The sequence below is a fragment of the Micromys minutus genome, assembly GCF_963924665.1.
Source record: "Micromys minutus genome assembly, chromosome: 23".
Classification (NCBI taxonomy): Eukaryota; Metazoa; Chordata; class Mammalia; order Rodentia; family Muridae; genus Micromys; species Micromys minutus.
The window spans coordinates 50,596,269-50,667,539 of NC_137958.1; the positions used below are offsets into that span (position 1 = coordinate 50,596,269).

Here is a 71,271-nt window from a genome sequence, read left to right on the forward strand (position 1 = left end):
AGGTCTCTCCTTCTCTAAGCTGAGCTCTAAACTTGAATGCAAGTCATCAAGCTTAGCAGCAAGCACATGAACCATTGTACCAGCCTCCTTTCTAGCACCCAAGATTGAGATATTTGCTTTATTAAAGGCAAGGTTCACTGAGCTCAGTCTGTATTATAGCCACTTAGCCTTGGTTTCTACCTACCTATAAGCACCCGACTAGAGAGAGGCCAGGATGTCATGGCAACAGGAGACCTGGGAGTTTGGAAGCATCTTCTCCAGTCCAGACTCAAGATCCACCAAAGGAATGGAGATAACAACACCTTCCTCTGCAGCTGAGCTGAGAGACTGAGAAGACAATAAATACAGAAGTCTGCTTGTGGAATAGAAACTTACCAACAAAGTATGGGGTACTCTTCCCCAACATGCATTCATTTCACAAGCACACTTCCTGCCATGACCTACACTAGGGGGTGAAAAGCTTAGAGGAAGTATGTAGTCTGCTCCCTCAGACTAGTCAGTCTAGTGAGTGAGGCAAGTTCTACCATATCCAGGGCACATGGAGCCCCAAGAGGACTCCTTCCTTACCCTGTGGAATTGGAGAAGGTTACTTCCAGGAGGTGACACTTTGAAAGATGTACAGCTTTAGGTGGAGAGGAAAGAACAGAGGAACTCTGGGTAGAGGCCTGTATTGTAAACAGGGAAGTTGCTTCTGTCTCTGAGCAAAGAGGGCAAGTGATAGATAAGGGCACATGTCATGTCATAGAGTATGGGAAGGGAGTGGTGAAGCATGTCCTGTCAACTTATCACCCAAGCTTCAGTGTTCCTCTCTTCCTAACACAGCCTAGAATCACAGAACCACTAGCTTGGCCTTGGACCTGGCATTCTAGGCACAGGCTAGTAGAAACTTCTCTCTCTGCCATAAATCATGTATGTATGAGACCCTCAGACACAGGTAGATCTAGGAATATCTCAATTACTTTTCTAGTGTTGTAAAGCAACAACACCATGACCAAAGCAACTTATAAAAATAATCATTTAGTTGGGGACTTGCTTACCACATCAGAGCCCATGACCATCATGATGGAGAGCATGGCAGCAGGCAGGTAGGAATGGTACTGGAGCAGTAGCTGAGAGCTCATATCTGACCCACAAACAAGGAGGCCTGGCATAAGTTTTAGAGATCTCAAAGCCCACTCCTAGTGACACATCTCCTCTAACAAGGCCATGCCTCATAATCCTTCTCCAAACAGTTCCACTAATCAGGAACCAAGTAAGTATTCACAAATTTGATCCTATGGGGGACCCTTCTCATACAAGCTAACACAGTGAATGTGCAGAATAGGCTCGCACCCTCAATTTCCTAGTGGGAATCAGTGAGATAGCTCAGCTTGTAAAGACACTGGACAGAAAGCGTATCCCCATGCTTTTAATCCCTAAGACCTACAAAGTAGAGAACCAACTCCTCTATGTTGTCCTCTGACCTCCCACAGGTGTGTGGGTTCAAACGTGAGCATGTGCATTCACATATGTAGAGAGAAAGCAAGTAGGTGGTGAGTGCAAACCACGTGCTTATAAACACGAATCAAAACGTCAACACACGGCTTGGAATTTGTTGGCACAAAGCTGCCTTAGCCCCTCCCTGCATAGAAGTGCAGATTCTCGCCCCCAGCCCCAGCCTACCCAGAATTACCCAGGGTTTTCTGGGCCAGTCAGCTCACCCTGAATGGATCTCAGCACCACTCTTTGCTTCTTGCCGCTCAGCTCTGCCATGATTGTTTGAGATGTGAATGCTCAGGAATGCAAACCAAACATCAGCTGACCTGTGCTTCCATACCCTGCCCCACCCCCACCCCACTCTCCAATTCCTCTTTTCATTTTTCTTTTGAGAACACTTAACAGCAAAGGTTAATCTTTGAAGTCCCTAAAGATTTGAACTTTTTGCAGAATTGGCTGCAGCTTCTAGTGGGTTAGAGTCTAATTGGAGTAGAGCAGAAGCTAGGCGCTGTGCTGGGGAGGGGCAGAAAGAAGAGGCCACAGAAGGAGGACACAGAAGAAAGCCACTAGTCAGGCCAGCATCCTCTAGCAGACAGGGAACAAAGAGGTGACATTCAGACTATTCATATAGGGAGCGGGGGCAATGTGACCCAAGACAGATGCAAGAGAACAGGAAAGCTCAGCCTGTAGTCTGAAGGACTGACTCTGGTTGGATGGTCCTTCCATCAATTCTAACATCCCAGGCAAATTATGAAACTATCCAAGCTCCACAAGCCACCTCCAAGTCTCCCTTGCCACCTCCCAAGGACTCTAGATCAGATTCAGCTTAACTCTGATCCTTGGATTGTATGTTACAGTCAAGCCAGCCAACCACTGCCCCTGGGGCCAAACATTCCTATCCTTCTCTGGCAGAAACTACATGAAGGCCAAAGCTGAATTTGGTGAGAACAAATGCACATGAAAAATAAGAGTCTTTAATAATAGAAAAAGTAAATGTGGTGGTGCATGCTTGAAATCCCAGTATATAGCTAAGGCAGGGGGAAGAAAACCTAGAGAGCTAACCTAGGCTACAAAGTGAGGCAAATAACCAATCAAAAAAATGCTTTCTTTTTGTTTTTGACAATTCTTTGAAATATGTACACATTTGTTTAAAAATTCATAAAGGATCTGGGGAGATAGTTCCATAGGTAATATGATTGCTGTGTAAATGTGAGGGTCTCAGCACCCACATAAAAGATAAGCATGGCATGCACACCTATAGTCCCAGTGCTGGATGGAAGGTGAGCATAATAGCTCACTTAGTCAGTCTAACTGAAACTAGGAACTCTAGGTTCAGTGAGTGATCCTATTACAACAAGAAAGTCAGGGATTGATGACAGAAGACACCTAGAGTCAACCTCTGCTTCTACACACATGTGCACAAGAGTGCAAATAACACACACACACACACACACACACGGAGAGAGAGACAGACACACACACACACACACAGAGAGAGAGACAGAGACAGAGACAGAGACAGGGCTCAGTAAGCCCCCTTTGTAGTTCCTACCCAGTCTCTTTCTCAGAGACCTAGGGATTATTCCTTCTAATTGCAAAGCAAGAAGGCATCTTGGCTCCTAGTTTTAGGGTGAAAGAGGAATCTGGTTATGAACCAAAGATACATGAAACTTATTAGCTAGAGTTAGAGGTGTGGACCAGTGATGGAGAACTTTCTTACCATGTGTGACATTATGAGTATGAACCCCTTAGCATGGCAAGAAAAAAAAAGCAATTAGGTAACACAGATAGCTAATCTGCGCCCACCTCCCAAGACCAGAGACCTCTGGGATACACTGTAACAAATGCTGACAGCTGCAGCCTGCAGACTCCTTATAGATGGTCCTAAGAACATGTGCAGAGTGGGCTGGATCTGCTGGGCTATGCTAGAGGTCGGACTCCCAGCTGGCTGAGTCTTGGTGGGTTAATAGCACCGTGCCTCCCACTGTTGAATTTGTCTTAGTCAACAATAAACTGTTTTCTTTCTCCATTCCTTATGTGGGATGTCTTTTGAGCTGTAAAGATTTTTGTTTTTAATCTCAATATATCAATGAGTCCCATGCTACCCTACTCCAAGGATGAACAGGAACTCCTAGGTACTTCAGAAAGAGAAAGGCAGGGGAAGATGAAGAGAGCTGAGGGGTGGGGCATGCAAGCCAGGCCAAGATCAGTTCAGGTAAGGAGTTGGAGATGGCCAGAAAGAGTCTGCCCTGTCCCAGCTCCTGACCCATTCCCCCCCACCTCGTAGGCCTTCCTCACAGCTCTGGTCCTGCACTTTGCCAGATCTCCATTATGCCTTGGTTGTTAAATCTCTCCAGCAATTCTTGTCTCTCTGCACACAGAGCCAGAGTACCAGCAGCCCATTGCAGAGGTTTCTGTATTTGATTTTCTGTATCCTAACTTGTCTTAATCCCATGATGAAGCTCACTCATGTAGAGCCATTTGTGACAGTTTTTAAAGAATCTTTTTTATGGGTAAAGACTAAAGTGTCCTTTTTTTTTTTTTTTTTTTTTTTTTTTTGGTTTTTCTTACAAAGAAATACAATATCAGGTAAATGTTTCAGTGAATTTGCTAAAAACACTGAGTTGGCTTAAGAGCAGGAGTTCTTTTGAGTGTTAATGGCTAGCTCCTTCTTCCTTGCTCCCTACAGCTTAATGGGATATCACAGAGGATGAACCACACTGCCCTGAACTCTGTCCTGATCAGTTGGAGTGCACTGCCCATTTAGTTTGAGCCCCTGGACTTTAATTCTCAACACTGCCTGTATTTGAACTCCCTGGGATGCTTTAAAGGGATACAGGCTAATGAGCAACCTCCCTCATAAGGTGTCTGCATTAAATGATGTCCCAAATAGGAGACAGCATTTTTCCTTAATGATCCCAGTGATTTTAAGGAACTTCTAAATGGGTCACCCAGTCAGCTGCTGCCTGTGAGTTCAGAGGAGCTTAAGATGACGGCTGTGAAGTCAAGACCTGGTCACTGTAATGCCTGGAGGATTTTTAAACCTCTGATGCTTAGAACCAAGCCCAGATATCTGATCTTTGGGTTCGGCTAAGACTAGGGTCCCAGGAACTTCTACAACATAATCAGGGTAAGACTGGCTACGGCAAGAGGAAAGCCCAGGCAGTTGGAGACTCAACCCAGGACTCTGATGGACACCTTTGAGCCCCTACTTTCTCACTTTGAATGTAAGAATATCATCAACCACCTCCAAGAGTTGCCTGTACCTGGCTTCCTCCACTAGTAGTGTGGGTTAGCATCTTAATCATTCTTCCTTGTTAAAAAAGGTAATTTACCATCAGTAATTAACTCTACTATCAATAAAAATTCATTTCTTATTCATGAAGGAGTGCTGCTTCTGGAACCATGGAAGATTCCAGGCTTGCCTGTCTGCCTGGCTTCTGTGGCAGGTGTCACTCCAGTGGAGTCTCTCCTTATCTCATAAACTCCTGTCTCCAGAGGCCAGCTCCTTTGAATCAAATTAGAGTTAATTAAATCCTCTCTAAAATTCACTAGGGAAACTCATAGCATATATTGAAAGTCCTGTCAGGTGTGATAGCACACACCTATAATCCCAACACTTGGGAGGTGGAGGCAGGAGGACCATGAGCTCAAGGTCATCCTCTACCACATAGTGAGTTCAGTGTATGAGATCAATCTGAACAACAGGAGATCCTGAAACAAAACAACAGTCCTGGGTGCAAGAGCCTATTACAAACAAATGAGTCTTTTCTGTTATGCACAATTACATTTGTATCATAGTATAAACAGGAAGCCGTTTAACTGAAGATCTGAGACTAAGAGTTTATACCATGGATTCTAGACCCACAATGTGCCTTTAGCCATGCCCCTTTCCTTTTCCAGCCTCCACATGCTCAATGCTACTTTAGATTGCTATTTTTGAAAGGAGTGGTTGGAAACGCTGCTATTGCCTCTTTGAGGAGTGTGCAATTTCACAGCTCATGTTTGCCACCAGTCTCGGCAGCAGGGGGATGCAGATTCATGGCACTACAGGGTGTGCCTGAATCATTTAAAGACCCACATTTCCCAAGAGTGTTCTCTATCACACTTTCTGCACCTGCTCTTGATGCAGCACCTCTGATAGGTATGGAGCAAGGTAACAGAATGGATGCAGATTCTGCTTGCCTGCTCGGAAGCACTGGTTGAGATGTTCAGATAACTCGTGTGTGTAACTGACTCCAACATGCACTGCAGAAGCTACTCCACTAGGGCTCAGGGAGAGCTAGCTAGAGAAGCTGGTATGATAACTGTATTAGGAAGAGCGGGAACGGGTAACAGGGACAGGAAACGTCCTCCGATGCCAAGCAGCTCAGGGTGTGAGGAGGCAAGAGTTGGTTCCTGGAGACCTTGGGTTAATTTCAAAGATATTTCTACAAGTGACATCTTTTGTCAGGAGGTGTACATCTTTTAAGTGTTTGATAAACATTGTTCACAGTTCTCCAGAAAGGATGCTTATGCACCCTTGGCCAGGCAGTACAACACCACTGTTTTAATTTGAAGATAGGACCTGGAGCTGGAGTGCAGCTTGTTCTATCACCTCAACATTTACTCTGTCCCACTTCTCCCCTTGTGAGGTGGATGTGTAGACATGAAAGCACACAGTACTGCCTTTTGGAGCTCAGCCAGTTGAAAGAGGCAGCCCTCAGTCTAATAGTTAGGGCAACCTATGGCTCCCTGAAAGCAGGTGTCTGAAATGCAAAAATTCTGTCCTTTCCAGTTTCCCTCTGTGAGTCTTTCACCTCTATGGGATTGTTCACATCATTTTACTTGGTCTTTGGGATCAGGGACTCCCTCCCACTCTTTTAAGCAGCAGCTAAACATACAGCTGCTCATGGACTGACTACATACTGACATTTTCTTTGTTCCAGCTTCTCTTCCTAGCAATTGTCTTAGAATTGCTGTGAAGAAACCCCATGGCCAGAAGCAACTTGAGAAGGAAGGGGTTTACTTGGCTTATATATCCTGAATCCATTGAGGGAAGCGAATGCAGGAACTCACTGAGCAGAAACCTGGATGCAGGAGCTGATGCAGAGACCACAAAAGAATGCTGCTTACTGGCTTGTACAGGTTGCTTTCTTACAGAATCCAGGACCATCAGCCTAGGGATGGTCCCATCCACAATAGGCTGGGCCCTCCCCAGTAATCACTAATTTAAAAAATGTGCTCTACTGCCTTGACAACAACTCAATCTCAGGGAGGCATTTTCTCAATTGAGGTTCTCTTCTCAGATGACTTTAGCTGTGTCAAGTTGACATAAAATTAGCCAGCACAGCAATGTAGGGATTTCCAAGATACTTGGTGACTTGTCTCCCAGCTTTTTACAAGTGGCTTAGCTGGGCCTTTGCAAGACCTTGGGCAGTAAAACCATTACTGGAAGCCACATCCAGGGAGCTCTCCTACAAAGCCTCAAAACTGTGCATGCCTGTTGGATGGCTTTTAGAAATGGTCCTAAAGAAATAAGCAAAAAATATCTGCAGAAATTTATCTGCAAGATTATGTATGAGAGCCTTGTTTATGGGAAGTAAGAAGATCATTGAAAATGTTCTCAAGTTTCAACCAAGGGGATTGGTTAAATAATTTATGGCACATTGGTACAATGCGGGTGTCATAAATTACACTATGGAGAGATACTTAAAGACATAGTAAGAAGCCCTAGGCAACTGCAAATATCATGTACTATGTGATTCTATTCTGAGAAGTTATGCATCAAGAATATAAAATATTTTTAAAAGAATATAAAAGATTTGTGATTTCAGGAGAGTGCAATTAACAGAAATGTGAATTCTCTGGGTGTTCAATGCACACATATCAGAATAACAGGCACCTTACTTTTAATATCAGTATCTCCCAGGTATAGACAGAACAATGACATACACAAAGCACTGTCGTAGGTACTGGGGAGCCACACCCAGGAGCAGGGTTTTGCAGAAGAAAGCAGCTCCTTGCTGCTGGATCAGCTGCTCAGTCATAGCTCCCCCCCCCTTCTGCCACCCCAGGTCATGCAACAACCCCACTGCTTATGTAACCAAACTGCAGAAGAAATGCACTTGGCAGCCTCAGCCCTGGGCAGACAGATCTTCTGACTCCCCAGCTCCATAACAGACCATAATGGGACAAACCAGAACTGATGGTTGCGTAAAAGTAGAAAGGATGGACTTTTTTGGCCGCTGAGTTCCACTCTGCTGAGCAGACATCCCTTCCCTGCTGGTTACACAGCACACAAGTGCTTCGCTTCCAACTCTCCTGCTCTGATGAATAATTAACTCTTGCAGAGTGCTTTGCTTGTAATAACACAAATGATGCTCATAGCACCATAGGTGTTCCTGCAATGTCCTATTAAAGATGAGCAAAGAAGACAGAGAAAGCAAGGCAGCTTACCCCAAGCCATGCACCAATAGACGGAAGAGACAAGAGTCAACCCAGGCAATGTGGCTCCAGGTCTGCCCTCAGCACCATGGCTAACAAGCTCTTTCTGGTACTGTTTCCATGGCGACCCCCCCCCCCAGGAGTGCTGAATTCCTTCAGGATATGAACTACATCCTTCATGTTTATGGCACCAAATAGAACCCAGTGTAGTAGTGGGCACACTGCATATTTCCAGGGACTTGCACCCTGGGGACTTGAAGCCCTCTTTCCTCTCCCTACTACTTCAACAGCCAACCCTAGCTGCTGGCAGCTTCTCTGTAGGTGACTATAAGACTGGACAATACTCCAGATGTGCTTTCTTAACTTCCAGGAGAGCTCAAGGCTTCTTTCACCATCTCTAGAACACCTTCCGCAAAGATTGTTCAGCCCTGGGTTCTTGGATACATCTCTGTGTATGTTCATGGCCTGGTGCATTCCAATAGCAAAGGTTGACCAGTTGACAGTATATAGCTCAGACAGAAGGCTGCTGCAGCTCCCTTCTTGGTTTTTACACGTTCTTTGAAGCTTCAAGGCTGGATTCCTAACAGAGAATACCCTTCTACCAAGTCAGTGCTTATTGGAAGACACAAAAGCCAGGCTGCCTCAGCATGATGGGACTTTGGGTGATTGTGCTGGTGGTTTGCTTCCCTACTTTTTCTAACACTCTGAAACAGACATAAAGGTTGTGCGTGCGTGTGTGTGTGTGTGTGTGTGTGTGTGTGTGTGTGTGTGTAAATTAAATAATGAAAGTGGGAAAAAGTAACTGTTCTTACTTTGTCCCTGGGCAGGTGTACAGGGGGATGGGTTTTTTTTTTCTTCAAACCTTGTGTAAGCTGGCAGCATCCTGTGGCTTCCTTAGACTCCTGTTTGATGTTCAAATCAGCAAATTTCCATCCCCATTCCCTTATTTCATACCTCCTACTGTAGACTAGTTTGTGCAAAACCTTGTGGATCACAGAACATTCCATAGTCTTAATCCTGTGGGTTCTCACAAGTCTGACTTCTGAAGTTTCTTACACCTTGATGGTGCCTGGATCCACAACTCCCTCCTTGGTACTGCATTTGGACTTCAGCCCCATTGACTGTTTAACTTTTACAGCCTGAAGTCCTGAGCATCAGAAGCATCTTTGCCCCACCCCTCCCTGCCCCACCCCTCCCCTTCTTATTCACCTCCTCACTCCTGTGGCAATAGCACTGAGTTCTGGGAAAACTGAAAGTACTATGACTGGTTTTTCCTGGTGGGGTGTTGAGCTATTAGGTTAGGTGTTCTTACCTTCAAAATGTCTTTTGGGTATGTCTGAATGATTTGCATTTTTTCCTAATGTAGCCTTGTTTTTATTTACTGTATCTATTTGTAAAATGGGACTTTTAAAATGCCTTAACAGTCTGAGTAATTCATAAAGAACAGAAAGATCATTCAGTGCACCATTCTAAAATGTTTTGATATACCATATTCACAAATTAATAAATTTATAATTTTCCTCTTACACATCCTGCCTGGTGTCTCTCTTGGTATCTCAAAATGGGAGTTCAGTTTCAACATAAGGTTTGGTGAGGCTGGTCAACCATAGTAGTCTCTTTTCTCCATTTCCAATGTCCCTTGTGTACCTAAGCACTGCTGAGGCACAGCCGAATTTCTCTTGCCTTTGCAGCTTTGGAACCCAGTGCACAGCATGCCCTCAATGACATGGAAACAAACGCAGGCCAGCCCAGTTACTATCTTGATTGAAGCTGGCAGTTAGTTGCCACTCACAGAAATAAGGCCCTTGAATCCAAGAGTGAAGAAACAAAACAAAACAAATAATTCTTCATAATTTGCCATCTTGATTTTATGGTTTCATCCTTAACAATCTTCCCCATATTTCTCTACCAGTTGACTATTCCAGAATGGTGGTTTGAGCACAGGAATCCACTTTTTTTGCTTTCAGATGTTCCCACTAGCTGAATACCTGGCCTCCAATGTTATCTGCCAGAGTACAATAGGCATTCTTTCCTGTGATGGCATGATTGCAGGAAGAACCCCAATCTCTTCATGCATGGCTCCTTGCATGGCTACAACTGAGAAGTCTCCTTTCCCAGCAACCTTGGCCTTCAATAAATAAGAAGCATGAGACATGGTGACAGGTGACCCTGGGAAAGTGCTTGCCTATGAGGCTTCACTCTCACTTGCTGTTCTGTTGCTATGGAGACAAATGTAGGCTAGCCCAGTTACTATCTTGATCCAAGCTGACAGTTAGTTGCCACTCACAGGAGTAAGGTCATACCACTGGTCCACTGAACCTTGATCTGGAAACTTGGCTCTTGCCTCAAGCCTTGGGGCCCATTTGTGGTGTCACTCATGACTCTAAGATTGTGTGCTTCCAGCAGGAAGAGACAGTAAGAGGGTTACCTTTAAAATACTCCAATTCTAACTGTAGACAACCCAACAGGTGTAACAATACTCACTAATTACAGGCTGAGCTCATGGAACATTAGTGAGATACTGTAACTGTTTTTAAAAAGTCACTAAAACATTTAATTGATTGCTCATTGTTAAAAAAAAAAAGTCCACAGTGGCAGAGGAAGAGGGAGAGGGGAAGGTCAGAAGAAAAAGACGAAAGGAAAGTGGAGAAAGCAAGCTCAATGCTTCATGAGCAACTTGGGTTACTTCCTGGGGAACATCTCTCAGAGCCCGAGGTGGCAGAACAGCCCAGCCTAAAATGCTCACAGTGGCCTACTGGGAAAAGGTGCAACAATTAACCATTTGTCCAAAGCATTCCTTTACATCCTTACCCTCTTGTTGTTCATTAAACAGGAATACACTCTTTCTGACAAGGACAGGTAGGACCATGGCATGGCCCAGATATGCCTGTGTTCTAAACATGAAGCCCTACATTTCTCATTTTTCCAATTCCCAGTGACTAGATCTAGCACTTGTTCAATGTCTGGGGCACTGAGGAACAGCTAAGCCGACTGGCTTGCTAAGAGATGAAACTCAACCCTGACCACCTTGGCTAGCCAAGTGACAAGAGGAGAGTAGAGTTAGCATGCTTTGCAGCCCTGTGTTTTCACAAGCTAAACCTTGTTGAGTCCTCTCTTGTGAGAAGAGCAGACCCTCCCTAAGTAAAGGCAAGGCTGAGTGGGACGAGGCTTGATTGACATCAATTATCCCCTTCCACTAAGAAGGTCTGTTCAAAGCTCAAATCCCAGTTCAAATCACCCACGTAGAACATGATGAAGTGGAAATTGGTTTGGGAGAGAACTAAAGAAATTAATTTATCATTTGTTAATGAACAAAGACATCAGGCAGAAGTAGAGAGAGCTGAGAGGTAGGACCTGGAGCCACAAGTGACCTCTTAGTTTCTGGTTCCATGGAGGCTAGCAATCTGACATTCCTGCCCAGACTTTAAATATTGCCTACTCAAGTGAGGATCAGATGCTTGTAAGGTATCATCCGTCTTGCAACCTCAGGGCTATAAGTGCAAGGACACAAGAAAACAACATCAAAAGAAGAGAATTCACAGTGAAGCTACTGCCTGAAACTGCACCTGTCTTCCTTGGGGCTCCTGTGTAGGAGAGATAACTCAATATCCTTAGTGCTTAAACCATAGTTACTTGCATTCAATTGCATATGCAAATTGGCAAGTCTCTAAGGAGTGTAACTTGGCAATATATTTCTGTTTTGAATGCACATATCCTTTGAATGATAATTCTACTTATCAGAATTTCTCCCACAGACATACTCACATGGGGATCAAAGAAGTGTATTTAAATATATAAGTTACATTACCTATGTAACAATGTGGTTAGGTAGATTATGGTATATCTGTAAAATGGACTACAACTGGCTGTAAAAAGAAAGACTCGGGTCCATGTACAGCAGAAAGAAATTATATTCTAGATATATTAAGGGAAGGAAGTAATGGTTGAAAATAGATGTTAGAAACATGAAGATATTTTAATGCCATTTTTTTGGTAAATGTGTGGTGGAGATTTACAGTTTTCCAAAATATAAAAAAATTTAAAAACAAGAGTTAAGAGTAGTAGCATGAATTGGTATGGATATTTTGCTGTTGCTGTTGGTTTTGTTTGTTTGTTTGTTTGTTTGTTTATTCACTTTACATCCTGATCTTTGCTCTCCATTCCCCCATTTCCCCCTCTGAGAGGGTGGAGCCCTCCCTGGGATCTCCCTACCCTGGCACATCAATTCTCTGCAAGGTTAGGCACATCCTCTCTCACAGAGGTCAGACAAGGAAGCCCAAGTAGGAGAACATATTCTACAGACAGGCAACAGCTTTAGGGATACCCGCCTCCGTTCCAGTTGTTGGGGAACCCACATGAAGACCAAGCCGCACATCTGCTACATGTGTGGGGAGGCCTAGGTCCAACTTGTCATGTATGCTCTTTGGTTGGTCAGTCTCTGAGAGCCCCATTAGTTGACTCTGTTGGTCTTCTTGTGGAGTTCATATCCCTTTGGGTCCCTTAATTCTCCCCCAGCTCTTCCATAAGAGTCTCTAAGATCCATCCAATATTTGGCTGTAGGTGTCTGCATCTGTTTTGGTCAGCTGCTGGGTGGAGCCTCTCAGAGGTCAGTTAAGCTAGGCTTCTGACTGCAAGCATAGCAGAGTATCATTAATAGTGTCAGGGATTGTCCATGGGATGGGTCTCAAGATGGGACAGTTATTGGCTAGCCATTCCCTCAGTCTCTGCTCCATCTTTCAGTACATATGTTTTTAAAGGGAAATACACATGGAAAGACAGAACACTCACCTAGAAAGGACACAGTGGAAACATATTACAGTAAGTAAGGAGGGGTGGGCTTAGAGAAAAACCACGTCTTTGTGTCTCTTTGTTTCTTTTGAGTTTTTATTTAAAGCTGGGCATGGTCTCAATTGTAGTTCACATGACTTAGGAAGCTAAGGCAGAAAGGCTGAGACTTCAAGACAAGACTGGACAATTCAGGAAGAGCCTGTCTCAAAACACTAAGAGGGGCCAGGCTGCAGTGGAACTTACCTTTAATTCCAGCACTAAGAAGTCAGAGAAAGGTCAGTCTCTGGTTTTGAGGACAGCGTGGTCTATAGAGTGAGGTCCAGGACAGCCAGAGCCACACAGAGAAACCCTATCTCAAACAAATAAAATAAAACAAAACAAACAAACAAAAACCAAAAACCAAAGCCAAAACAAAACAAGAAACCGACCAACCAAACAAACAAACACAACACAACAAAACAGAAAACCTAAAAGGGACTGGAATGTAGCAAAGTGGCATAGATTTCATCTACTGTACACACAGCTCTGGATTGAAATCTCAGCACCACATAAAAAAGAGAAAGATAGACAGACAGACAGACAAACAGAATATTGACAAAATTAACTTTCATCTAGATTTTAATATTAGATGTCATTTCTTTCTTTCCTCCTTATTTTATTAAATATATTTATTTATTATATATGAGTACACTGTAGCTGTCTTCAGACACACCAGAAGAGGGTATCAGATCTCATTACAAATGGTTGTGAGCTACTATGTGGTTGCTGGGATTTGAATTCAAGACCTCTGGAAGAGCAGTCAGTACTCTTAAGCCCTTTATTGTATTTTTTAAAAGATAGGATCTTATGTTGCAGGCCGACCTCTCTGTTCCTCTTGCCTTCACCTCTCAAGGCCAGGATCACAGGTATATGCTAGTATGTTCAGCTAACGTATTTTTTGTCAGTGTTGCTCAGTTCAGGCAGGATCCCTAGGTAGCAGTTCCCCTAGCATCCTCTAAGAAGATGGCTGAGCCTTCTCCTAGAGAGAAGTTACAAAGATGTTGGGGACAAGGTAAACTTGATCATATATGAGTGCTAAAGCCTATAGACAAAAAGTAAAATTAACTCATTTCCATAGGATAAAAAGATTTCTTTTTAAGAAGTAAGTCCTGGGCTGGAGCTTTGGCTCAAGGATAGAACACTCAGCATGCTCAAGGCCCTGGCTCTAATCCTTTATCCAGTCCTGGGGGAGGTGGAGTTGTCCATGTGGACATTTTCTTTTTTCTTAGCATACATTAATTGTACAGAGTAGCATGTTCCTTGTGGCATGTTCATATGTGAACATACTTTGATCATAGTCACATATGTCTCACTGACATCTCTTTTCTCTTTCTCAAATGATTTTTATGAATGATATTTTTAAAATCATAAAGGCATGGAAATGAGGTAAAAGGTCAAAATCCTTCCTAATTACATTTCCAGCAATACATTGTACCTCAGTGTAAGGTGTGTACCTGCTCATTCGATATGCCATTTTGTAAATTTTTTGAGTCAAGGCCAGTAGTACTATACTGGCCGAGCTGTCCTGAAACTATGTAGACCATGCTGGCCTTGGGCTCACAGAGATCCACTTCCCACTGCTTTTTATCAGCAAGGGCTGGGGTGAAAGCATGCAGCACCATGTTTTGCCCAATTTGTAATCTGATCCATTGTCATTTAAAATATATCATATTGCTGCATTATTATTTCACAATGTGACTTTAAAAGTCTGTATATTGCACTAACACTGCTTGTCAGTAATGTTACTAATTCCCTGGGCTGAACATTCAGCATTATTTCCTTTTTTTGGTGGCAATTTCTAAGCCACCGCTAATGTTAATGCTAACCCTTTTTGGTTTCCACACATTCATATCTTAATTTTTTCTTTCCTGCCTTACTACTTTATCTCCTTCAATAAATAGCTGTAGAGAATAGGAGTCTAGTTCAATAGTAGAGCACATACTTAGCACCAAGAAACAAATACTTATTAGGAATAAAACAACCATATTCTGACAAACTGATTATATAAGATAACTCTGAGACATTTGGGGGAAATATGATGTGTACTTTCATGATCTTAAAGAATTGTTTGGTAGTGGTATTATGGTTAAATAAAAATATCCTAGTTTTTAGAAAATACTCAAATATTTAGGGGTATGACAATATTATAGTGTCTGCAATTTGCTTTAGAATAATTTTGAAAAACTGAACTATGGAAAATAGTAATTACTACCTAAGGGTGATAAGTATAATTTATTACATTATTTTTCTTAGAAATTTTCATTTAAAAATATGTGTTAATCCCAGAAGACATGGGTTATTGTCTTGTAAACTTCTTCCTTGATGTCTAGTTTTCACAGTGCTACCAGGTAGTATACAGGTGGCCAGGAGAGAAACAGCATCCATGGTTTTTTCCATTGGTGAGTCCCGCATGCTGCAATATTACCTTGCCAGGAAGGATGTAACCACAAATTCAAAAGTGGCACGCAGTTATGGGTGTAACCAATTGATTTTAGATTGGACTTGAAGCCTACTTCATAGAACAGAATTGATGCCTAATACTATAAATCTGATCAAAAGCCCAGCTTAGAGAGGTTATAGACCTTATCGGGGAAGCTTCTACGGTGGTTTTGCTAAATGTGCATGTTGTCAAGCTGCCTTCTAAACATGTATCATGTTTATACTCATGGTCTAATGCTGCTCTCAACCATAGCCAGAGAAGCCTCTCTCTGAAGCAGTCAGCAATTAATGCAGAGGCTCATAACAGGTTAAAGTGCATGAAAATGAGTGAGAACAGGTTACCTGTGTCAAGGTCTCCTCCCCAGACTTAGGGAACATTCCAGAAGACAGTAACAAATGCCTGAGTTAGAGGATAAAGAAGAGCAGGGTGAAATGCCATCTTCTGGGTATGATATGTCCTTTACTGCAGCCTTGGTTACTTCTACAAACCTATACAAGATCAAGCCAACATGATTAGTCAAAGTTCCAACATGAAGTACTAGGGCATGAAAGGAGGCAGTGGGTGATGCATTGGGAGTGTCTTGGGGATGGAGAGGAGCTGGGGTGCATATGATCAATATACATTGTTTACATGTATGAGATTGAGAATGGATAAATAAAAGAAAATCTTGTTTTGTGCTAGGTAAGCATTGAGCTCTTAACAGTGCTGAGCAGAAACCTATAGCCTCACAGAATGGGTTGTCTTTGAGGAGCATGCTTCCACTAGAAAGTCTCAAATACAATATGATGGTTGCCCCCAGATCTGAAAGAATGTTCATGCTGCTATGCACTAGCCTGGCAGCTGTGTGGTGCATGGTAACCTGGAAGTCATCTCAGCAAACCTTTCCTGAGCACTTACATGTTGTTCGCACTGTGAAGATACCAGGATGTCAAGAGTAAATGACAGAGGCCCCTGTTCTCTGTCCATAGTTAAGGAAGCCTCCCAGATGGAGAGCAGAGCCTTTGCAAAACAGGGGTTTTCTGTAGGCAAGAGGATGGACCAGCTTCCAAGCATACCCATAGAGAGGCTGGAGGGACTGAGTACCAGGAGAAGCCAGCACAGGTGTGCATATGTATATTTCATAGTTTTCAGGTTGGCAAACAATTTCTGTTTTGTAGGCCAGAGGGAAATAAAGGTTACCCTGTGGGTACTTACACAAGAGAAAACAAGACAATTTTTGGTTGACCAAAATCAGAACTTTATTTAAGGTTGCTAAAGTTTAAATTTCTTAAACTTCTCACATCAGAACTGCTGCTCTTATTTGTTTCCCATCCATTTAATTTTTTAGAAAAAAATTATTCTATTTCATGGGTGGTACCAAACCAGAGAAGTCAGGATTTGGGGGTAGTCATGGTCCTTCTACTCAATGAAATGTAACTCTGCTTGGTTCTGAGGGTGATGGGTTTTTTTTCAAAGCTGTTTTCAGTTGGGGTGACCTCAATAAGTCTGATCCAGTTGTTCACACCTGGATCCCTGGCTATCTCTAATCCTTAAAACCTTAGCTGAGGTTTTAAGACAAGAAGTTAAATTCTTCCATATCTGCTTTCTCCCACTAAGAACTCAAGGATATTCTCAGCCTAATGGAAAAAGTAAAACAAAACAACAACAAAAATATTGTTTGATCGGGCCCTTTCCATCTGCCCCCGAGACTGGTTCAGAGCATCCCTAAACACAACTTGCAACTTTCGAAGCAAGTGCATTCTGTGTTGTCATAGGACGAAATGAGACGACTGTCTTTTGAGTACCAAAGGAAGACAAACTGCTTTGAGCATGAGACCAGTTTCTCCTCCGAGCAGCTAGGTTAGTTATGCAAAGACCATTGGAAGAAGCAGCCGGGGAGGCAGAGTCCTGGCTCATTGGCCTCTCTGTCCCCTCTCAGCCTGCCTGGTTGCTCCCCATGGTGCTAGAAGCACCATCCCAAGGGACAGGTCCTTAAACTACTGCTGCTCAGTGGCTGCTGGTACGACCACGAGGATTACCAGCTCATACCAAGCGCCCCCAAACTTGCACTTGAGGGAGTGCCTGAATTCCTCCTCCCTTGAGGCACCCAGAGCAGGACCTGGCTCCTGCATGGAGCACTAGGCTGCCTTTGCTGGCCTGCTGGGTGGGGCGGGAGTTGGCGCTCACAGGGACTGGGACTGGCCGGACAGTTGCGCAAGTGGCACTGGGGCAGCTATAAGAGGGGCAGGCAGGCATGGAGCCCCGGAGGAATCCCTGCTCCAGCAGCTGCAAGGTAAGGCTCTGGGCATGCTACTTTCTCCTCCGCCAGTCTTTCTGATAGCACCTTGCCCAGCTCTGGAAATTAGAGAAACTGAGGCAAGAAGGAGGTAATATGGACAGCTTGGTGCTGAACTAAGTAGTTTTGCAGTGAGGGACTCTACGGGCAGAGGAAAGGTGGCTGTGAGCTGAGAGGCATTAGATTCCTGGCTGGGCTGGCCTGTGCCCACAGGGCACCAACCTGTTCTTGCAAAGCCAGCCAGGACTCCAAGATGATTAGGGAACAGAGATGAGCAGATCCCACACCAGTCAGATGGAAAAAACAAGGCTGGGCGTGCAGTGGAGCAGCCACAGCTTTCTGCCTTTCTAAAGGCCAGATACAGCCTTGCTTTGCTGTAAGAATTCATTTTCCAGTGAGGGCCTACCCAGTACTAAAACTACTATTAAGTAGAGGTGGGTAGAAAAACTGTCTGGAAGAACCAAATCCCCTCACACTTCTACCTTCAAAGGCTAGGACTCTCTCTACATCTGTCCCAAAGCCATGCAAATTATCCTCTTCATGGGAACAGAACAGCAGATTGTGGGAAAGGCCTGTAACCTGAATATTTTTTAACTGTAGGCATTTCTACCCAGGATGGTTAAATACACATTGCCAGCTCGAGGCCCCAGCTTGCCCCTCCCTCAGCTTTCTTTCTATCGGGCATTTGTTACACTGCATTGTGAATATGGTGACCATACACTCCTCTCTGTCTTACTGGGGGAAGTGGTGCATTAAATATGGTCAACTACCACACTGCCTTGTGTGAACTGCTGCTTGGGATAGGACAAGGCAATTGAGTCTTTTCTACTGGGATCGTGGTATTCAGGAGAGGCAGGCAGAGGGCAGGGACTTGGCACCATCCTGGGAGCATAGGCTCTCTAGGCACCCTTTGCAAGGTAGAAATGGACTTTCAGTTGTGAGAGTCATGTTTTTTTTTTTTTGTTTGTTTGTTTGTTTTTGTAGAGTTCTTGATGGACAGTGGTCAGCTTTTCCTGGTCTGTATGGTGCATAGAACCAAACTTGAAAGAAGGCATGTCTAACAGTTAGGTCACTTTTTTGAAGAGTATAAGGACCACACTGATCATGATTTCACTGAGGCATGAAAGACACACCCCTCTTCCCCCAAGAATTCTTTTTTTGGTTCTTTCCTTTCTCAAGCACTCAAGGACATTGGGCTGAGTGGAACATGCCCATGTTGGCTAAAGAAGCATCCTTCTCATATTTGGTAGATCTTATACCCAAGTGACAAGCTCTTCTTAGTATCTGGGGGAAATATTTTCCTCCCCCTGTGTTCCAGGAAAAAGCCCAAAGAGCCAAAGACAGAGCCAGGGACATAGCAATAAATTCTTGTCCATCAGCCCCAGGCAGATGCCTTGCATGTCTGAGTGATCCATGTGGAATACAGAGCTGACTGCCTGAGATGATTCCCTTTACAAAGCATCAGTCACTGTTGCACCCCAGCCTGCATCTTCCTACAGGCACATGGGAGAAAGGGAGATAAAGCAGAGTCTCCAGGAACAAGGAATTCTTGTGCACTGTGCATCACTGAGCATTCTGGATCATGGACACAGCCTTGAAATTCTTCTCTGTCTATACAGTTGCCTCCCAGAAATGCAGAGGTTAGGTTTATATGGAAGACAAGGCACTCAGATACACCAGGTGGCTCAGCACTTGCTCACTATGGAAAAGCAGATATGCCCTGCTCTACAGTAAACTGCACATTCCCATCTCTCTTGCTGTCTGCGAGCTCTCTGAATCTACAATCATGTCCATGCTGGCATTTCACCGAAACCACAGACTAAAACTTCATCTGTGAGCACATTGCCTTTGCCCTCAGGAGTACCGCAGAGTTCTGCAGGGAAGTCATAAAGTAGGCAGAAAGAGCTCAGCATGGGTTCCTTGGCAAAGACAGGGTACCCAGAGCACTGGAAATGGACAGGCTTGTGGATGGGTCTGTGGTGGGAAGTCACTGGAAATGATAGTCCACACAGCAGAGCTCAGGAGCTGAAAGAAATCAGAGCTATGTAGGCAGGGGATACAGAAAAGAGGTAGAGGCAATCCAGTTTTAAAGGAAGAGAAAGCCACTGAAGCTTTTAAGCTGAAGCACTTTAAGACAGCCTCTTAGGTATTTCTGTGGGGCAAAAGTAACTTCTAAAATGACAGGCCATGCCTATAATTTCAGTACAAGGAAGACAAAGGCAGGAGAAGGAAGAGTTTATGGCCAGTCTGGTCTATGTGAAGGCATCTCAAAACAAAGGAAGGTGATTTTTCAGATGGAAGCCACCTTAAGGACGGGTTAGCCTGGTCAGCCAATGGCAATGAAAGATGTTGTTCATTCAACAAAAATAAACACCTGCCCTGTGTCAGGCCCTTGGTAGATACTGAACCAAGTGAAGGTGTCACTAATGGATTGTGAGCTCCCTCTACCCCCTGTGTATGTGGCAGGAGCTCCAGATTCCTTTTGGACAGTGCTCCAGGGAGCCACTGAAAATTGATCAGAGTTAACGCAGGAGTTGAAATCTATTTGCTTTCCCTAACGGGAATAAAAATAATATAAACTCCCCACCCACACTGTGCCTACCAGCTAAGAATGTCAGCATGATTTCTCAAGCAAGGCCTTTGGTTGCAGAGAAGAGAAAATTGCTCCTGCTAAGCTTAGTGATTTTCAAATTGTATACTGTGGCCAACACTTGAAGAATGAGCTAAAATCCCCAAGAGATTACCTGCAGCAAGGGCAAATCCTTAAAAAAAAAAAAAAAAAAAAAAAAAACTTTCAAAAAACTTTGTGTGTGTGTGTGTGTGTGTGTGTGTGTGTGTGTGTACATGTGTGGAAGTCAGAAGACTACTTGTGGAATCAACTGGTTCTTTCTACCACATGGGTTGTGGGAATTGATTTCAGTTCCTCAGGCTCAGAAGAAAGTGGCTTTCCTTTCTAAGACATCTCACCAGACCTTGTTTATTTGTTCATTTGCTTGTCTATTTAGTGTGTGTGTGTGGGGGGGGGAGAGGCAGGCATACATGAGCAACAGAGTGCATGTGAAGGTCAAAAGACAAGTTGTGGGTCCCAGGGGTAGAATTTAGGTTATGCTAAAAAATGTCTTTATCCACTGAGCTATCTTACCAGCCCAAGAGAAATACTTTCTAACACTCTGTATGTAGTCCAGTAAGATAGCTATGGACTGTAATTAGACAATTCAAAATAGCTCATATAAAATCAATATTGAGAAGGCAGAAGAGATATCTCAGTGGATAAAGTATGTGCTAGTATACATACACTATATATATATATATATTTACAAAAATAAATTTTAAAGAAAAATTTATTATATTTAATAAAAACCTCACTTTTGATATATTTAAGAGAAAGACAGACAGACGGACAGACACACACACAGAGGCAGAGACAGAGAGACAGAGGCAGACAGATAGACACACAGAGAAAGACAGAGACACACACACTGACATAGAGACTCAGACACAGACACATAGGCACAGACACAGACACACAAAGACACAGACACAGACAGTGTTGTGCTAGATGCCCTAAGAGCTAGAGACCTGTGGTCTTTCTGGATCTACGGTTATTGGCAGCTATGAGCAACCTGACATGGGTGCTGAGAACTGAACTCAGATCCTCTGGAATAGCGAGCAGTGTGCTCTCGTCTATGGTGCCATCTCTCCAGCCCTGATAAAAACATTTTTTAAAAAGTCACAGCTCCTATCTAACATTTCCTGTACTCAGCAGAAGCCTCTCTCTTTTCCCTCCCCTTCCAAGTTCTAAGAATTGTTATTCTCTTCTCCAGGCTTTGGGATCTGCATAATGTCCTCCAATTTCATTCATGTTGCATTGATGGCAGTATTTCATTCATTTTATGGTGAATACTACTTCATTATGGATATGTACCACATTTTATTTATTCACTCATACCTCACTGGGCACTTAGATTTGATTCCATATCTTGGCTGTAAACATAGGAACAAAATATTTGACATACTGGCTTTTTTTCTCTGGGTATGCCTAGGAACAGGATTGCTGGATCATAAGGTAGCTCTATTTTTAGTTTTCAGAAACATCTCCACACTGTTTTCCATAGGGGCCATATTCATTTACAGTATCATTAGCAATGTATGAGCATTCGCCTTCCCCACACCCAGCATCTGCTATCTTTTGTCTTTTTGACAAAAGCTATTCAGAGGTGAGATGATATCTCACTGTGGTTTTGATTTGCATTTCTCAGATATTTTCATGTGCTCCGTAGGCAAACATTATATGAATTTAATTCATAGTAGCATGCCAAAGACTATCAGGGAAAAAAATCTATAAAAAAAATCTGATGTCTGGAGAAGAGAAGAAAGAAGAGAGTGTGTGCTTTGGGTCTCTTGTGTGGTCAACCAGAGGAAGCTAGGTTAAACTCAAGGATGGCAGCCTTGGCCAGCTGATGCCTCTGTCACTCAGTGCTTCTCTATTCGCCAACATTTCCCCCATCGCTGCATGTAGGCAATGGCCAGGCCTGACCCAGACTCTGCTGTCTTCCAGTATGGATCTGAAGAAGCAGACAGCTGTGCCCATCCCCACCTATCTTGGCCTGAAGGGTCTGCCCTGTCCCCTGAATGGAAGGAAGCTGACTGTGCTCACGCCTGAGATGACCAGTGTCTTGAGGGAATTAGGGTGTGATCTTGTCTGACAGGAAGGTGTTGGCATAGAACTGCCCTCTGGGGATGTAAGTAAGAATCACCTAACTGGGGGGCTGTCCAGGATCCAGGTGAGATCAGAAAAGGAGAGTTGGGGGAGGGCTGATGGTGCAGCCCTACAAGCCTCTTGCACCAGTCGTGAGCCTTTTTCTGAAGATGTATCACTGCCTAAGGGCCTCCCCTCTCTCTCTTAACCTCTCCAGTGTGCCCCTTCAGGGAGTCACAATGGAGGTGAGTAGATGGCAGGGGAATCCAGGCAGCCCGCAGAAGGACTTTCCAGTGAGAAGACCTGAATGTATAACAGAAGTAGAGGGCAGGGAGGTAGCCTCCCAGTGCCCACACTGTCTTCCCTAATAGTTCCTCTTCTTTCCGAACTCTGCTGCAATAGTTCCAGAAATGAGGGACATGGTGTACTTCATCAGTATTTTAGCAATTCCTCTGCCAGCTCTTAGGCTATAACAACTCATAAGTGTTAACCACTCACTTTAGAAACATCTAAAAAGGGTTTTGAGGCCAGGTAGCTGCCAGTAGCTTTTCTCCCTGCCCACCCACTCCCTCAGCTCCCTGGAATTACATCCTTGTCCCCTTTCTTTTGAGCTCCAACCAACCCCCAATTCAAACTGGCAACTAGAAAGTACCCTACCATCCTCAGAGTTAACCAGGGCATTGGATCAACTTAAGTGTTTCTCTTTCCATTGCAATTAATGACATATATTCCTATAACAAAAGGATATTATTTTGTTATTGAATTATTATTTTTTTATTTTTTTGAGAAAAGGTCTTGCTCTGTAGCTCAGACTGGTCTGGAATTAACAAGAAATTCCCTTAGCTTCCCAAGTGCTAGAATGACAGGTATGCATGGGTCACCATAAATACTGTTGAGAGCTGCCACATGACTCTTCTGCTTTTATTTAATCCATCAGCATTTGGCTGCATGACTGTACCTAATGGTAGAAGCAAGCCTAGCAGTTATTTTTCATGGCCACATATTGCCCTTAGGACTTGGAGTGTCTTCAACTGGGAGAGAAAGAAAAATAAAATACCAGGAGAAACTAGTAATCTCTAAAACATGGCTATGTATCTTGATGTGTTAGTATATGTGTGCCTGTGTTGTACAAGCATGTTATGTGCTGTTGGGACATCAGTTATTAACATAACTTTGATCTCAGATGGATCTGTGACTACTTCTCTCTGTAACTCCGATGTGTGTCTCAGAAGCCTGGCCTATCATCTTCAGCATACTTACTCAGCAACAGCATCTCAATTCCATATTTACAGAGCACTGTGATTTATTGCCAGCATCCACTGAGGCATATTTTCTATGCCAAGAGAGGCCTTGTAAACCTGCCTGTCCGTTCTGATAGAACGGGATGGCCATTGTGTGATAATAGCTACAATATGACCATAGTTAATCTGCTAGTAAATTTGGTCAAGAAGGAAGGTGTCACCAACACATAAATCTTAAAAATGAATGCCACACATTCTTGTGCTGCAGGGGGAAATACACAAATACCAGGTACCCATCTGGGATGCCCGTGGGAGGCATTGGGCCATGGGATTGACTCGGAGTCAGCTGCAGGTGCTATTGCCCTGAGCATTTCAAGCTCTGTCCAGTAATTCCAATAATTTTTAAGTACCTGGTATTTAGTCCTTCAACCCTGAGCCAGACACAAGCCAAGATAGGCAGGGATATAAAATTTTTTTTCTCACTTACCCTTTGATACCAGTGCTTGTGTTAGCTCATTTTCACTGATAGGACCAGATAAAGTTAATTTTCCTTCCCAGAGACACTTAAAAAACGAACAAGCAAACAACAATACAGAGCCTACAGTTAGTTAAAGCCTGGGGCCTGTTACACATGCTTCCTTTGCTGGGGTTTCAGGAAACTCAATGGGGGAATATCAGTTAGCAGCCCCACTGATTTGTGGAGAATATGTTCCATGACTTCTGGTGGGCCCCTAAAAATTCGTAAGAATACTAAATCATTTATATTTATGCATTCCTTAGATGGACCCATGCATGGACCCATAGAATCAAGTTCAACTCTCCTTGGATGTTTATGCATCCTTTGACTATACACTTCTTGCTTTAGGACCATTAGTAAATTAAATAAATGTTAATAGAAACCCAACACTGTGGTTCCATGACAGTTGATCTGATATTCAAGTAGCTCCTAAGTGGCTCAGGGGCAAGTAATGTATACAGTGTAGACAACCCTGGATGAGAATGATTTACACCCCAGGAGGGGCGGGATGAGACAGTACAAGACTTTATAATCACACTCAGCATGGAACAATTGAGAGCTTATGAATTATCCATTTCTAGAATTTTCCATTTAGTATTTTTTGGATCACAGATGACCATGAGTAACCAAAGCCTTGGAAAATGAAGCTGTGGAGAGCAGTGTAGGAGTTGCTATATTTCAATCTGTCTTGCACACAGCTCAGCCTGCCCCTTATCTTTTTGACTTTGAGAAAGTTGGCTCATCTTTCTGAGTCTCGTTTGTTTTCTCTTCTGTAAAATTCAGATTAAAAAGAGCATACCTTTAAGCAAGCACTATAAATAATATATAAGTAGATTGCTCATTTTGCTGCACTGTCAGAGGGTGAGTTATACTAATATTACCACCAATGGAGGACAGATGTATTACCTGTTCCCACCGAGATGAGGAAAAACAGAAAAAAGAAGTTAGTTTTTCTGCCATCTCCATCCTCTTCATCCTAATATTTATGAATGTATTTATTATTCAGGCTCATATGCACACTCTTAGAATGGATCACTGGCTACAGACTTGCATACATTTAAGTTTATTACCTTTTTGCCTCATGCATCTCATCAAGCCTGTGTTTCTTAATCAAGAATCTGCATAGTGTTAATTTAAAAATTCATGGCTCCATAACTGAAAATTCCATCTTTCTAAACAAACGTGCTATGTTCTTTCCTGCCTCCACAACTTTGCACTTTTGGGCTCCTGTGGTAACTGTGTTCTATTCTCCCAGCCTGTTCTTGGTCTTCAACACCAGCTAAGGCAACCCCCTCTGAACTTCTGTGATATCATATGCTTGTCCCCTTGAGAAGTGACATCTTTATGCATTGACATAGCCTACTTGCTTGTCTGTCTCTCCTGTTACACTGAGCCACAGGAAGGTAGAAAGTATCTTCCCTCCTTGGTGTACTGCATTAGACTGGTAGAGAAATGCTGCTTGAATTCAGGTTCCAACTGGGAGAGGTATAAATCAGCAAGGAAGACCTCAACAGACATAGCAAGAGGCTGCTGCTGTGAGACTAAAAGGAAGGGTGAGGCAGCTCTGGGTCCCTAATGATTTTCCACACATATTAGCTAATTTGATCTTTGTAAAAGCTCAGACATAGGTAGACTGTAGGGAGGAAGGTTGCTTTGAGTGGTTATGTGATATACCTGCAGTTAGGCAGTGAGTAAATGAAAACATTCAACCTAGACCATAAGAGTTGGTTCTCTTTCCCTCGAAGTATGCAACAAAACCTCCACCATCATCAAATCCATTAGACAAGTCCTGCTCCGTCTATAGCACACATCAGTGTGGTTTTATTGAACTGTCAATACTCTTCCCAAGGGTGTATATTTTATTAATCTAGGTTCCATAATAAATTGTCTTTGACTTTGACAAGATGGTAGCTAGTTAAGGGAAGAAAGCAAATTTTAATTCATCGACATCCTATAGCAGGTGGCAGCAGGACCATTAGGTAGATTTATATTGGGTTCTTGAAAGTGCCATTCCTTCTGTTTCTAGGTCCAAGAAGAAGAACCCAGGGAAGAAAATGTGCTGGAGACCCCTGTGCCGGTTCCTGTGGCTTTGGTCCTATCTATCCTATGTTCAAGCTGTGCCTATTCAGAAAGTCCAGGATGACACTAAAACCCTCATCAAGACCATTGTCACCAGGATCAATGACATTTCACATACGGTAGGGAGTCTCTTGAGGGAACAAAGGAGAAGTACAGCTAGAACCAGAGTCTGAGAATCATGTTGAGCATCTTCTGAATGTCATGTACCTCTTAGAAGCTGGGAATTTATAAGCCTAGGGTGTCCATTCTTTCTGATCATGGCTCTTGGAACCACTGCATGCTGGAATACAGAGCTGAGTTGTTCCAATTCTAAACCTAGACTTCCCAGTTGTACCTGTACCACATGGTTCTAATCCTAAGCCACCTTGGGGAATTTAACTTTGTCTTATACTCCCATTAAGAACCATAGGTTCTGTGATATCATGTGGCCCTGCTCACTTTCACTCTGCCATAGGAAAAGAAACCCAGGCCTCTGTGGCTAGCTGAGCATGTAAGGCTCACATCATGGGAGAACCTGGGTTCTTCTTTGCTTCCACAGATCACTGTTTCTCCTTCCTTAGCCCTTTGTTACTGCTTCTCTCCCTTTCTTTTCTTTGTGAAACTACTTCCTTGAATCTAGTACCCAGGGCATAAGCATCCCTAAAGGTCATGGTGCTCCATTGACACATTAATGTCAATGAGGATCTAATGGTTTCTAGCTACAGCTTCTCCTGCCTGTTGCTCATTCTCCTTTCAAAGTCACACAGAAAGCAATCTTTCCCTCATATACAACTAGTCCTCTGTATAGTTGCTGACAGCAGTCAGTGCCCACTATAGTCTTTCTCTGAGGCCCAGCAGCCTCCATCTTCAGCCATTTCCTCAGATGTAAGCTATATGTATATCACCACATCTGCTTTCCATCCTTAAGATCTTAGGCAAGTTCTTTGGTGTTTTTGTAAACCTTGATTTTACTATCTTGATAATGGTAACACCATATCATATCACTGAGTTGTTCTAATGCTTAAAAGGGGTATAGCAAAAGACTTTCCTGTGGAGCCATCTGGAGACTACCATATCTCCTGGCCAATGTGGATGTCTCACAGTGGCCTTGGCAGCCCAGAAGTTCCATATTCAGGATCAAGGACAGCTTAAAATAAGAGACTTGTACATTTCATGGAGAAAATTCTCATTATCTTTCAAAAATAGTTATCAGGGCTGCACATTGAGAGACCCAACCTCCCAAATGTGAGTAGAAATGAGAGGAAGTCGGTGGGGAAAGCCCTTCCTGGTAACCAGATTCAGCTGAGTGGAGGAGGGGCACTATTTTGATCCTAAAGAGGGAGAATCACATAAGACTATGACTAGGAGGGAGAGATCTGAAAAGGTAGGAGGCTAGAGAGAATATAAGGAATAGAGAGCTATGACTGGTTCTTCACAGATGTCATTTGGAGAAAAGGAATTGCTCAAGATTAGTTAGAAGTGAAGGGTGGAGTGGCTTGGGAAAGAACAGAAAGTCTGGGAGACCAGTTCCGTGGCTCCCAGTCAGCTGACCACAGGAAATAAGGGCTGGGACCAGGAAGGAGTCACTCCAGGTTCACAGATAATGATGGAAGGCTCTGGAGACTGATTTTCCTACCATTTGCTGAGCACCTGTTGTTCCTCTTTTTCCTGCACAGCAATCAGTATCTGCCAAGCAGAGGGTCACTGGTTTGGACTTCATTCCTGGGCTTCACCCCATTCTGAGTTTGTCCAAGATGGACCAGACTCTGGCAGTCTATCAACAGATCCTCACCAGCCTGCCTTCTCGAAATGTGCTGCAAATAGCTAATGACCTAGAGAACCTCCGAGACCTCCTCCATCTGCTTGCCTTCTCCAAGAGCTGCTCCCTGCCTCAGACCCATGGTCTGCAGAAGCCAGAGAACCTGGATGGTGTCCTGGAAGCCTCGCTCTACTCCACAGAGGTGGTGGCTCTGAGTAGGCTGCAGGGCTCTCTGCAGGACATTCTTCTACAGTTGGACCTTAGCCCCGAATGCTGAGATTTCAAAGACCACCAGGCTCCCAAGGATCATGAGAGAAGGATCCTGAGGGATTCATTGAGGGAAGAAACCTTGGCTTCTAGGTGTCTACAGGAGAAGAGAGCCATATGTACAAATCCCTCATCCAGGACTCTGTCCATTTCTCCTACTCCTCTAGACCACCCTTCCGAAGGCATGACTCCACAATGTTTGACTAAAGTTATCCACACGATTCCATGAGCACTAGGAGGGGTCAGCTTGCTGAAGTGATTCTCACCTGGTTCTTCAGCAAGTATAGATAAGAACCATCCTGTCCCCTCCATGTTCCACTCCCTCTGAGTACATGCTTCACTGTGGCCCAGGGATATGAGGAAGGGGTGAGTAGAGCCTTTGGACTGTCTCAGAGTCTTTGGGAGCACAATGAAGGCTGCATCGAAACACAGCTGGAAACTCCCAAGCAGCACACAATGGAAGCACTTATTTATTTATTCTGCATTTTATTTTGGATGGATTTGAAGCAAAGCATTGGCTTTTTCAGGCTTTGGGGTCAGCCAGGGCTAGGAAGGCTCCTGGGGTGCTGTTTTCAATCATATTGATGGGTCTGCCTGAAGCAAACCTTTTTTTTTTCTTTCTTTCTTTTTTTTTTTTTTTTTTTTTTTTTTTTTTTTTTTTTTTTTTTTTTTAGTGACTGGAAGGAAGGTTGGGATCTTCCAAACAAAGGACTATGCAGGTAGCTCTCAAGTTTGTCTTCTGGTGACTGGTTTGTTTCTATTGTGACTGACTATGCAAACATATTTGCAGTGGCGTTACCTGGAGTGTAGGCTAGATTATTATCAAAAGAAGATGAATTTTGTCAAATGTAATATGTATCTATGTGCACCTGAGGGGAGTGGATGTGTTGGAGGGAGAAGGACCCAAAAATGTTCTCTGAATAACATGTATATGGTAAGCTTTTCTGAAAAGGTGAGGCATTTTCTCACTTCTGCAGCCACATGGTATGGCTTTGTGTAAAGGACAGAGAAGTTGACTCTTTCAGGGACATTTGAAGTGGACCAGGCACCCTTGGAGGAGGCTAAAGCTCCATGCCTTTTGTTGACATATTGCTAAGCTCAGGGAGTGAGGGCCCCACATTTGAGATAGTGAGCCCCAAGAAAAGAGTACCTGGTGTAGACCTGCAAAATTGTCCAGGGTTGATGCCATAATGCTTTTCTTAAGCAGACAATACTCCTGGGAAGATGTTTGCATGTCAGTATGTGGTTCTCATCTGATTGGTTCATCCTACCCATTTTGTTCCAGTGGGAATGAGAAATCATTTAGCAGATGGTCCTGAGCCCTGGGCCAGCATTGCTGAGGAAGTGCCAAGGCCCCAGGCCAGGCTGCCAGAATTGCCCTTCGAGCTGGAGGATGAACAAAGGGGCTTGGGTTTTTCCACCACCCCTGTACCCTTACATCACCATCAAACTGTGGGTGGCAGATCAAGGCAAGAAAACTTGATCAAAAGCAATATACACTTTAAGACTGAGCACATCTCTGTGCTCAGCCCTGACTGGTGCTGTGGGCTAGAGAAGCTCACCAAATAAACATAAAATAAGAGGCTTATGTCCCTTCGGTAAGACCCTACTCAACAGTGTGTCAAGGTGCATTTCACCACAGCAGCCCCGCACAGCTGAAAATACAGTGCTGTCTTCAATGGGTGAGCAAGGACCTGAGCTGGGGGTGACAGTGCCCAGAGGAGCCCTGCTTGCAATCTATAGCATTTACATAAATTTCAGGGCACATTAGCATCCACTGCTATTGCAGCACACTGTTGACACAGGATAACTGGGGTCATACAAATAAGAAAATACAGGTTGACTATCTTCTTATTCAGAATGCTTGGGACTAGAAGAGTTTTGGATTTTAGAGTTTTTTCAGGCATAGGTATATTTGAGTATATATAATGAGATGTCTTGGTAGGACCCAAGTGTAAACATGAAGTTCATTTATATTTCATAATACCATATACACACTGCTTGAAGGTAGTTTTATACAGTGTTTTAAATAACATGTGTATGAAAGAAGTTTTCATAGTGTGAAATTTTCTTCTCGTGGTATCATGTCAGCACTCAAAAACCTTTTGGTTTTGGAGCATTTTGGATCTTAGGTTTTTTGTTAAGAGATGGTTAGCCTATACCTAAAAGTATAATGGCAAACAGGTTTCAGGACCAGACTAGAGACTGGATCTGAGCCCTGAAGTGTGTCCTTCTAGCCTGTGGAGGCGAATTGGATCCAGTTTTGTGGTGCTGACTAAAAGAGAGGAATCTGAGGTGAATTTTGGAGGAGCTGAGGGATGTGATGTTGTTTTATTGGACAGTTAGTATGTGGTAGGGTAAAAGTCTGAACAGGATTTGGAAGGAAGACTGAAAAGAATGGGATAGAGCAACAGGAAGTGCTAAAAGGGCTTTATGGGCCACAAAAGTGGCTATGGAAAGTCTTAAGTGCCAGTCTGGAGCGAAGGCTGTGGTGGTGGTTGGTGTCAGACTGATCTGGTGTAGTGCTATGCCACCTTGGCCACCTAATCAAGCTGGAATGTCCTGAGCCTTTGGCTCAGAAAACCTTGTACTATGGCTTGTTCCCAGATTGTGAAACTTCCCATATGCAAAAAAAATGCTTGGTTCGAGGTTTTAAAAAATATATATGTAACAACAAACTTTTGTTTTGTTTTATGTAAATTCAGATAAATTAATGATGTTTCCCTGCTTTGTTTTCTGTCTCCTGTTGTGGTGGGGCTTCCAGAGAGCTGTTTGTGTGTGACAGGGCAAGGCCTGGCTGGCGTCCAGCCATCACCAGGGTCAGCCCCACCCGGGCTTGGCCACAGCCAGCTACCAGTTATTCAGGCAAAAGGATTACCCTAAAGCCCAGGGCTGGACAAGGAGCACATTCCTCACCAGAGGCTATGCAGTTCTGCAAACCAGCCTTGAGAAGCACCAGGTTGTTTTTAAAAGCCAGAGTCAAAAGTATCAACAACAAAACCCCAAGCAAATAACCAAACCCAAACCTCACAGACACAGACACACAGACACAGACACACACATACACACACACACACACACACACACACACACACACACAGAACCTGGCTCATGACAGTCACAGAATAGTCATCCCCTCAGCCCATGTAGGACCTGGCCTGCTCAATTCCTGTCAGAGTGACTGTGGGACTAACTATGGCAACTTATAAGACCATATCCTCACCAGAAAGGCCACTGGTGTTCCTAAAGATAAGATGGTAAGGAGGACCCCACAAAGTCTGAAGTTAAGCAAGCTTTCCTCCCTCCACATCACAATTAGCAACAGGCTTGGTTGTTAGTTGTCTGATGGGGAACATAGGGGTGTCAGCTTCCCCACCAGCTGCTACAAAGAACCATACCTGAGATATGTAAACAACAGACATCTTTCCATAATTCTGGAGCCCAGATATCCAAGATCAAGACCCAACATGGTCAGGTCTAGTGAGGGCCATCTTAGAAACTGCAGCTGCCATCTTAATGTGGTATCCTCACACAATAGAAACAAAAGAAGGGGCCTCTAAGGAGGTTCCTTTTTAACAGTGCTAGTCCCACTCCCGGAGTTCTTTTGAACTAACCCCTTCTCCCAGACCTCCTCTAATCCTAATGCCATCAGTTTGAGGATGAGGATTACAACATAAATTTGGGGAGACATGACATTCAGTCCATGTACTTGTATAAAACTTAAGGGAGGGGGCTGGATCTCAAGACCCCAGTGAAGGTGGACCACAGAGGGTGGTGCCAATGTATCTTCAGCAGCCTCTTTGGGTCCCTTGAAAGTTCAAGGATGTGGCTGCCAATTTGAAATTATTTATCTGCTAGTGTCAGAAAACCAAGGCAAACCACCCTGCTGAAAGAGACACTGCATCTTAGCCCACAAATATAAGAAATCCAAGCCCACATCTGACTTTAACACTTTCACCTGAATTTCTGTCTTTCTCCAACAGCCTCACTCTTGTATAGTTTGCAAAGATGGCCTTCATCATCTCCAGGCTTGTGGGTTTCTTAGTGCCCATCATAACAAGAGATAGACCTTTCCCCTTCTGTGGTACCATTGAACACTGTAAGGAGGGCTGTTTAGCTAGATCTGAGCTGCATGCTCTCCCTTGTTACTTAGGACAGAGAAGCTCCATATGTACATGTCTAAGAATGAGCAAGCGAAGGCCCTACTTTTTAATTCACAGAAAAACAGATGAGTGGGTAAGTGAGACAATTTGGTTTAACCCACACACACATGCACACACATGAAAAAACAGAAAATGTATACTTGCCATAGCATTTCAAACTCCATTGTGTTCCATTATGTATATAACTTGGCTGAGGAAGAAATCCTTGATCCCAGCCTAGAAGTTCCTGATACAGAACCTGTAATCTTGTAGCCCAGGACCCATACCTAGTAGACTAGATTCAGTAGCCAGGCCTAGAACCATCACCACATACAAACTCTCTTGGAATAAAAGATCATTGAAGACTCTAGTTCTCCATCCTGTGGATTTCTGGAGGGGACATCTTAGGAGACAAAGGAATCTGGAAAATGACAGAATGATGCAGTTTAGGTGGCACTTCCTGAGGGGGCAAAGCTAAGTTCTTGCCTGGGAGGCATAGAAAGTTTTAGCTGTCCCCTGCTAGTCTGGGGTAGGCACAGGGATTTGGAGATGATGTTCCAGGTCCTTGGTGTCTGGGACAGGTTAAGGCCATCTTCTTTCTCAGCAGCCCTGAACCTAAAAGGCCTGACCAAGAAGGCTTAGAGAAAGTCCATACTAAAAGGGGGCCCCAGAACAAAGGCCTGAAGGTGTTGTTCTACTTTCTGTGATTACACTGTTCGGGCCTAGGGAGGAGAGATTATCTTTCAAATTCCTTTTTCTGATCCTTTTTCACTCTTGGACCTTATGGCAGTTTGAATGAGAAATGCCCCACAGACTCTTGGCATTTGCAAATTTCAGTCCCAGTTGGAGCACTACTTGGAGATATGTAGCTGGTGCAGCTTTGTTGGAGAAAATATGTCAATGAAGACAGGATTTGAAAACATAAAGCCTTCCCATTTCCAGTTCGGGCAGTTCCAGATATAAGTGCTCAGCTTCTGGCTTTTTGCTGCTATGTCTGTTGCTTACTGTTGTGCTTTCATTCTTCCATCACGGACTTTTATCCCTGGAACCATCAACCAAAATGTTTCTTAAATTGCCTTTGTTTGCAGGGTTTTATTATAGAAATAGCAAAGTAATTACTATGGGCATTCTTCAAGTCTCCTCGAAGACAATAGCTCACAGCTGCCAAACTAACATGTGGCAGAGACTACAAAGAACACTGGCCACAAAAAACCTTCAAAGTTAGGCCTTTGCCTTTGCCATGTTTAGTGAAAAAGGGCCTGATTGACTGAATAGCCCTTTGCAGAAGATCCAATCTTAAAGGTTTTTTTACATAGAAGCAAGCAATAATCTTCCCGAAAAAGAAGTTTAGGGCAATTCAGTTCAGGCTTCTGTCTGTCTGTCTGTCTGTCTGTCTGTCTGTCTATCTATCTATCTATCTATCTATCTATCTATCTATCTATCTATCTACTATCTATCTATCTTTGGTTTTATGAGATAGAGCCTCTCTGTGTAGCCCTGGCTGTCCTAGAAGTCCTTATATAAATCAGCCTGACTTGGAACTCATGGAAATCTGCCTCAAGTGCTGAGATTAAAAGCATGCAGCACCATATCCAACTTGACTCTAGACTTTTAACATCTGCATCCAAGTCTACTGATCCCACACATACAAAGCCGTCAGAGTTTCCAGTACATTGCATTCTCAGCCCCACAGGGTCCTTTACCTGGGAAATCATCATCCTAGACTAAGGAGCAGAGAACCAATTGAAAATACCAAGGAAAGTGACAGAGCTCCTGGTATGACTCTTGTCTCATCTCCATTCTCCACCAGTCACCATCAAGTGCTCAATACTTAGGCCAGCTATCATCTGCATAAAAAAACAGGTCTTCAGGTGATGAGATGCTGGGAAACAATGAGGTCCATGACTGGGTATAGAAAGCAAACAATGTATTAAGTAGTCATTATTATTTCTAGCAAGTCAGACCAGCAAAGAGAGGGAAATTGCTGCAGAACCCTAGTGTGCCATGTTGCTGCAGCTGGGGCCAGCAGCTCTTCTATTCAGTGTTCTCCACAGCACAGCAGCATTTCTCTGCCCTAAGGAGCCATCTCAGCCCCCACACAGCCTGCAATCCAGGGTATGTCTCCATGAGTGGGAAATGGGGATCTGTGGGTAAACACTTGGCTTTCTTCTGTCCCTGGAACATCATGGACCACTGTCTGCATAGAACTGAGGTACACACTGCAGCACCCACATTAATAATGCACTTTCTTCCTGTCCTCACTCTCCCTGATTCTCACTCCTGCCTCCCAGGGACACTTGTTCATTCACTTCCTATATCAGAGTCTAAACACTCACACATACACACACACACACACACTTACACACATGCATATACTCATTCACACAATATACTCATTCACATTCACACACACATACAGTCACACACACATACAGTCACACACACATATACTCACACACATGGATACACTCACACACATACACTAACATACATGTATACACTCATCCACACATACATACATATACACACATACACTTACACACATGTATACACTCATTGACACACATACACTCACATACATGTACACTCACTCTCACACACTCCACTCTGTCATACACACACTCACACATACATTCTCTATCTCTTGTCTTTCTCTGTCTCTGCCTCTCTCTGTCTCTCTATCTCTGTTTCTCTCTGTCTCTGTCTCCCTGTCACACACACACACACACACACACACAAACACATGCACACACACACACACACACACACACACACACACACACACACACATACTTTGTCTTATGCTCTGTTATTGAACTAACCCAAAGTAAGAGAACAGCAAGGAATGTGGTGCAGACAGAATTAGGAAGCAGAGTATTCAAGGAGCTCACTCCGGCACTGAAGGAAAGGCACCCACACCTCCTAAAGGAAGGGGTTAAAAGAAGAGGGTCCCAGGGAAGGAGGAAGTCCACACCAGAGAAGCATTCAAGACACAGTAAAGATCAATGAGAAGACCGAGCATCTACATAGAAGGGAAAGGGCCATGTTTAAAAAGGAAGGGGATGAAGGAGAAAGAAAAGGATGGAGACACCTGAAGAAATTCAAACATAGAAAGTCATGACTGTTAAATGGGTACCAGGTCCATCGAGGCCCGAGTCTCCTGTTCTCATAGGTAGACTGAAGAATTGAGATTCTTTGAGAAGACCGAGTGCAGAGGTTCAGCTTTGTACCCAGATTCTGCTCACTCTCCTTTCCTGAATTCTCAGACATTAATTCAAGCCAGCTTCAGAAGGCAACTTCAAAAGGAAGGAAATTTCAATATGGATTCCATTTTTTTTAAATTGAAAATAGCTTCTCTCATTTGATACATCCCGACCAACCACAAGTTTCCTCTCCCTCCACTCCGCCTAATCCCTTCTACATCCTCTCTCCCCCAGGTCCATTAGGGGTGATGATAGCATGGTGGTGTGTGATCTTCAAGTGCTGCCTCACACATTAACAATCCAAACTGAAGCAGGTTAGGTTGATCTGGCATGAAGTCTAGGGCTGAAGTGGTTTGAATGAGAATGGCTTCCATAGGCTAATGTTTGGTTCCCAGGTGATGGACTGTTCAAGAAGAATTAGGAGGTGTGACTTTGTTGAAGGAGGTGTGTCACTGGGGCTTTGCTTAGAGGTTTCAAAATCCCATGCCAGGCCCAGTCCCCCCTCCCACCTTGTGGATCAGATGTAAGGGCTCAGCTACTGCTCCAGTGCCATGTCTGCTTGCCTGCCTGCTACCATGTTCCCCACCATCATAACCATGGAAACATGACACTGTAAACAAGCCCTACAACTAAATGCTTTCTTTCACAAATTGCTCTGGTCATTATGCTTTGTCATAGTGATAAAACAGTGACTAAGACAAGAGCTTACCTTTGTTATCTACTTCAGAAAAAAACACAAGACTCAAGCTGAGATGAACAAGAAGATCAACTTAGCGCTGGCATCTGATTAAGCTCACTTACAGATACACAGAATACACAAGGCTGTGCTTTTGGGTAAAACTCGAAGATAAACATGTTCAGAAAGGTTTCTGGCTGCCTGAGCATCCTGCATCCCAGAGAAGGATGGAACAAATGGGGGTGGGGGTGAAGACAATGAGGATATAATGAGGATCTGAGCTGTATTTAACTTCACATTTGATTTCACTGCCTGGCAGATGTCCCAGGGCCTTGGGGGGTGGGGTGGGGGGGACAGCAGGCTGTCAGAGTGGGTGTGAAACAGTGAACCAAAACAGAGATTTAGCAAATCAAACAAGGAGAGAGCTGGAAGAGCCAGCTGTGAGATGCTGCAGAGGGGAGGCCTGAAGCTCCTAGGGAAAGTCAGAAGAGCAGCCAGCAGGGCCTCAATCTCTGCCTCAAGCCGACTGTGTGCTGGGTGCCAACAGAAGTCAGCTCCCCTGCCCAACGGAGATCATGAAGTGACCATGTGGCAGCCATCCTATCATATTAAAACTATGCAGGAAGAGAACCCCTCAGACCATTGTGGGGGAGGGGGAGGGATGATTCCTGTCTTCAGTCCCACTTAGATCACCATGGATTAAGATACTTTGCTCTTTTTAGACTTTACTCACAGTGATATGGCTGAAATCTGGGATAGGGTCCTCCCCATCCCCCACCTTGTGTGTTTTGGCCCTTCTCAGAGCCACCACTCACCTGACCCTGAGGGAATTATCTGGAACTCAGGAGATGTACAACCTGTAGGGTAGGGAAGAGACCTGAAGAGGGTTCATGTGACATCCATCTTTGTGCTTCCCCTTGGTACTGACAGATGATGCATTCCTTACAAAAGCTAGTGTACCATCTCAGTTACATGACCCAGAAAATATTGCCAATCAGAAAACCTCCCTTCTCCTCAGTGCCTTACCACCACCACCCCCACACATATACAGACCACACATCACACCACACATACATGTACCACATACACACACCACATCACATGTAAGCACACATGCAATACACACATACATCATACCACACCTACACATCTACACACACCACACACATACACATATACACTCACACAGAGGAATTTCTGCCCTCAGAGTTTCTCCTTTCTGTGTATAAAATGTATGCAATTCTCTGTGGAGAACAAGTCATAGGCATCGGAAGACTAGCCTTTCCACACAGGTGCTTGTGATAGTCAAGCCCCCAGCTCCCTCTCTCTTATGGAGTTAGACCATGACATTAAATCTTTGGAATAGATCTGCACACGAATGACTGATTTAGGGAGCATGGGAACAGCCTGGGTCCTCTCCTTCATGCTTTAGGACGGCACGGTTTGTAATCCTTGCCAACCTTGGCAGAGTGTGGCAGGGTATCTTAGTATTCATCCCAGTTATTGGCTAATAGAACAGCGTCCTAGAGGCCTCATAATGCTTGCCCCATAATTCACATCTGAGGATTTGAGTCTCTGTCCTATATCCAGGCCAATATGCATGTATACCTAACCTGAACCTAGCTCTTTCCTGTCCCAAACACACATACACATTTCCACTAGTTTTCAGCACATCCTCTATTCCCCATCAGAACTTCAGCTGGTAGGAAAAGCATGTGCTAGCCATGTTACCATCCTAATGGTGTTTAGGACATACACTCACTCAAGTCAAGGCCTGCATTGTGGTTTCCAAGTTCAGCCCTAGGTCTGCTACCTTTCCCATTGTCTAGCTCAGACTCTCTCTAGTTGTCACCTGCCCAGGCTGTTATCCCTCTGGTGAGGAGCTCTTTAATAATCCTTTTTAAAATTTTTATTTATTACCATTGTATATGTTATGATAATGGAGTTTATTTAGAGCATGGGGAGGGGAGTCAAGAGGGTAGTAGAGGCAGAGAAAGGCAGAGACAGAAAGAGAGAGAGAGAGAGAGAGAGAGAGAGAGAGAGAGAGAGAGAGAGAGAGAGAGAGAGAGAAAGAGTAGAGAAGTAGAGAAAAAGTAGAAGTAGAGGCCAGCTATGAGCATGTGGAGGAAGAGGGAGGAAGGGAATGGGAAGAGAGTGGGGGCAGGAAGGCAAGAGCAAGAGAGGAGCAAGAGAAAACAAAAGAGCAAGAAGAGGGCAAGTAGCCCCTTTTATTGTGCCAGGTATACCTGGTTGTTGTCAGGTAACTGTGGGGCAAAGCTTAGACAGAATACTAACTGTTCATAGTGGGTTTGGGTGGGTGTGCATATAATCCAGCATGAATGTGGTGGTCAAAGGATAACAATGAAGTCTCTCCTTCCATCTGGGTTATCCGGATTGCAGCAGATGTACCTTCCCTGCTGAGCCATCTTACCACCCTGAGGAGCTCTTTAAACTACATACTCCCCTCCTTATCTTTTCACTACCACTCACATTCATATATTTTGTTAATTGGTTGTCCCATATGAACATGTAGGCTCCCAGCAAACTGGTTGGCCTGTTTTATTTCCCTCTATAACCTCAGTATCTAGGACAGGTCTTGGCACACAATAGGTACAAAAAAGTATCTGTGGGTGAGATGGGTATATTATTTCAAAAACTAAACTCCTATGCACCCCTTTGTATTCAAGCTATTAAGTTTAGGAACAAAGAAAAAGGCACCGGACAAGGCAGGATACGGGACATTCTGTCCACTTAGGCAATCCCAAGGCAGATGTGGCTTCCAAAGCCTTTCACATGGACAAGACTATGGGAATTCTATCAACAGAAGAATTCAGCAGGAGGAAAACTTTGTCTCATGCTTGGAGCAGCCATGCAACAGAAGCTGTCACTATGAGGCAGGGCAGAAAGACAAAATTAAGAGGTATGGGAAAGGGAAAAGCCCCTTGTCCCAGACTCTCAATCACACTTCTCTCTGGCTAAGAGTCAAGAATGTCAACCCAGATGACAAATCACAGAAGACAGTCTACAGAGACAAAGCGTTTCTCTGAGAAAGATGTCAAACAAGAATTCTTATAAAAAGTTATACTTGCTTAAGGCCAGAGAGTGTGCAGGTGCTGATTTTGACTTTATCAGCACTCTTCTCTCACCTTTAAATCTGAACCAAGTCCTTCATAAAACACATGACAACTTTTAAAGAGGAGAGAAAGAATCCACATTTAATGATAGGATTTCATATATCCCTGGCCTCAAAGTTGCTGTAAAAATGGCAATGATCTTGATTTTCTGATCCTCCTGCCTCTGCCTTTTGAGGGCTGGGGTCACAGCTGTGTGATGGCATACCTAGCTTGTGTAGTTCTGGGGATAAAATCCTGGGCTTCATGCACGTTAAACAAGCACATCACTAACTAACCTACATCTCCAACCCCTCCTCTTCTTCCTCTTCTTCTTCTTCCTCTTCCCCTCTTCTTCTTAATTTTTTAAAAACTTTTCTTATCTTTAAACCCAATTGAAAATCTTGTCGTTCATTATATCTTCAAAACCTATCCAGTTATGTACAGAGACATTAGTCATTCATCAACACTCCTGAGAAAGCTGAACTCAGCTATTCCTTTTCTTGGGTGTTATAGTATTATCCTTTCCTTTTTAAAATTTATTTGTTTGATTAGTTATTTAGGGGCAGGGTCTTGCTATTTAGCCTAGACTGGACTTGAATTTACAATTTTTCTGCCTCATTCTTACAAATGCTGGGATCACAGATATGTGTCACAATGTCTGACTCACTACTACCTGCACTCTCTTACCCTCTCTGCCTTTACTTAAATCTATTTTTTGCTCCCATTTAACCTCATTTTTATTTAGTAAACACAACTGTGCTTCACACTGATTCATCCTGAAATTCTTTTCTGCAATATAGTCAAGGACACAGAGTAGAAGTCCCTGGCTGGGGCAGGGAATGTCCTCAGGCTGCAGCCAGCACCAGGTACTACTCCTCTCTGATGGCCTAATGGGAGGGTTGCTGCATTGGTGTGTTCCAAGTAGAGAACCTTTTCTAGTTCTGTTCTAATCCTCACTGTGTAGTCTCTACCTACCCTGACTGTGTATTTGAACACATGACATGCTTTGTCCCATCAGAAAGTGGTAAATAATACATAGCAGAGGCCAGGAAAGTGTTTGTACCCAGAGGCTTGTTCTCTCTTGCTGATGTGAAATTCTGTCATCATCCTGTGAACAAGCCCAGACTAGCCTCCAAGTGGATGAGCCGCCATTCTGGCTGCATTAATCATAGTTTTTATTTTCTGAGGCTCCGATAGCATCAAAAACTGACTCTTAGAGAGCAAACAGCTCACACATAAACCAACCAATCCAGAACCCACTCCTCCAACCACATCCTCTATTGGGCCCTTTCACAAATGCCTGGTCCTGAGGTTTGAAACTGGAACTTCACACATGCCCATCATATTCAGTAACTCTGAGCTACATCCCTAGATCTCTCCTTTAAAAGACGGAATTTCACTAAATTGTTAAGGTAATGTCAAACTCAGGTTATACCCCAGGAAGTTCTTGAACTTGAAATCTTCCAGCCAAGACTGTTTCCGAGTAGGAGGAATTTTAGGCCTGAGTCATCAGATCCTGCTTCCATTTAGGACTCTTATACTCAGGGCAATTCCCTGCTGTAATCTCAGGGTAGAAGTTCTTGACTCTCATAACGATTTCTAGTAAGAATGAGGAGCACTTTAAAACATTTGTCACATTTATTTGTCTGCGTATGCAAGCATATTTATATATAGAGATTAGAGGACAACTTGAGAGAATCAGGTTTTTTTCTTCTACCATGTGGGTCCAGGCGATAGAACTCAGGTTTTCAGGCTTTGTAGCAAGTGCCTTTCTTTACCCACTGAGCTATATTGCTGTCCCTGAAGAGTGCTTTGTTATGGACTACACCTGAGTGAGCCTTAATATTAAATCATTCATATTATTCTTGTTTGGGGTTATTTATTGATCTTCCTGTTTTGTCTGGGGTCATTCTTCCCCTGGGAAAAGAGACTCTTTTCTTCATCCATCATAATAGAGTCCGTGTTGTTACAGTCTTACTAAGAAATAGCTATTCTGGTCCCTCTACAATAGACAGGATGATTATAATGATTACCTTCAGCAGTACGGCACCTTGTCATTTATGAAGGACTTAAATGTACATCATTAGTTTTGATCACCTACAATAACATGGGTGGAAAGAAGCAACTTGTATTATATTCCTTTTCTATAGCTATGAGCACAGATTCTGAGAGGTTAAGCAACTGACTAAAGGTCACAGTGCTCTGTAGCCTTGGGCAGCAGGAAAATATTGGCAAGGAGTTTATTCATGGCTTTGTTTACTTAACAAGATTATATTTTAGTGCTACAAACCTGGTCAGGACCAACTCCCCAGCTAGAGTTCTTACTGCAGTGCACAGACACTGATAGCTCAGAAGAATAAAAACCCAAACACTGAGCCAACCTGAGCCATGAGAAGAGGCCAGCACTTGAGCTCAGCTGCAGCAAGTACGCAAGTTTCTAGTCTGACCCCTTGACTGTATAGCTCAGGCCTCACTGCAAATACCAAGAACACCCACTGTGGTCCACCCTGATGTGGAACTTGCTTGTTCTATACTCTCTTCTGAAGGTAGGATAGACAGGAACCATAGCTAGGGCTAGCGTTTTGTTAACAGAAGAAAGGGACCAGTCAGACAAGCCCTGGAGGAAGGGATGAGCTCTGATTTGGAGTGAAAAGCCCAGGCTGACAGTCAGGTGTTCCTCTTTTTGAGAACCTCCACCTACCTTCCATATCCAACCTGGACTGTATTGTTGCTTTCCCAGCATTCCCCCAGGCACACAGTGCAGCCCTGCCCTCCCTGGCCCACAAGAAGAACTCAGTGGATAATCAAATTGAATATTGCTGTGAGGTTTCTATTCCAGAAGGGCCCTCCAGGCAGTGGAGACACAGACACCAATGCCAGAAACTCATTCATCTGTTAAGATGTGTTTCCCCCTGGCCCCCTTAGGAGAAAAGCCCAATCATACCTTCTCCCAGTTGGAATAACTGCAATTACTCCTTCAGACCCCAAAGTGGGAAAAAAACTGTCATAGCCAATCAGATGACATCAGCCTGGGAACCAGGGCATCCCAGTACCAATCTTTTCATAAAACCCCATATGGGAAGCCACAAATTCAATTTGTCTTGTCTAGGGGAAAAATGAGGTTTAACTATGTTGAATCAAAAATGATACCTCATGTACCAGACATTAGTGATCCAGAACAAATGCCTTGGGGAAAAAAATTACCCTGAAAATGTCAAGTATTCAGGTTAGTAAAGAACTGGGAATTTCGGCAATGACCCAAGCACAGAAAGTCCACAGTAGACACTGGATGTTCCTTACTGGGCCCTGGAGGCCTGGATGCCTCAGTAGAGCTGGTTTCTGAGGGATGGCCTCAGCAGCTTCCTGTAGGGATGCTGTTTACCTGCCTCTTGAGGAAGTCCACAGCCTTGACACCTTCTTGGTAGGTTGGGCCAGCAGGAAGGAACTCAATGTGCCAGCTTTATCATGTGTGTGTGTGTGTGTGGGGGTGCTTCTGAGCAAGAGCAGAGAGCCAGCTTCTGCCTAAGACAGCTAAAGTCAGCATACTAGAGGGACAAGTACCTGAAAATCTAAGACTGATGTCAGAATGCTTGAGTCCCAGACCTCAGCTCTGTAGCTGCCACTAAGCTGGTGACAAGGGTCTTTTCCCTAGACCTTAGTAAAAACTAGGAATAGATTGAGTGATATCCACTAACCATTTCAATTTTGCAACTTATACTTTTTTCTTCCTTTTGTTCTTTCTTTCAAGAATCCATAGAGCTGCCAGACAGTGGTGGCATATGCTTTTAATCCCAGCTGTTAAGAGACAGAGGCAGGAGGATCTCTGAGTTGGAGGTCAGCCCAGGGTACACTGTTCCAGGACAACCAGGACTACACAGAGAAACCCTGTCTCACAGAGGGGGGTGGGGAGGGAGAGGAAGAGGGGGGAAGACAGAGAGAAACAGAGGGGGGGACCGAGAGGAAAGAGAGAGAGAGAGAGAGAGAGAGAGAGAGAGAGAGAGGGAGAGGAGAGGAGATCCTTGAACAGGAGTAGAGTCATTTAAATCAGCATTCCTGGGTTTGAATCCCATCCTTGTCACTTCAGACTTTGACATTGAGTAGTAATGTAACATCTTTTGTAGCATGGAAATAATAAAGTTCATCTTCTAGCTTGGGAAAGCTATGAGAACCAAGAATAACATAATAATAGTGCATTGCTATTTTTTACTGAGCAAGTAGTATACATCAAGCCATATACTAGACACCACAGATACAGAAATGATGAAGTTTCAGATACTTGAGAGGCCAGGGCAGGAGAATACTTGAGTTCAAGAACTGAAGGCCAATCTAAGCAATGTAGTGAAATCTCATCAACTGGAAAAAACCAACAGCAAAACAGAGGGCTGGGGAGATTTCTCAGCTGGCAAGATACTTCCAGGCAGACAACCTGAACTCAATCTCTATAACCCAAACGATAGAAGGAAAGAGAAAACCAACTTCAAGATATCCTCTGACCTCCACAAATGTGCTGAGGCACACCCCACACCCCTACCATACACAAGCAAAACAGACAGAAATGGTCCATAGATCATGTCCCTGCCCAGCAGAACATTATCTCTTAGTAAGATGTTGGCCAGAAAGTCCTGCCCTGACAGTCATGAGTTTACATCCCCGAGGGTGTAGTGATCCTGGCACCCAGTCTCTGGCATAAAGCTGAGCATGGAGCAAGTCGGTCCCCTTGCAGGAATGAGGCACACATTGACTGCCTGATGCCTCTGATGTTTTTTTTTTTTTTTTTTTTTTTTTTCTTTCCTGCCTTTTCCCTCTGGATACCACTTGAAATCTAACTTCAAAGAGAATTAGGAATGAACAAAATCTCTCCAAGAAGGTACGTCCTCCAGAATCCTCCTCTCTCTGATTTTCTTCTATCTCTGTTTGTTCCTATTGCATCACCCTGTCTCACAGCCTTGCCCCACTTGCCCTGTTTAGAGAGCTCTGAGATCCCTCAGTGCTTCCTGCTCTCCTAAGAATACATTCTGGCCTTGTTCTTCCTAGAACCAGACCCAGCCACGATCTGCTTGGCCAGTAAGGACTCTGGCTACAGGAACATTCAATTGTTTTCCCCAGAGGCTGGCTGGGGAAATTGCTCAGTTCCTGTATAGTCAGCAGGGAAGGCAATCAGGAATTATCTGGGCATTGCTACACACACAGATGTGTCCCCAACGCAGAAAGAAGACAAGCAGCTGCTGTCTCAGGAATCAGCCGTGGCTGGTCAAGGAGATCCTGGTATTTATTCTAAGGTACTAGAATTTAAAAAAAGGAAAAAGAAAGAAAAGAAAAGAAAAGAAAGAAAGAAAGAAAGAAAGAAAGAAAGAAAGAAAGAAAGAAGGTGGCCCCAAAGGATTACAGGCAACATTCTGGAGCTATGGGGCTGCTCCATGCAGGCTAGCCAGAGGGCAGACTGGTGGATGCCTTTCATAGACATGACAGAGAGCTTGGAAGTTGAGTATTTTCACCCAAATTCACATCAGATGTTTAAGGAACTTCCATATACTTTGCTTGAGCCCAGATTATAAAAATAAAATAAAATAAACCACCTCTAGAGGAATCCTGAGGCCTCCTTGCCACCATGCACATCCCAGAATCTAGAAGAGAAATAGAGGGAGAGAAGGAGGGGGAGAGAGAGAAAGAGAGAGAGAGAGAGAGAGAGAGAGAGAGAGAGAGAGAGAGAGAGGTAGACAGACAGAGACACACATGGAAAGAGAAGCAGATAGACAGAGGCACACACAGAGAGACACACAAAGAGAAGCAGACAGACAGAGGCATACACAGAGAGACAAAAACAGACAGACAAATACACACATATACACACGGCGGGGGGGGGGGAGCCCTATGGCCATCCCAGGAGATCTTATAGGCAGGCTAAATAATAGTCTATAAGGAACTGGGCTAGGTTCTTGATGGACATTCTCAGGATCCAACAAGGGTTTCAAAAACCAATCAAATAAAGGAAGGCATGGCCTGGTGGGTAGAGAGGCATAGAGGGAAGAGGCTGGGCCCCTGAGCTTCAGGAAACACTACAGCGATCTTTAGGGTTCAGTTGCCAATGAAAGTTGCACCCCAAACACCCCTTATCTCTTCAGGTGTTCCAATCTTTCCATGTTATTCCTGGTTAATAAAGAGTTACTTCAGGTTGGTAATAGAGAGATGGCTCAGTGGTTAAGAGAACATACTATTCTTTCAGAAGATCTGGGTTAGGTGCCCTGTACCCATGTCAGACAGCTCACAGCCATCTGTAAACTCCAGATCTGAGGAATCTGAGGCCCTCTTTTGGAATCCATGAATACCTTTAGTCATGTGCACATCCTCATTCACAGACATACTTCTTACATAAAAATTAAAAATATAATAATAACAACAAAAGTTGAAAAAGAGCCATTTCCTCTGGCTTCATGAGGAAATTCACAAAACACTTACATCTTCCCATAGCAAAATTTGAGGCAACCTGTTGCCCTGAGACAAAGAGCTGGGGCAAGTCATTGAACTCTTCAGTCCTCCACAGAGGCTGGTGTTTTGGTGCCAATATGGCACAGAAGAACTGAGAAGAGCCAGGAAAGGGTGAGACTGGCCATTGCAGCATTTGTCCACTCATTAGGACTACACCCCCTATCCTCCTTACATACCTAAAAATGTGCTTGCTGCAGAGTTCAATGTGGTCCCTGATCACACTTGTTAATGTGTTGCAGTAAGAGAATATTTCATAAGGCTAAACAGAAGATATGATAAGGTATTGTGGACTGTCGTGGAGTTTTTGTAGCTCTCACATTTTTTTGATTATGTCCTCTGTGGAGCCAAAGTACTGCAAAGGCAGCTTCACCACCATCTAAAGTTAGTCCGATAAAAACTAAGTGTCCCTAAGAACCACACTGGAAAGCCTGTGACACGTGGTAGCAAATCCTTGAAGCTTATTGAACCTCACTCAGTTTGTGACCAGTGCCTTGTGGCTTCCCAAGAAACTGGGGCCCATCTTTCTCTCCAGGAGTGTAGGAATCTCATGGTTTCTGTGGCCTTCTACTTCTAGGCAGTGCTTAGCAAAGAAATCTAGCCCTTAAGATCAACAAGACAACTGACAACAAACACTGGCAAAGTTATGGAACAAGAGGTGTTCTCAACCACAGTTGGTGGGAATGCAAACTGGCACAGCCACTCTGAAAATCAGCATTGGGAATCCTCAAAAAAATTAAAATTAAATTACCACATGACCCAGCTATACCACTCCCTGGCACATGCCCAAAGGACTTGACATTCTATTCCACAGATACTTGTTTTGCAGTGCTCATTGTCAAGCTATTCATAAAAGCCAGGAAATGGAACCAACCAGCCAGGAAGTGGGACAGTAGGAGGGGTTGCAGGGACAGGGAAAAGGGTGTAATTCTATTTCAATTAAAAAACATTTAAGAAAGAGGGGGAGAGGGAGGAAGAGGGAAAGGTAGAGAGGGAGGGAGGGGGAGGAGGTGATCCGGTAGTCAAGGGCTCAAGGCTGAGCACCAAGAAAGAGATTTTTGGAATCCCAGCATCAGCTTATAGCTGTGTACTTCGGCTGTTTCAGCTGAGGTTGGTGATTGAAACGAACTACAAGATTGTTCAGAGGGGTCTAGAGAACAGTGGGTAATTAGCTGTTGCCTGTGCTCTGGACTACTTGCTGCTTGGGACCTACCTGTCCTTGGGGGTTAGAGGTTAAGACGGCACAGAGTCAACAACACAAATTCCAACACAGACTCTGGGAGCAGGTGAGAAACCCACTGTGGCTAGCTCATCTGAACACTGCTACATACATGATCCTTTAATACTCTCCACTGGCGCCCCATTGGTCCCAAGAAAGCGTCTTTTCTAAACAGCAGTTCCCGATTGGCTGGCATTGTCTGAGCCTTGGTCTCCCCAACAGTCTTCCTACCTGAGATGCTTCTGCGGCTGCAGGGGTAGGGTGGGGGCGGGCGTTTAAACAGAGGTGGGCATTCCTGCTAAGGTCAGCAGGGTCTGTTAAGGGTGTGGAAATCAGGGGTGGGGGTGGGATGGGGGGTTGGGAGGGGGGAGAAATGCAAGATGTTCTGGTTGCAAGGGATTGGCCAGTGACTTCCATGTTATTTTTGTCTGAGTGTCCAAACCATCCCACCTGCCTGCCAGTCTCTCCCAAGGAAGGGAACTAGAAAGCTCCATAGAATGTAGTTGGCAAACCTCCAAAGATGTAGTTGAACCATCCAAACTGCCGCACATCTGAGTTCGTACCTTCAGCTCCATTCTTAGGACTAAGGACTGATCCCTGAAGGGATCCTATTCTCACAAATGTAAGTCTCCTTCCTATCCAATTCCAACCTACTGTTGGAGCTTTATCATCCAGTAACCGCCACGAAATGTCTGAAACAATTTCATGGCTCAGCAAACATACTTGTTTTGTCTGTTGTTTTGTTTCTCCCGGGCTTTTTTCTCTTCTTCTGTTTAGTGAACAATGTGAGCCCAGAGAAGCAGATGTGATGAAGAGAATGAATTCACACCTGAGGTGTCCCCAGTTTGTACTGTGATTCAGTCCTTAGTGGTCCGGCCACTTTTCTGCGCATCGCGGCATTTGGTCTGGGTGGAAGAGCAACCCGTATGTGTATCCACTGGGTGGCGCACTTGTAGGCTCCTCCTTGTTCCTAGAGTCCCAACTCTGACAAAGGATGACTTTGTCTCTTTCAGGAGGGATGCGGTACTTTTCAATTTATTCCATTGTCCTTTCCTGTGAGCAGGTCCTGTTACGTTCTTGACGTTATTAGTATCAGGGGCCAGACACAAAAGGGTTGGACAGAATCAAGGTCTCTAAACTCCATGTCCTTTCCAATGCATGCCAAGTAATCTCTATCCCTAGTTGGCTAGGACATGAGTGCTGAACTTCTGACAGTAGCTTCATCTCCTGGTGGGGCAAAACAAGAAAAGAATGCCTCTCTTCTTCTTCTTCCTCCCTCCTCCCTCCTCCCTCCTCCTCCTTCTTTGTAAAGCAACCCCAACGTTACAAAGACCCTAACCCCAACGGCACAGAGCAGAGGGGGAAATCGCATGCTCCCAGATGAAAATTCAATGCTGAGGCTGACTTGTCTGTACTTAGATTTTTTTTTCACCGTGCCCATATGAGACACTTCTTTCTCCACCATAGCCAAGGATGGAGTGATAAGAACACCCAATCACAAAGTTACACACATGGCATGCACTCACTGATAAGTGGATGTTAGCCCAAAAGCTTGGAATACCCAAGATACAATTCACAGACCACATGAAGCTCAAGAAGAAGAAAGACCAAAGTGTGGATGTTTCAGTTCTTAGAAAGGGGAACAAAATCACAGAAAGAAATATGGAGACCAACCAACCAGACCCCGACTGACCCCACCCACCCTGAGTTCCCAGGAATTAAACCACCATCCAAATAATACACATGGAGGGACCCATGGCTCTAGTTTCGTATGTAGCAGAGGATGGCCTTGTCAAACATCGATGGGGGAAGAAGCCCTTGGTCCTGGTAAGGCTTGATGCCCCATGTAGGGGAATGCCAGGGTAAAAGGCTGGAGGGAGGGAGTGGGTAGGTAAGCACCCTCATAGAAGCAGGGGGAGAGGTATAGGATAGGGGCTTATGAGGGGGAAAACTGGAATGGGGATAACATTTGAAATGTAAATTTAAAAATATCCGTTTTTTTTTAAAAAAGGAACACATGTAGGCTGGAAGTACTTCAGGAACTCAGTTAGCATTTCCTGAACACTTTCCATAAGAACCCTCTGACCCTTTCTGTACAGATTCTCCAAGACACAAAATTGTGTTCAGACCCCTTCATTGTCCATTGCTAAGTCCAACCCAATATCACAGAAGAGAAAGATTAAGTGGTCATACAACAAGACTTTAAGGTACCAGTGTTAAATTACCAGTGGACTCTGACTACAAGTCAATGATTCAATGCAATTTTGTTGTTTGGGGTATTGTTTTGTTTGTTTGTTTGTTTTTCTGTTGAGATAAATTATCTCTGTGTAGCCCAGGATATACCTCCAACTCTTGGTCCTCCAGCCTTTGCCTTCTTGGTTCCAGGATTATAGCCATGTGCCACCACATTTTATGAACCAATAAATATCAATGTATTTTCACATAGCATATATTTCCTGAGGAGCTTTTCTCCACCAGGCCTGGATAAGGCTCTAAGAAGTAGGAATAAATAGGATGGCAAATCTTTGCCCTGCTTGAAAGCAAGCTGGATTAGAAACAGTGATATAATATATGAGGCTTATGTGGGGAAAGTGGAGCTACCATGACCTTACATGGGTACCATCCCAGAATACAGGACAGACAGAGAGCTGGGTCAAAACAAAAAACAAACAAAAACAAAAACCCAACCAATCACACAAACAAAAAAGCTATTTTAGAAATAGGCAAGAATTGGAGAGTTGAGAATCTCTGAGCAGATAGGGTGGATGGAATTTGTACAGGAAAAGCAAGGCCCTTAGATGCATGCTAAGTAGAAAAAAACAGATACAAAGAGCCACATTTTATATGATCCCATATATTCAGAATCCAAAATCTATGAAAAAAAAAAAAGAAGATAATTGTTGCCAGCACAGAGCAGTAGACCAAATGATGGCTGTCATGAGCACAGGTGTCTTTGAGGAATAATAACAATGTTTCAGAACCAGGCAAAACTGAAGATACAAAAAACTCAAAACACACAAGCAAAAACAATGAGACTTTAGCATGGTTAGTTGGAGGCTAGGGAGAGGCTCAGTGAATAAGAACACTTGCTGGGTAAATAAGAGGCCCTGTCTGAGTTTGCCTCTCAGTTGCTGTGATAAAACTCTAATCAAAACCAAGCTGGAAAGGGAAGGGTTTGTTTGGCTTACACTCCTAGGTAGCAGTCCATCACTGAAAGAAGTAGGGGCAGGAACTTGAGCAGGAACTGAAACAAAACCACATAGAAACACTGCTTCCTGGCTTGCTTTCTATGGCTTGATCAGCTTGCTTGTTTGTGCAACTGAGGACCATTTGCCAGAGGTAGTAACTGATCACAGAGGACTGGGTACTCCCATGATATTCATTAATCAAGAAAAGCAAGGCCCCACAGATATGCCCACAGGCCAATCTGATAGAAACAATTTCTCAATTAAGGGTCTCTCTTTGCAGGCGACTCTACTTTATTTCAACTTGACAAGCCTAGGACTGGCGCTTGAATCCCCAACATTCGAATAAAAATCTAAGTATGACCACATGTGCCTGTAACACCAGCATTAGAGAGGTAGAAACTGGAGGATTCCAAGAGCTTGCTGGCTGGCTAGCCTTGCTGAAAGAGTAAGTTTCAGGTTCAAAGAGGAATTCTGCCTCAAGGTGAAAGACACCTAACATCTATATATGGCCTCCACATGCACAGGTTCCTTGAACATACATGTACACATACCATACACACAAAGTGATGAATGGTCATAGTTTGGTGTTGAAAAAGAGTGGCTCTGAGGTCTATTGAGCAACTGAATTATATTTGTTTGGGATTGAAGGACAAGATACCCTCTGACTGGCTGATCTTGAGAGCCATGGAAACCAGTAAGTATTAATACAGAGAATGCTGTAGTTGGACTTGTCCTCTAGGAACCTAACATGGATGTCCCAAGGAGGACACATTACAGGAGAGACCAGTGGGAAGACTGGTGCTGTTCTCCAGAAAAGAACCAGGGGCAGCAGTGAAGGAGCAAAAGCAGGATTTCAGGAGAGAGCAGAGTTCAGAGACTGTGATAAGAGTGAAGAGCCAAGGATGATTGAGGTGAATGGGACTGGGTTAAGGGTGCCAGAGGAAATGAGACTAGAAGCTATTTATTGGGATGAGGAGCTTGGGATAGGGGTAGGGGAAAGAAGCTGAATTACATCCACAAGGGGACCAATTGTGTTTGAGACACCTGCATAAAACTCCAGGGACTCATATCCAGGAGGAGCCATTGGGCTCTGATCACCAAGGCTTTTGGAATGGGCAAGTTGCCCCAAGTGATAGAAGATAAAGAACCAGGTAGTAACCTGAAGAGACTAGAAGCCAGGAGCCAACAATGAGAAAAAGAGGGACACACGGGATCCCAGGAGGGAATATCTTAAGAACCTGGTGGAGAGAGCTGGGTGATCAGTGAGACCTAAGAAAGGAGTTAAGGTAAGGCCAGGTTCTGGGGGCATAGTATCCATGCAGGGCTGAAGGGCAATGGGGCAGATTGAGGAATGAGTCTGTGAAGGGAAGAGGTGATGTTGGGGGCAGGGCTGAAGTGGGAGGACAGCAAATTTGTTTGAATTCTCAAGGTCTGGAGAGGAGAGGTCACTCACTGTATTGAAGTTTCTTAAGAAATGGGTATAGTCAGAATTCACAGTTCCAAGTACCCTGGCCTGAGGTGGGGACACCTTCCTCTGTAGATGAAGGAAAAATGAAAGAGCACGATCTGGATGTGTTGGGTGTGTGTGTTGGGTGGGAGTGCTAATAAACCCAGAGATGAGGAAAAGGGATTGCCATGTGGCTTTTATTTTAACACTGAAGCAGGAGACAAGATCAAACACTGAGGCTGCAAGCAAAGCCAAAAGGGACTTGACAAAGTAGATGTCAAAACCTGCTCAGGGAGCTGACTGTTAAGTTTCCAGGAATGCAGAAAAACAAGTTGTTAAACACAGTTATTGAACATCAAATTAGAATAGATCCACATAAACATCTCCATCGCTTTTGTGAGCACAGCAGTACTGGGTCTGCAGATCTTAAGAGGAATGAGAGCAAGTCACACATGACAAACTGAGCAAAACTCCTTTCCTGGGGCTTCAGCATGAGCTAGCAAACTGAAGCTCCAGCCAAAGGAACTCAGAAGCAATGAGATGGGTCAGACTGCTGTGTACTTCACAATAGACCAGCCAGCTCTTATTGATTTTCTGGGCTAGGCTAAAATTTGGTAATTGTCCTTTGGTCATGGGCATGGTTTCAAATGATGTCTTTCCTTCTTGTGGGTAAACATTCTGACCTTGAGGTTTGTGGGCTAATGGACAGTGACTTAACCCCATAACTGCTGAGTTGCTCCTATTGCTGGGAATCACTGTTTTACATTAAAGTCACAGGCTGTGGTTTGTTCTAGAGCCATGGTGCTCAACTTCCTAATGCTGCAACCCTTTAATACAGTTCGTGTTATGGTGAGCTCCAAACATAAAATTATTTTTGTTGCTACTTCTTTGTTATGTTATGAATCATCTGATATGTGACCCTAAGAGCGTCTCAATCTACAGGTTGAGACACTCCTGTCTTAGGTCTACTAAGCACAAGATGGGGTGGAGCAGAACATTCCAGGTCCAGCAGACAACAGGCCTACTTAACCCTTTATTGTTATGGTTTTGGATAAACTATTTCTCAAAATTTAACATGTCTGCCTGCAGGGCTCAATGGAGCCTGACCCCATGGGTTAGAAAAAAAAGGGGGACAAACACAATATGAAGGCAGAGATTGTCAATCCTTGTATAATACTTTAGTCTCTCATCAGATGTCTGCAGGTTTAAGCAAAAAAAAAAAAAAAAAAAAAAAAAAAAAAAGCAGGCTTCAAGTTGCTGCAAAGTAACCAAGGCAACTGTTATCTGAACCCACACATCTGAGGTTTTTATCTCTGGCAAGCTTCTGGGAAGCTAATGGTGCATTGCCCACCTGTGACCTCCAAAATTAGTGATTTTTAAGTTAACTAAGAGTAAATGCTGTGAGTTTGTCCTGATAGATGAGCTGACTTCAGGAGGACTTTTGGTGGGATAAGGTTTGTCCTCATCAACCCTCCTCCTTTGTCTTTGTCACTTGGATGGCCATCTCAAATGTCACTGGTTTTAGCTTAGTCTAGTCACAAAGGCCCCTTATCTGTAAACATTCTGGCATTGTGACCATTTAATCTGGTGTTTTATAACAATGTGATTTAAAGCACACATTCAACAGGTTAAGAGCCCTGGAGTCTATCAGGTTTTGGGGGCCAGTAACGTCCTATCTCAATGGGTCAAAATAGATATATGAATGAAAAGACTTTTTGAGAATGGGAAGATATTATACATCTGATAAAGGACAAGTTTACCACAGTTTATGAAGAAGACATATAATCCAACAGTGAATAAATAGCCCAAATTGGAAAGGAACTGGTATACACATGGCACATGGCATATGGCACATAGAAAATACTCAGCATCACTAACCATTGGGAAATATACAGTGACATTCTATCACACACACAGCACCCAAAGTGAAAACAAACACTAAATGTGGGGGAGGGTGCAGAAAAACAGATTCACTCATAAGCATGGCACAGTCAGTTAGCAGAGGTAAGTCAGTGACCCAGAAACTGCACTGGTAGACATTAGTCCGAAAGAAAAAAAGTGAATGCTTATGCAAACCCTGCACTTCTGAGTTCAGGAGCTAGAACTAGAAATGACTCAATGTCCTCTGATGAGTTAACCAATAAGTGACCTGTGGTTCTAACCTTATCCATACCTCAGTATACTTCTCAACAAGAACAGGTATATAGAAGCACCAACTTGACAGCCCAAAGCCCATCCTAAAAGATCACAGGACATAAGATTTGATTCATCTGATGTTATTTAACCAGCATGATTAAAGAAATGGAGAATAGATTCATGGTTGCCAGGCATTAGGTATAAAAGGAGAAAAGAGGGTGGTGGCTTTGAGAGCATAACAGGATGAATCCCTGTGGTGACAAAAAATGTTCTGTGTCTTACCTATGTCAGAATCAATATCCTGAGATATCACCATGGAGGAATGGCTGTGTAAAGGAATCAGGAATCTCTTTGCATTATTATCGTCTGTCTTTTTTGGAGATAGTCTCTCACTGTAGTCCAGGATTGTCTGTAATTCATGCTCTGTTATCCAGGCTGGCTTCAAACTCACAGTAATCCTCTTACCCACAGCTACCCAAGTGCTGGGATTGTAGGTGGGAATCATTGCTCCTTGCTCCTTATATCTTATAATTCCATGTGAATCTGCAATTATTTCCAAGTTTAATTAAAGATATAATTAAATGGGGATCTGTACCATGAAATTTCATTTATATAGCATACTTAATTGGCAAAATTATATATTCAGATTAGCAAAGGTGCAGAGCAAGTAGTGGACACTTACTGGAGTGTTTCTTGTGGTGAACTGTTCTGTTTCCTGACAGTGGAAGTCACAGGAATGGTCACATGTGAGGAGGACTACACCTCTACATATGCAGATGACAGATGATGAAATATAAATCTGAGCAAAGTGAATGAGTGCATAAATATGAGGTTCCTGGATGTGATATGGTGCTATAAGGCATCATCACTGGCTAAAGGACATGAGACCTCTCTGTGTTGTTTTTTTCTTTATTTCAATTTTATTTTATGTATATGAATGTCTTGCCTATATGTGTGTCTGTGCATCTTGTATGTACAATGTCCTCAGAAGCCAGACGAAGGTGTAAAATCCTATAGAACTTGAGTTGTTAGATTATTGTGAGTTGCATGTAAGTGCCTGGAATGTGACCCAGGTTGGATCTGGAAGAACATCCAGAACTCTTACCCACTAAGCCATCTCTCCAGCTTTCTGTCTTATTGCTTACAGTTATATGTGAATATATGAATATCACAACATTAAAATAGTACAAGTCAGTGCATTTAAAAAAATAAGCACTAAAAGTATACAGCTTCCTGTTTCACTATATTTTTGCTATTTGAGTTGACATCTGTTATAACAGCTGTGGTATCTGGCTACTGCCATGTTGGTAGTTTACAGCAGACTGAAATGGGAGTATTTACAACATCAGAATGGGTAAACACAACAAAATCAATACTTTCTTCAGCTGAATTTGAACCAAGGGTTTCTTGTGCCATGGTCACCTGAACTTCTTTCTTTCTCTCCCTCCATAGCTGATTCTGTAACTCCCACTGACTGGTACAAGGAAATGGCAGGTACCCTACTGAGGTTGCCTGTGAACCTGTATTCCTCTCTTCCCCAAGGAAGTTTGCCAACATACATTTACTAAAGGGCCAAACCTCTGACCCTTTTCCTTTTGCCTGAGAATGGGATATGAGCTACTCATCTGTAATATGATATAGCCTGTTATAGATTATATACCATGGGAGGTCTCCTCCCAGACTTCCAAAAGAAGACATCAATATTGCCATGTGAGTCTGAATTCACCTTCCAGTTTTTATCATGTTGCTTTTTGCTGTTGGGATTAGTAATTCTTCTCATAAATTTCTTACTCCCCAAAATAAAACTAATAAATAAACAGTAAGTGAATCTGTTACCCAAAAAGACAACCTGCTGTAGTGTCTCTGCTTGAATCCCATAATCTGAGATACTGCAGGGGTTGAACTCATAGAGTTCAGGCTGTCCTTAAGATCCATGGATAGCCAAGGATGATCTTAAACTCTGGATCCTCCTGTCTCTGCTTCCCAAGTGCTGGGATTACAGGTGTACAACACTGCTGTACAAGGTCTGCTCAGCCTCGGAAATACTTTAGCTGCTCTTATTGAGGCTAGCATTCTTTCAGGTGCCTTCAAGGGAAGGTCAGTGGGGAAGAGGAGCATTTAGGATATAACAGTTAGTGCTTGGTGCTAGATTGTGGAGCCTGAGCTGAGAGAGACATGGAAGGTAACAAGGATGAGAGCTGAGAGTAGAGATGTCCACAGGCTGGAGGCTTCAAGAAGCCTGAACATCACTGCTGCTAAGCTAGTATCTTAGTCAGGATTTCTATTCTTGCACAAAACATCATGACCAAGAAACAAGTTCGGGAGGAAAGGATTTATTCAGCTTATATTTCCACATTGCTGTTCATCACCAGAGGAAATCAGGACTAGAACTCAAGCAGGTCAGGAAGCAAGAGCTGATGCAGAGGCCATGGAGGAATGCTACTTACTGCCTTGCTTCCCTTGGCTTGCTCAGTTTGCTTTCTTACAAAATCCAGGTCTACCAGCCCAGGGATGGCACCATCCACAGTGGGCTGGGTCCTCCCCCCTTGATCACTACTTGGGAAGATGCCTTACAGCTGGATCTCATGGAGGCATTTCCTCAACTGAGGCTCCTTTCTCTGTGATAAATCCAGCTTGTGTCAAGTTGACATAAAACCAACTAGTATAGCTAGTAAGATAAAGAGGAGTGCTGGTGGTCAGAAGATTATATCTAGAAGTCTCTAGCATGGCCCCAGGGATGTACAGAAGCAGAGATGAGGATCAGTTGTAGAGGAGCCATAAGGGTGACATTAGAGACATTGATCAGGAGTCAGAATCCACTTGGTTTATCTCTAGGGAGCCTGATGCCTCCTTTGGTTGAAGCACGATTTGGAGTAGAAGAGACACTGGAAAGAGATAAAGGAGAGTAGAGAAGGAAAGAACACAGAATGAAAGGGGAAAGACTAAAAAGTATTCATTCTTAGCACAGCCAAGAAAGGACAATTAATGTAGAAAGCTAAGGGGAGTTTGGGAGACTGCTAGTGATATTAAATGTCTCTATTTTAATCAAAAGGCTAAAGGTCTTAACTGAGAGTCTAAATCACTCTAGAGACCAGACTAAATTGCAGCCTTTGTAACTCTTAAATTGTTATAAGAGTCTGAAATTATCAAACTTTTCAGAGCATATGTCCCAAGTTACAAGACAAAGGTTACTTAAAAAATGAGAGTGTCCAGGATAGTCTTCTTGTCTCTGGGGATTAGCCCTGCTGACATCCCTCCTCAACTCCCAGTCCTGAGTGACTGCATTGGGACAGTGAGAGCAGGGGTGGAGATGCAGCTTCATGCTGCCAGCTGGAGCAACCTGAGTTCGTTTTAGAGACCTCTGTTCAGGTGAAGCCAGTATTATTGACTTAACTGCATAAAGTATTTCAGGGTGAGCCAGTGAAAGGCAGAGTTGGAATCAATTAGAGGAGATCTAAGCTGAGCAATAGTGGGCTTCCCTAAAGACAGTCACACATAAGTGTCTCTACAGTAGCCATATATATGGCTTCCAAAGTCACATCTCAAAGGGTTCTATTTATCTTTTTCTTGTGAAACAAACTATACGTTGCTTCCTGGTGTGCACTGAAGAGGATTAGAACTGATAAAATAAGACCCTTGATCACAGAGGATGCATGGACGTGAAAGTGTTTTTACTGTGAACAAAAGTGAACAGTCATATTGCAGAGAGCTCTGAAACTATCTGGAAAAAAGTAAAGTTATCATACTAAGACTTTTAGCATAGTTCATGGCTATTTTAACATTCTTCTTTGAAAGTATCTATCTGTAAAAGGAATACTGTCTCTATATAGGCCGTATTCCCAGCGCATTTTGGTAATTTAGGTAATTGAAATTCTTGGTTCTCAGCAAGTCAGAAGCTTCTCCAGACTCGAGAGTGGAGGTTCCTTTCTTTTCCCATGTACATTTAACTTCCCATTTTTCTGTTGCTCCTAAATGGACTAGTGGGGAAAAGACATTTCCTAGACAGAGGAGGTTTGAACTAGAAGAAAGAAGGATGATTTGAACCTCAGAAAAGTCTGAGCCCTATGGAGACCCAAACATAGGATGAAGAATTTAGTTTACTTGCACCTAAAAAGTGAAAGAAACTTGCAGTCCCTTCAAGGTGCAGAAGCTGTGTCATCCCTTCTCAAATATGGATCGCATACTGTAGAACAGTGCTTAGTAGATGTTTGCAGACTGAAATGCTTAGTAAATGTTTATAGAGTTAAATGGAGCTGAAAAAAGAACGGAGGGATTCAACTCATCCATTGGGAATGTAGAGTCTAGACTCAAGTTGGACAAAGGAGGATTCTCTTGATGGAAGAAGAGTGGAGACAGCTTTTCTTTTCTTCTTGGTGACCCCAGCACCGCCACCCAACTCTGGCTGGTAGGTCACAGGTCATCCATGCCTATAGCCATTGCTAGTTATCTCATGAGCATCAGGACCACTTAAGCATGATCCCACTAGATGACTACTGTTGTGTCCAGTGCAAAACTCAGCATGTTGGGAGCTTGGAGAGAACTTATAGTGACACTGAAGGGTAGAAATGGGCCTAGGCACAGCACCTTCCAGTGGTCTACCTCATACTCTAGCTGAAGCCACTCTGCCTCTTGCTCGGTATTTGTGCCCATTGATCCTTTTAGACAAACACTGGTCCTGTCTGCTCAGAAAGCTTGTGCCAGATAACTTTCTTGTTCTGTAGGTAGAGGTGGGGCATGGAAAATTCCATAGTTCCCATTGTGAAAAGTACTCCATTTTGGGAGCAAAGGAAGGACAGGGGGAGGAGGGAGAGAGTCGAGAGGAGATGATTCAGAAACAGCTGAACTTTGAAAAAAACGGAAGAAAAATCTCTCGTGCACTGCAGAAAAATGCATTTTTAAATGAAGCTGTGCCAGGGGACTGAAAAATTGCTTATGAGCAGAGGGCATTGGCTGAGGGAGCAGCGAAATGACAGGGCAGGCTGAGGAACTGCTGGGAGCATGCTTTGTTCAGAAGCGGCAAAGGAGACTCAGAACACATGCTCAATCGCCACCTTGCAAAAGGCCACCAAGTCCTACAGACTCTGAATAATGTGACCACTGAGGAAGATGGATTCCAAACAGGACAGCCACTAAGTGCTATGGCCACTAAATGCCTTGAAGCTAAATATTACATCTATTAAATATCAAGATAGCAAATGTTAGAGGCACTGTTTAACACCTAAACTAAATACATCTGAAGCTAAATGTTACAGGCAATAAAGAACACTGATATTAAGTACTTCTGATAATAAATATTGTAAGCACTACATAACACTGTAACTAATACTCCAAATATGGAACATTATGTGCTCTAAATACTACAACCCCTGATTCATCCACTAACAGTATAGCAATGAAACCACACCTCATACATCAATATTAGTATTAGTACTCTAGTGTGCCAGGCTACAGAAAGTCAAGAATGTTTGTGAATAGAATGACAGTCTTAGGACTCTGAATTCTCCTCTTGGACCTATTGTCTGAATTCAAGCTATTAAGTCTGGAGCCTGGTGGGCACTTGAGATGGAAGAAAGCAGGAAGAAAGAAGGCATTAATTCACTTTTTTGAGAGGGGGCCTTACATAGAGGTTATGGTTTTCTTCCAGTAGAATGCTATGCCTGGGGTTGGCAGTCAGTTCATATTCTCCTAACCCCAATGCTGGAATGCACTATAAAAAGACTTTCTATGTCAGGATCGTGGCACATCCCAGTACTCAGGAAACTGAGATAAGGAGGATCAAAGACAGCATAGACTACATAGTGAGACTCATTATGTGAGACTACAAAAAACAAAACAAAACAAACAAACAAACAAAAACCAAGAGCTGAGGATATATTTTAGTTGTATAGTGCTTTCCTATCCTTTAAGAGTTGTGGAGAGACTCTCCCTAAAATGTGACTTTGAAGTTTTCATGATTCTATGGGTTAAAAAATGGACAGGGTTCTGGTCTATAGAACCTTGCCAAGGGCTTGTTTGCTTGGTGGCATCCAGCCATTGGCCAGGCTAAAAGGCTCCATTCCCATACCTACTACCTTCTTACTTTCCCATACGGTCTGCTCTGTATGGCTATCTCCGGCTCTTACAGCCTGGTCTTAAGATAGCCAAACCAATTTGTTAGACTGGCCTCCAAGAATGTGCACCAAAGAATAAAAGACAGATAATATTGTCCACTTGCCAAAATGCATCCTTAGGAATTATACCAAGTCATTTCTGCCCATTCTGCTGGCAAAAATAAGTCATAGCATTATCTCATATTTAATGAAAGGAAGGCCAGGTGTGGTGGCACATGCCTTTAATCCTAGCAACCAGGAGGCAGAGGCAAGTGGATCTCTGTGAGTCTGGTCTACATAGTTCTGAGACAGCTAAAGACACATTCTGCCAAGGAAAGGTAAAAGAAAGACAGAAAGAAAAAGAAAAGAGGAAAAGAAAAAGAAGAAAGAAAAGAAGGGAGAGAGAAAAAAAGAGACAGGCCTTATCTTCTACTAAAAATAAAGGATATAAGAATATTTGGTCATATTTACTCCCAGGTATAGGTGCAATGAATGCTGTGGTTATTCACCCAGTATTCTCTTCAGGATGGAGGCATTTGCTTCTGAGGAAGTAGCAGTGCTTACATTTGGATCTTTGTTCAGTAATAATTTTCTTCTTAAGGGAGGACATCCTAAAAGAGAAGAGCTTAGCTTCCTTACATCAATATATGGCCATTTATAATAACTCTAAAAGGCCACGCCAGTTCTGGAGTCCCCCAAATCAGTCACAGTTGAGAGGTGTGTTGCAGTTCAAACTTCTGCTTCTCCAACTTCCCCCAAGAATGTGTTTCCACACATCTTTTACAGCCACTTCCCACATGTGGATTTCTGTCCCTAAGTGTTTCCCAGGTGCCTGACCTCACCCATGGGCCTGAGCCATATTGAGACACACAGAGGGTTAGACAGCATTCACAATAGGACAGTGTCTCCATCAGGCAAAAGAATATGCAAAGGTAAGGCTCAATGGAGAAGCGTAGGCCTTGATGGAATGAGTAAAATGAGAAGCAGCTGAGGTTCAATCCAGGCAAACACTTACCCATCATGCTAATACAAATAATCAGGACATTGTCTACAATTGTCATCGTTATAAATACAAGGCATTGCAATGCACGTCTTAAGACTTAAATTCTGTAACTCACGGCTCTGGTTGCTTATTTCAGGATGGATTGAAGAATGTGATCATACTTAAGGCTATGGGAATGCTCCAGGTTCTCTGTTTTGCACCGAATTTACACAGCATTCTCCATCAGCCAAGTTCTTTCCATTTACAAGAGACCGGATTTAGGTAAGGTCATTGATTCATCTGGAGAGTTAATTATTCATTTGAATTGGTTTGTGGAAAAGGCTCCAGAGAGCCCACAAGAATAAATTGAAAAGCCATTAGAACTAACAGGAGAATTTAATAAAGTAGCTAGATGCAAAATTCAATAGCTTCCTCATCAACTAGCAACAACCAATTAGAAAATACAATGGGAGTAAGCAGGCAGGGGGACAGTGATAACAATAACAAAAGCACCTGGAATTCACCATCCCAACAGGGCGGGGTACAGGAAACTCACATCTTCAAGTTTATTAACTTTGAAATCTCATAACATAATTAGATGGAAACTACATAGTATTCAAACATGGGGAGGGAGAAGAAATAACCAGAAGAGCTAACCTGCTCTAGTTAAAGAAAAGTAGAGTTGGATAGGTCATCTGGTATTATGTTGATGCATTCTTTAGTCCCAGCATTCGGGAGTTAGAGGACACTCTAGTTTAAATGTAGGTCTAGGTCAGCCAGTGCTAAGTAGTGAGACCTTGTCTCAAGAACAAATGTATATAGGAATAATTAAGAAAAAAGGTGAAGGTGAACAAGAAGGAAGTTTGCCTTATTAGATTAGATATGCGCTGAGGCAGAAATTATGAAAAGACATAAGACTTGGCAGACACATTGGTGGGTGATACCAGTAGAAGATACCAAAGTTCAAGAAGAGCCTGTTTAGCACCTCAGGATATATAGCCTTACTTGCAACAGAGTTGTTGCCAATGTAGTAAGTTAAATTATGATTAGGTCATCCCAGATTAGATATTATAGGGGTCAGTTTAAGAAGAGGGAACATCAGGCTAGAGATGTAGCTCAGTTGGTAGAGTACTTGCTTAACATATACCTTAGTCAGTGTTCTATTGCTGTGAAGAGATACCATGACCATTACAACTCCTATAACAAAAAGCATTTGATTGGGAGATGGCTTACAATTTTGAAAGTTTAGTCTATTATCCTCATGGCAGGAAGTATGGCAGCATGTAGGTAAACATGGTATCTGAGAGAGCTACATCCAGATCCAAAGGCAGCAGGAAGAGAAAGACATTAGGTCTAGCTTAGGCTTCGAAATTTTCAAAGTCCTTCCCCAGTGGCATTCTTCCTCCTATAAGGCCACACCTACTTTAACAAGACCATGCCTCTTAATCCTTCTAAGTAGTGCCATTCCCTGATGACTAAACATTCAAATATATGAGTCTATGGGGACCATTCCTATTGAAATCTTCACAGCATACATTAAGCCCTGGGTTCAGTTCCCAAAAGAGTAATAAAAGAAAATAAATTTATATATATTTACATCAAACTTTATAAAATGCAATACTTCAGAAAAAAAGAAGTGTGCATGTACACACACAAGTGCGGACTCACACACACACACTACACCACACACTTTGGATAAGGAGATAGTATTTTTTTCCCCACGAATTTATTTTTCTATTCCCTTTACACACCTACCAACCCTCCACTTCCTCCCAGTCCCCCCATTACCCCTCCTCCCATATAGTTTTGTTTTTATTCTGATAAAATACACACAAAATTTACCATTTGTGGACATTTTAAGTCTGTGACTCAGTGTCAGCAAGTGGATTCACATATTGTTTAAGGTTCATTACTGTGATTTTAGGTAATGGTTTTATGTTTCAGAACCTTTTCATCTACCAACATTTCACCATGTCTTTGAAGGACTAGCCCTCCACCCCTTACCCTCAGCCTCCAGTTACTTTGCTATGTTATACTTTTTCTCTGTAGATGTGTCCATTCTGACACTTTGTGGGCATAAAATTACACAGCTGTTCCCTTTGAGTCCTGTCTTGCACTTAGCATCCAAGGTTCCTCTGCATTGCAGTAGGTTTCAGAATTCCATTCATCTTCATGGCTGAGTAGAGTGTTTCCTTACATGTAGGCACATATTACACTTTATCCATCCTCCCCACAATAGATAATTACATTGTTTATTCCTCTTGGCTATTTGTATATTAACAAGTCTGTGTTAAAATTCCTGCTTTAATTTCTTTTGGTGATATACCATGAAGGGCAATGATTATTGGTTAATATGCTAATTTTACATTTAAACTTTTACAGAATGTATGGTTTATACATTTTTCATTTGCAATTTTAAAATGTTCTCTATTGATGTTTTATAATTTAAAAAATTTAACATCTTCTCTCCCCCCCCCCCAAATGCTCCCATTTTGGACTTTTTTTAATCCAGAGGAGGACATTTGGTGTCTTGCTCTGTTGCTTGAAACAGGATCTTTCAATGAACCTGGATCCAGGCTGGTGGCCAGCAAGCTCCGAAGCACTAAAATCACAGGCATGTGCACAGCTATATTCTGCTTTTTGTGTGGATGCTGTGGATTTGAACTCATGTCTTCATGCTTGTGAAGCAAGCAGTTTATCCACTGAGCCATCTCCCTGGTTCCTCCTGTTTTGTCCTTCTTTCTTTTCTTCCTTCCTTCCTTTGGCAGAGATTCCCTGGATGAGACCAACACAGGCAACTTGCCCTCACTGTTTTCCTTTCTTTTACCTACCTATCCTAAAACATCAGTACCTGGAGCCAAACAATGTATAATTTATTTGTTGTTTGATTTGGGGATTGTCTTAGGCAGGGTATCTATTCCTGCACAAACATCATGACCAAGAAGCAAGTTGGGGAGGAAAGGATTTATTCAGCTTACACTTCCACATAGCTGTTTAATCACCAAAGGAAATCAGAACTGCAACTCGAGCAGGTCAGGAAGCAGGATCAGATGTAGAGGCCATGGAGGGATGTTCCTTACTGCTTTGCTTCCCCTGGCTTGCTTAGCTTGCTTTCTTATAGAACACAGGTCTACCAGCTCAGGATAGTACTACCCACAATGGTCTGGCCACTCCCCCCTTGATCACTAGTTGAGAAAATGCCTTTCAGCTAGATCTCATGGGGGGCATTTCCTCAACTGAAACTCCTTCCTCTGTGATAACTCTAGCTTGTGTCAAGTTGACACAAAATCATCCAGTATAATTGACCCCTTGTCAACTTGACACACGAACATTTCCGTTAACCCTCAACCCTTTCTTATTCATCCCCAAAATCTAAATAACCTTAAGAGTCCCACAGTCTTTACAAATTCTTACACATTAAAATTGCAATCCCTTTAAAATCAAAGTCTCTTAACTGTGGGCTCCACTTCTTCCTTCAGGAAGGAAAAATATCAGGGCATAGTCACAGTCAAAAGCAAAATCAAGCTAACCATCCAATGTTTGGGAACTACTCACAAACTTCTGGGCTCCTCCAAGGGCTTAAGCTCCATCTCTGCCCTTTGTAGCACAAACTTTGTTTTCTAGGCTCCAGCTGCCTGTTGTCCACTGCTGCTGCTGTTCTTGGTGATCATCTCACGGCACTGGCATCTCCAAAACACTACTGTTAGTCCTGAGGCACTAATTGCAACTAAAGCTGCACCTTCACCAATGGCCTTCCATGGCCTCTCACAGTGCTGAACCTCAGCTGCTCTTCATGACCCCTTCATTTCTTCAAAACCAGTACCACCTGGGTGACTCTTACACATTACTAAGTCCAGCCACAGCATGAGGTACAACCTTGGCTATCTCTGGAACACATCCTCTTTGTGTTCTCAGGAAACACTTCCCAGAAGATTTCACCTCTATAATGCTGGTCTCTTCTTAATCACCACTGATTTCTTAGCTCCAGCTGACCAGCATCAATAGTCCCAGTAATGCAAAGTTTTTGCTTTAGTAGTTCTGGTATCATCTTAATCTCAGCTGATTCTTTAGCCCCAGCTAACCAAAAGCACAGAATTTTCACAATCAAAACAGCCATAGCCCTGATAAGTGTCTTTAATCTTCCCTCTGAAATTTCACAAGCCAGGCCTCCATCTTCTGCACTGTTCTAAACAATATCTTCCAAGCTCCTACAGAACACCCCACAGAGCTCTTAACATACTAATGGCTCCTCTCTCAAAGTTCCAAAATCCTTCCACAGTCCTCCCTAAAACATGGTCAGGTTGTCACTGAACTACCTCCACTATGCTGGTACCATTTTGTCTTAGTCAGGATTTTTATTCCTGCACAAACATCATGACCAAGAAACAAGTTGGGGAGGAAAGGGTTTACTCAGTTTACACTTCCACAATGCTGTTTATCACCAAAGGAAGTCAGGACTGCAACTCAAGCAGGTCAGGAAGTAGGAACAGATGCAGAGGCCATGGAGGGATGTTACTTACTGCCTTGCTTCCCCTGGCTTACTCAGCTTGCTTTCTTATAGAACACAGGTCTACCAGCTCAGGGATGGCACTACCCACAATGGTTTGCCCCCCCATCCCTTGTTGAGAATATCCTTACAGATTAATCTCATTGGGGCATATCCTCAACTGAGGCTCCTTTCTCTGTGATAACTCCAGCTTGTTTCAAGTTGACACAAAACCAGCCAGTACAGGGATTTTGGTTTTAGGAGGTTTTTCTAGGAAGCCCTAACTGGCTTAGAACTAACTCATTACATAAACCAAGCTGTCCATGAAGTTAGAATGATACTGGCCTCACCATGACTGGCAAAACGACTGTTTTAAATCTACCCAGAATGTTTTGATTGGCTAAGGTGTCAATCACAACTCTGGCCTTTTTGGGGGTGGGGTGGGATTTCTTTTCTTTTCACTTATGTGTTTGTGTGCATGTGATGGCAACAGAGGAGGCCAGAATAAGATTAGATCCTCTGGATCTGGAGTTAGAAGTGAATGTGTGTCACCCAGTGTGGGTGCTAAAAACCAAACTGGGTCCTCTGCAAAAATCAGTGTATGCTCTCAACTTGCAGAGCCATCTCTCTCGGCCCACAACTGTGTCATTTAAAACAAGAATATATTATTTACAGTTGCCAAGAAAAGGGGCCAGGCAGGGCCATATCAGGACATAGGAAGCAGACAGAATAAGAGAAGGCGATCTGCCACCAGGAACAGCGGTGAGCAAGCAGTGGTCCAGTGGTGATCCAGGGACACAGGACTAGCAAGGAGGCTTTCAGACTAGCAGGGGTGCAGAGAGATCTCTGCAGAGCACTCGAAAAGAGCGCTTCGCCGGTCCCCCTCCCGCCCCAGCTCGGTTCAGGGAACCAATAACCCGGCATCGGGCTATTCCCAGCCGGACCACATTGAGTGCAGAACATGCACTCAGACCATCCGCCACCAGGAACAGCAGTGAGCCAGCAGTGAGCCAGGGACACAAGACTGGAACAGTGGTGATCCAGGGACACGACTGACAACAAGATGGCAAGAGGAAAGGGAAAGAACATACCCCAGGGAAACCAAGTAAACCTGGCAACACCAGTACCCAGCTCACCCAACACAGCAAACAGCGGAATATCAAACACTCCAGAAAAAGAAGACGCAGACCTGAAATCATACCTCAAGATTATGATAGAGATCCTTAAACAAGAACGGGAGGAAAAGCATAAAGAATTAGAAGCTTTTAAAGAGGAAACAAGAAAAACACTCAAAGAACTAGAGGAAATCAGAACCAAAGAGATGAAGGAATGGAAGAAGGAATTTAAAACGGAAATGGACACAATAAAGAAAACACTAAAAGGGACAACCCTAGAGATAGAAAACCTAAAAAAGAAATCAGGAGTCACAGATGCAAGCATTTCCAATAGACTACAAGAGATGGAAGAGAGAATCTCGGGGGCCGAAGACAACATTGAAAACATAGACAAAACAGTCAGAGAAGATGCAAAAACCAAAAAGTTCCTAACCCAAAATGTCTAGGAGATCCAGGACACAATGAGAAGACCAAACCTAAGGATAATAGGAATAGAAGAGGGTGAAGAATATCAACTAAGAGGCACAGTAAATATCTTAAACAAAATCATAGAAGAAAACTTCCCTACCCTTAAGAATGAGATGACCATGAGCATAAAACAAGCCTACCGAACTCCAAATAGATTGGACCAGAAAAGAAACTCCTCCCGACACATAATAGTCAAAACACCAAGTGCCCAAAGCAAAGAAAGAATACTAAAAGCAGTAAGGGAAAAAGGCCAGGTAACATATAAAGGCAGACCAATCAGAATTATACCCGATTTCTCAACAGAGACTATGAAAGCTAGAAGAGCCTGGACAGACATCATGCAGACCCTAAGAGCACAGGTGCCAGCCAAAGCTGCTATACCCAGCAATCACCATAGAGGAGAGACTAAGATATTCCAAGACAAAACTAAATTTACACAATATCTGACAACAAAACCAGTACTACAATGAATTATAGGGGGAAAACCCAATACAACAAGGGTAACTATATCCTAATAAAAACAAGAAAACTCCTAAGCAAGAAAACCAAAAGAAGAAAGACATACAGGCACAATTCAAACTCCAAAATGAAAAATAGCAGGAAACAGCAACCACTATTCCTTGATATCTGTTAATATAAATGGACTCAATTCCCCAACAAAAAAGCTATCAGACTGGATACATAAACAAAACCCAGAAATTTGCTGCATACAGGAAACTCATCTCAGAGACAAAGACAGACACTATCTCAGAGTAAAAGGTTAGGAAAAAACCTTCCAAGCAAATGGCCCCAAAAAGCAAGCTGGAGTGGCCATTCTAATATCGAATAAAGTAGATTTTCAACCAAAAGTTATCAAAAAATATAAGTAAGGACACTTTTTACTCATTACAGGGGAAATTTTTCAGGAGAAACTCTCAATCCTTAACATATATGCTCCAAATACAAAAGCACCCATATTCATAAAAGAAACCCTAATAAAGCTCAAAAAATATATTGTGCCCCACACAATAATAGTGGGAGACCTCAATACCCCACTCTCACCAATGGACAGATCATTGACCAAGGACACTGTAAAACTAGCAGAGGTTATGAACCAACTGGAATTAATAGATATCTACAGAACATATCATCCGAAAACAAAAGAATAGACCTCTTCTCAGCACCTTACGGCACCTTCTCGAAAATTGACCACATAATTGGTCACAAAACAAGAAGATTGAAATACTCCCATGCATCCTTTCAGACCACCATGGTCTAAGGCTGGTCTTTAATAACAACAAAGACAACAAAAAGCCCACATACAGATGGAAACAAAACAATGCTCTATTAAACGATAGCAGGGTCAAAGAAGATATAAAGAAAGAAATTAAGGATTTTCTAGAATTCCATGAAAACGAAAACACAACATACCCAAACCTATGGGATGCAATGAAAGCAGTACTGAGAAGAAAACTCATAGCTCTGAGTGCTTCCAAAAAGAAACTGGAGAGAGCATACATCAGCAACTTGACAGCACAGCCGAAAGCTCTAGAACAAAAGGAAGCAGATTCACCCAGGAGGAGTAGACAGCAAGAAATAATCAAACTTAGGGCAGAAATAGACCAAATAGAAACAAAAAGAACCATCCAAAGAATCAACAAAACCAAGAGCTGGTTCTTTGAGAAAATTAACAAGATTGATAAACCCTTAGCCAGACTAACTAGAGGGCAAAGAGAGAGTATCCAAATTAACAAAATCAGAAAAGAAAATGGAAAAATAACAACTGAAACTGTGGAAATTCAAGAAATCATCAGATCCAACTACAAAAGCCTATACTCAACAAAGCTGGAAAACCTGAAGGAAATGGATGAATTCCTAGACAGATACAAGATACTAAAGTTAAATCAGGACAAGGTAAACCATCTAAATAATCCCATAACATCTAAAGAAATAGAAGAAGTCATCAAAAGCCTCCCAACCAAAAAAAGCCCAGGTTCAGATGGGTTCAGTGCAGAATTTTATCAGACATTTATTGATGACATAATACCAATACTCTCCAAACTATTCCACAAAATAGAATCAGATGGAACACTACCTAACTCATTTTTTGAGGCTACAATGACCCTCATTCCTAAACCACACAGAGACCCTACAAGGAAAGAGAACCTCAGACCAATCTCATTTATGAACATTGATGCAAAAATACTCAACAAAATCCTTGCAAACTAAATCCAAGAACACATCAAAACAATCATTCACCATGATCAAGTAGGCTTCATCCCTGGGATGCAGGGATGGTTTAACATACGGAAATCCATCAATGTAATCCACCATATAAACAAACTCAAAGAAAAAAACCACATGGTCATCTCAATAGATGCTGAGAAAGCATTTGACACAATTCAACACCCCTTCATGTTAAAAGTCTTGGAAAGAACAGGAATCCAAGGCCCATACCTAAACATAATAAAAGCAATATACAGCAAACCAACAGCCAACATCAAACTTAACGGTGGGAAACTTGAAGCAATCCCAGTAAAATCAGGGACTAGACAAGGCTGCCCACTCTCCCCCTACCTATTCAACATAGTACTGGAAGTCCTGGCTGGAGCAATTAGACAGCAAAAGGAAATCAAAGGGATACAAATTGAAAAGGAAGAAGCAAAAAATCACTATTTGCAGATGACATGATAGTGTACTTAAGCAAACCCACAAATTCCACCAGAGAACTCCTACAGCTGATAAACAAGTTCAGCAAAGTGGCTGGATATAAAATTAACTCAAACAAATCAGTAGCCTTCCTATATTCAAAGGACAAACGTGGTGAAAGAAATCGGAGAAAAGATACCCTTCACAATAGTCACAAAAACTATGAAATACCTTGGTGTGACTCTAACTAAGCAAGTGAAGGACCTGTATGACAAGAACTTTAAACCTCTAAAGAAGGAAATCGAGGAAGATCTCAGAAAATGGAAAGATCTCCCATGCTCATGGATTGGAAGGATCAACATTTTAAAAATGGCCATCTTACCAAAAGCAATCTACAGATTCAATGCAATCTCCATCAAAATCCCAACCCAGTTCTTCATTGAGTTGGAAAGAGCAATGTGCAATTTCATCTGGAATAACAAAAGACCTAGGATATCGAAAACCATACTCAACAACAAGAAAACATCTGCAGGAATCACTATCCCTGACCTCAAGCTATATTACAAGGCAATTGTGCTGAAAATGTGGATCAATGGAATAGAATAGAAGATCCAGAAATGTGCCCTCACATATATGGTCACCCGATTTTTGACAAAGGAGATGTAAACATTCAATGGAAAAAGGACAGCCTATTCAATAAATGGTGTTGGTCCAACTGGCACTCAGCATGCAGAAGAATGAAAATAGACCCTTTCTTATCTCCTTGTACAAAGCTCAAGTGCAAGTGGATCAAAGATCTCCACATTAAACCAGGTACACTGAAACTATTAGATGAGAAAGTAGGGAAAACCTTAGAACTCATAGGCACAGGAGAAAATTTCCTGAACAGAACACCAATAGCTCGAGCTCTAAGGTCAAAGATTGACAAATAGGACTTAATGAGATTGCAAAGTTTCTGTAAGGCTAAAGGCACTGTCAAAAAAACAAAACAGCAGCCAACAGAGTGGGAAAAGATATTTACCAACCCCACATCAGATAGAGGCCTAATATCCAAGGTATACAAAGAACTCAAAAAGTGAGACACCAGAGAATCAAACAACCCTATTAAAAATGGGGTACAGACTTAAACAAAAAGTTCTCAATCGAGGAATATCTAATGGCTGAGAAACATCTAAGGAAGTGCTCAACATCGTAGCCATCAGGGAAATGCAAATCAAAACAACCCTGAGATTCCACCTCACACCAGTCAGATTGGCCAAGATCCAAAACTCAGATGACAACAGATGCTGGTGAGGTTGCGGAGAAAGAGGAACATTTCTCCACTGTTGGTGGGGTTGCAAACTAATACAACCACTCTGGAAATCAGTCTGGTGATACCTCAGAAAATTGGACATAATACTACCTGAAGACCCAGCTATTCCTCTTCTGGGCATATACCCCAGAGACACCTTAGTACACAACAAAGATATATGCACCACAATGTTCATTGCAGCTCTATTTATAATAGCCAGAAGCTGGAAAGAACCCAGATGTCCTTCAGAAGATGAATGGATACAAAAATTGTGGTACATTTACACAATGGAATACTACTCAGCCACCAGAAACAATGACTTGACCAAATTCTTAAGAAAATGGCTGCATCTAGAGAATATCATTCTGAGTGAGATAACCCTGTCACAAAAGAACAGACATAATATGCAGTCACTGATAGTGGGATGCTAACCCCCGAGGCTCGCACTGCCCCAGAAACAACTCACAGACTGTATGAAGTCCAAGAAATAAAGAAAACAAAACAAAACAAAACAAAAAAAATCTTTACACAACAAGAAAACTTTGACTATTTCCATGTTACATTTTGTTTTACATGTACTTTATGCTCATTGTAACTATTAAGTTTTCAATGCATACTAT

General features: G+C 43.1%; 1 protein-coding gene across 1 annotated transcript; it reads left to right on the forward strand.

Moving 5' to 3' along the window:
- The first annotated feature begins 17,408 nt into the window (after positions 1–17,408).
- LEP (leptin) lies at positions 17,409–28,584 on the forward strand. Its single transcript, XM_080936416.1, has 3 exons — positions 17,409–17,441; positions 25,928–26,099; positions 27,636–28,584. The coding sequence occupies exons 2-3, from the start codon at positions 25,956–25,958 to the stop codon at positions 27,993–27,995; spliced, it is 504 nt and encodes a 167-aa protein (XP_080792542.1). The 5' UTR covers positions 17,409–17,441; positions 25,928–25,955; the 3' UTR covers positions 27,996–28,584.
- The last annotated feature ends 42,687 nt before the right edge of the window (positions 28,585–71,271 follow it).

What these genes read in the sequence shown, in the direction of transcription:
- LEP (XM_080936416.1), top strand. Translation starts at nt 25,956, where the DNA reads ATGTGCTGGAGACCCCTGTGCCGGTTCCTGTGGCTTTGGTCCTATCTA. An exon ending in TCAATGACATTTCACATACG is followed by an intron (nt 26,100 to 27,635) that starts GTAGGGAGTCTC and finishes TTTCCTGCACAG; the next exon opens with CAATCAGTATCTGCCAAGCA.